This window comes from Thunnus albacares, chromosome 21 (assembly GCF_914725855.1).
Source record: "Thunnus albacares chromosome 21, fThuAlb1.1, whole genome shotgun sequence".
NCBI classification, from domain to species: Eukaryota; Metazoa; Chordata; class Actinopteri; order Scombriformes; family Scombridae; genus Thunnus; species Thunnus albacares.
The window spans coordinates 357,529-420,000 of NC_058126.1; the positions used below are offsets into that span (position 1 = coordinate 357,529).

The 62,472-nt window shown below is 39.3% G+C and overlaps 3 protein-coding genes and 1 pseudogene across 21 annotated transcripts in view; 3 read left to right on the forward strand and 1 right to left on the reverse strand.

Annotated features, from left to right (window-relative positions):
* Positions 1 to 29,185: 29,185 nt before the first annotated feature.
* LOC122972234 (NACHT, LRR and PYD domains-containing protein 12-like) lies at positions 29,186 to 44,180 on the reverse strand. Of its 2 annotated transcripts, XM_044339191.1 has the most exons (11): positions 44,100 to 44,180; positions 43,095 to 43,214; positions 41,732 to 41,851; positions 41,111 to 41,325; positions 37,938 to 39,774; positions 35,716 to 35,889; positions 33,464 to 33,637; positions 31,926 to 32,099; positions 31,674 to 31,847; positions 31,417 to 31,590; positions 29,186 to 30,373 (listed from the first exon to the last, which is right to left on the reverse strand). In XM_044339191.1, exons 2-11 carry the CDS (start codon positions 43,193 to 43,195, stop codon positions 30,364 to 30,366), a joined length of 3,153 nt encoding a protein of 1,050 aa, XP_044195126.1. In that variant the 5' UTR covers positions 43,196 to 43,214; positions 44,100 to 44,180; the 3' UTR covers positions 29,186 to 30,363. The 2 variants fall into 2 exon arrangements, with proteins under 2 accessions (XP_044195126.1, XP_044195125.1); XM_044339190.1 differs by lacking the exons at positions 29,186 to 30,373; positions 31,417 to 31,590; positions 31,674 to 31,847; positions 31,926 to 32,099 and having other exon boundaries at positions 33,588 to 35,061.
* A 575-nt stretch (positions 44,181 to 44,755) lies between these two features.
* Positions 44,756 to 49,248, forward strand: LOC122972980 (annotated as a pseudogene).
* A 4,290-nt stretch (positions 49,249 to 53,538) lies between these two features.
* LOC122972272 (leucine-rich repeat-containing protein 30-like) lies at positions 53,539 to 59,673 on the forward strand. Its single transcript, XM_044339268.1, has 7 exons — positions 53,539 to 53,704; positions 53,834 to 53,965; positions 55,802 to 55,915; positions 56,068 to 56,202; positions 56,275 to 56,408; positions 58,303 to 58,351; positions 59,162 to 59,673. The coding sequence occupies exons 1-7, from the start codon at positions 53,561 to 53,563 to the stop codon at positions 59,309 to 59,311; spliced, it is 858 nt and encodes a 285-aa protein (XP_044195203.1). The 5' UTR covers positions 53,539 to 53,560; the 3' UTR covers positions 59,312 to 59,673.
* A 2,482-nt stretch (positions 59,674 to 62,155) lies between these two features.
* The window catches only part of LOC122972227 (receptor-type tyrosine-protein phosphatase mu-like), a 158,463-nt gene continuing 158,146 nt past the window's right edge, over positions 62,156 to 62,472 (forward strand). For 17 of the 18 annotated variants that reach the window (XM_044339160.1, XM_044339162.1, XM_044339164.1 and 14 more), the window contains exon 1: positions 62,156 to 62,472. This exon is cut by the window's right edge and continues 33 nt beyond it. In XM_044339160.1, coding sequence (XP_044195095.1) covers positions 62,418 to 62,472 — 55 coding nt within the window. In that variant the 5' untranslated portion in view covers positions 62,156 to 62,417. The other variant, XM_044339176.1, reaches the window with a different exon arrangement.

A 62,472-nucleotide genomic window follows, 5' to 3' on the forward strand; every position in this document is an offset into this window, starting at 1 on the left:
TTGAGTGTCCAGGTGAGTTTCTAGCTACAGGTGAGTGTCCAGGTGAGTTTCTAGCTACAGGTGAGTGTCCAGGTGAGTTTCTAGCTACAGGTGAGTGTCCAAGTGAGTTTCTAGCTACTGTTGAGTGTCCAGGTGAGTTTTTAGCTACTGTTGAGTGTCCAGGTGAGTTTCTAGCTACAGGTGAGTGTCCAGGTGAGTTTCTAGCTCCTTTGGAGTGTCCAGGTGAGTTTTTAGCTACTGTTGAGTGTCCAGGTGAGTTTCTAGCTACTGTTGAGTGTCCAGGTGAGTTTCTAGCTACAGGTGAGTGTCCAGGTGAGTTTCTAGCTACAGGTGAGTGTCCAGGTGAGTTTCTAGCTCCTTTGGAGTGTCCAGGTGAGTTTCTAGCTACAGGTGAGTGTCCAAGTGAGTTTCTAGCTCCTTTGGAGTGTCCAGGTGAGTTTCTAGCTACAGGTGAGTGTCCAGGTGAGTTTCTAGCTACAGGTGAGTGTCCAGGTGAGTTTCTAGCTATTGTTGAGTGTCCAGGTGAGTTTTTAGCTACTGGTGAGTTTCTAGCTACAGGTGAGTATCCAGGTGAGTTTCTAGCTACAGGTGAGTATCCAGGTGAGTTTCCAGCTACAGGTGAGTATCCAGGTGAGTTTCTAGCTACAGGTGAGTATCCAGGTGAGTTTCTAGCTACAGGTGAGTGTCCAGGTGAGTTTCTAGCTACAGGTGAGTATCCAGGTGAGTTTCTAGCTACAGGTGAGTGTCCAGGTGAGTTTCTAGCTACAGGTGAGTGTCCAAGTGAGTTTCCAGCTACAGGTGAGTGGCCAGGTGAGTTTCTAGCTATTGTTGAGTGTCCAGGTGAGTTTCCAGCTACAGGTGAGTATCCAGGTGAGTTTCTAGCTACAGGTGAGTGTCCAGGTGAGTTTCTAGCTACAGGTGAGTGTGTTCTGGTATGTTTCTCCAGGTATTGTCTTGTGTTTAAATTCTCTCTTGTGATTGGCTGCTGAAGAGCATGTTTTGAGGCTGCAGCAGCTCTCAGCCTGTCAGCCAACACCTCACCTGTAAACCAGGTGAGGTGAGTGTGAGTGCGGATAATCTGTGTAATTCTATCCTTTCAGCAACAATCACCTTATCCTGCTGTCTTATCATCTCATCTCCTCCTTCTTCTTCTCTGCTGATCTCCATCGCTGCTTTTTCACACGCTAATCATTTCATCCCCTCGACCTCTTCTTCTTCTTCCTCTTCTTCCTCGTTTTCTCTCTGCTAAATAAATCATCCGTTCACTGACATGAGATACGTTTCCAAACATCCACCCTCTGCTCTGATGTGGCTCCGCACTAATGCATGTTTTCAATGTGACGCTACACGGTCCTGATTTACACCAGAGAGACAGTCAGACAGTCAGACAGACAGACAGAAAGTCTGACAGACAGTCAGACAGACAGACAGACAGTCAGACAGACAGACAGTCAGACAGACAGACGGACAGACAGTCAGACAGACAGACGGACAGACGGACAGTCAGTCAGACAGACAAACAGTCAGACAGACAGACAGACAGACAGACAGTCAGACAGACAGACAGTCAGACAGACAGACGGACAGACAGTCAGACAGACAGACGGACAGACAGACAGACAGTCAGACAGACAGACAGTCAGACAGACAGACAGACAGACAGAAAATCAGACAGACAGACGGACAGACAGACAGTCAGACAGACAGACAGTCAGATGTCTCTAACAGCTACAACAACTCCTTCTTTCCTCTGTTTTAAAGAGCAAAGTGTCATGGTGAGTCCTTCAGACAGCGGAGCAGCAGACCAACATCTCTCCTCTCAACATCCTGTTTGAACAGGAGGTCCATCACCTGAAGCTTAAAGAGGTCAAAACACATCAGTCTAACAATAAACTTATACTAAATACTACAAGTGTTGCTGGAGTTTTGACCTCTTTATTCTGAAGTTGTGCCAGAAACCTCTACTCTGCATCACATGAAGCTCCCAGGATGAGCTCTCAAAGATTCTCCAGCTGAAAACTTCTTATCAGCATTGAGTCACAAAAATATCCTGATTTTCCAGAGAGCTGCAAACATCTGCCTGCTCAGCGATGCTATCTGAGGCGATAGAGATCAGACCGGTACTGTCATGCCTCTTTAAGAAGACAGTACATTTGTATGAGTCGTCCTGCTCAGATAAGACTTCTCACGGAACGCACAACACAGTCAAATACAGTCAAATACAGACAAATACAGACAAATACACAACACAACACATTAATACTGTTTTACTGCTGAAACCTTCGGTCAGCTGCTCTGCTGCGTTTCTCTGCAGTTTGATCGTTTTATCATCTCTTTCATCTTTGTTGCCAAAGTTTTGCTCTTTTGGCTTTGAAGCTGATATGATTTCATTTCTTTCTACAGCAGATATTTGTTTATAGGGGCTCCAACATCCATCATCCATCCATCATCCAGCTCCTGTCAGCAGACTCACAGACTTCCAGCTCCTCCTGAAGGATCCTGAGCTGTTCCCAGGTCTGATGGGATGTCCTGAGTCTGAACCGCCACAGTCTGTCGCTGGTTAACGACTGAACTCCTCCACCAGGACCTCAAACCCCCCGCTTCATCTCATCAACAAACTTATTTACAACAATAACAAGACTAAAACTAAATAAAATGTCACTTTGAAAACAACAAACTGTGATGAAATGTTTGACATTTGTCATCAATGAAAAAAAATGTAATGATAAACTTAATGACGGATCAATGAATTAATGACTGTTTTAATGCTGATGGTATATTTGTACTATAGTTGTAGTACATTTGTTGTTTTCTTGCAGTATATTTGCAGTATACTTGCTGTGTTTTTGTAGTATACTCGTAGTATATATTCACTATGTTTGCTGTATTTTTTTCAGTATATTTAATGTATATTTGCAGTACAATTGTGGTGTATTTACAGTATATCCGCAGTACTTTTATGGTATTTTTCTAAATAAGTATATTTGCAGTATTTTTTGCAGTACATTTGCAGTATTTTTGCAGTATATTTGCAGTATAATTTGCAGTATATCTGCAGTATTTTTTGCAGCATATTTGCAGTATTTTTGCAGCATATTTGCAGTATTTTTGCAGTAAATTTGCAGTATTTTTTGCAGTATATTTGCAGTATATTTGCAGTATATCTGTGTCAGATTGGAGGGGAAACAGTCTTACTGAAACTGTAACATCCTGTTTGCTCTCTGCTGATGTCATGATGTCATGGGTCAAGTTGAACCAATCGTCTGTGAGGACAGTACTTCAGAACTACCTCCATCCATCCAATCAGATTTCCTCCTGAGGTGTCATCACCCTGTGCATGCTGGGAAACATTACCGTCTGTTTCTGCTGTTTATTTGGATCCAAACTAGTCGTACCTGTTGCCTTTTAATCTGTCCATCAGCCGCTCATCTCTGTGCTCGTCCTCTATCTGTCCCCTCCATCCGTCCTCAGCGTCTGTGTTCTTTATCGCTTCATCTCACTGTCAGGACTCGCAGGAACATCACGTAGGCATTAAGACCGTCATGGCCGCCCGCCAGCAGCTCAGCAACATGCTGGTAGCTTTGATGTTGCTTCAAAACAAACCGCTGCTCTGGAACAAATGGAGGAGATGTGCTGCAACGCTGCCGACGCTAACATAAACTAGACAGAGACCGGAGGGACGCAGAGGCAGTGAGAGCAAGAAAATCAACAACCAGAGCAACAAAAAACAAAAAACACAGCGACAGAAAAAAGTTGTTATTTTAAGAAAAAAATTCAGATCTGAACACACGGACATGAAACACGTTGATATCATTTATGTGACTGTAACGTCCTGCAGATGTCATTATCTCCAATAAACCTCCATAAACCCACTTTTAGAAACCAGAGAAAAGAAGCTGCAGAACATGTTGAAGTTACCTTCAGTATCACAGCGATCAGTGATAGTTGTCTGAACATCATGTTACACTGCAGACAGCTGAGTCACATGACTTTAATGGAGACTATTTGACTGAATGTGAATAAATATCAGCAACACAAACAAACAGGATAAATACAGTATATAATTGTTTTTGGCTTTTCTGAGGGTCAGAGTGCTTCTTATATCTCTGGAACACTGACTCTCATTAACACATAAACACTTCAACAGATTTCTCACAAGTTTATGTGATTATTGAGGCCAAAAATGTTTGATTTTGCAGCAGCTTTTCTCAAAAACTGTGATATAATTTGTAATGTTTTATGTCTCTTTTTGTTGTAAAATTGCAGGAATTGGGAAAAACTGCAGACAAATAATGTGCTTTTTTAAAAACTCCTACCAGTGAAGAGTCATATGTAATGACTTCCTGGATAAAAAGCACCCTGCAGATCACAGAAACATCTATATTTCAGCTCTAATGTTTAATGTATTTTCTGAACATGAGAACCATGAGGACTCAAAGTTCTATAAAACAGAAAATACTGTACTTGAGTTCCATTTATAACATTTATTAAACAAACTGTCAGCTCAATATCAGCAGCAAATAAAATCATCAATCCATCAACATAAAAATCTAGTTTGATGTTAATGTTTGAGGTAGATTATGTCTGAACAACATCAGCTTGTATTCTTCTGACTCACTGAATCAAACCTCATTTGGGAACATTTGGGAATTGTTTTGCTCGTCTATGGCATCATTTTTGTTGGCAGGTGAGATTTGTTCATCTTCCACCTGAATGACATCAGTTACCACCACACCAAACGCCACGATTGGTCCAAACCACAAGCAGCTGCTGGTTTGGACATTTCATGCAGAAAAGTTGCTGTGATTTAGCAAAATTTAAAGCTTTAAAACTTAAAGATTTCTTGAATTTACATGAATTATTGCAATCACGAAATTGCAATTTCCTGAAGTGACTGAATACACACACACACACACACACACACACACACACTGTATTCACTGTTAAAAACATGATGACACACAAACTGTACAAACATCATAATGACATGAAGTGATTCTGCTGAAAGAGACAAAACTGAACAAAGTACAACTTTCAACAGTTTGTCCTCTTAACCTCAACACTGTGTGTGTGTGTGTGTGTGTGTGTGTGTGTGTGTGTGTGTGTGTGTGTGTGTTTAGTCTGGCTTCAGGTGTTAACAGGCAGTCGGGTCGGATGAAGGACAGTGAGAGAATCTAAAAGCTGCAGTTGGTTTTAGACAATCTGAGGCACACGAGACATAACAGTTATGAAAATGAAATAAAATAAAATAGATTTAAAAACTATATCATAATAAAATATAGTAAATAAAAATTTGATTTTTTAGAAAACACAATAAAGACGAAGACAAATAAAAAAAAGCAGCAAAGATCAGGACCAAGCAGAAAATAATTGATCCTGCTCATCACTAAATGCTGAGAGGGTTAGTGTTAGTAAGGTTAGTGTTAGTGTTAATAGGGTTAGGGTTAGTAGGGTTAGTGTTAGTAGGGTTAGGGTTAGGGTTGGTAGGGTTAGGGTTAGTAGGGTTAGTGTTAGTGTTAGTAGGGTGAGTAGAGTTAGTGTTAGTAGGGTTGGTGTTAGTAGGTTTAGTGTTAGGGTTAGTAGGGTTGGTGTTAGTAGGGTTAGTGTTTGTAGGGTTAGGATTAGTAGGGTTAGGGTTAGGGTTAGGGTTAGTCGGGTTAGGGTAAGGGTAGGGTTAGGGTTAGGGTTAGTGTTAGTAGGGTTGGTGTTAGTAGGGTTAGTGTTTGTAGGGTTAGGATTAGTAGGGTTAGGGTTAGGGTTAGGGTTAGTCGGGTTAGGGTAAGGGTAGGGTTAGGGTGAGTAGGGTTAGTGTTAGTAGGGTTGGTGTTAGTAGGGTTAGTGTTAGTAGGGTTAGGATTAGTAGGGTTAGGTTTAGGGTTAGGGTTAGTCGGGTTAGGGTAAGGTTAGGGTTAGGGTTAGGGTGAGTAGGGTTAGGATTAGTAGGGTTAGGGTTAGTCGGGTTAGGGTAAGGTTAGGGTTAGGGTTAGGGTTAGGGTGAGTAGGGTTAGGGTTAGTAGGGTTAGTGTAAGGGTTAGTAGGGTTAGTGTTAGTAGGGTTAGTGTTAGGGTTAGTAGAGTTAGTGTTAGTAGGGTTAGTGTTAGGGTTAGTAGTGTTAGGGTTAGGGTTAGTAGGGTAAGTGTTAGGGTTAGGGTTAGTAGGGTTCGGGTAAGGGTAGGGTTCGGGTTAGTAGAGTTAGGATTAGGGTTAGTAGGGTTAGGGTTAAGATTAGTAGGGTTAGGGTTAGTCGGGTTAGTGTTAGGGTTAGTAGGGTTAGTAGGGTTAGGGTTCAGGTAAGGGTAGAGTTCGGGTTAGGGTGAGTAGGGTTAGGTTTAGTAGGGTTAGGGTTAGTAGGGTTAGGGTTAGGATTAGTAGGGTTAGGGTTAGGATTAGTAGGGTTAGGGTTAGGGTAAGGTTAGGGTTAGGGTTAGTAGGGTTAGTGTTAGGGTTAGTAGGGTTAGTGTTAGGGTTAGTGTTAGTAGGGTTAGTGTTAGGGTTAGTAGGGTTAGTGTTAGGGTTAGTAAGGTTAGTGTTAGTAGGATTAGTGTTAGGGTTAGTAGGGTTAGTGTTAGGGTTAGTAGGGTTAGTGTTAGTAGGGTTAGTGTTAGGGTTAGTAGGGTTAGTGTTAGTAGGGTTAGTGTTAGGGTTAGTAGAGTTAGTGTTAGTAGGGTTAGTATTAGGGTTAGTAAGGTTAGTGTTAGTAGGATTAGTGTTAGGGTTAGTAGGGTTAGTGTTAGTAGGGCTAGGGTTAGTAGGGTTCGGGCTAGTGTTAGTAGGGTTAGGGTTAGTAGGGTTAGGGTTAGGGTTAGTAGGGTTCGGGCTAGTGTTAGTAGGTTTAGGGTTAGTAGGGTTAGGGTTGGGGTGAGTAGGGTTAGTGTTAGGGTTAGTGTTAGGGTTAGTAGGGTTAGTATTGTTAGTGTCAGTAGGATTAGGGTTAGTAGGGTTTGGGCTAGTGTTAGTAGGATTAGGGTTAGTAGGGTTCGGGCTAGTGTTAGTAGGGTTAGGGTTAGTAGGGTTAGGGTTAGTAGGGTTCGGGCTAGTGTTAGTAGGTTTAGGGTTAGTAGGGTTAGGGTTGGGGTGAGTAGGGTTAGTGTTAGGGTTAGTGTTAGGGTTAGTATTGTTAGTGTCAGGGTTAGGGTTAGGGTTAGTAGGATTAGGGTTTGTGTTAGTAGGGTTAGGGTTAGGGTTAGTAGGGTTAGGGTTAGGGTTAGTAGGGTTCGGGCTAGTGTTAGTAGGTTTAGGGTTAGTAGGGTTAGGGTTGGGGTGAGTAGGGTTAGTGTTAGGGTTAGTGTTAGGGTTAGTAGGGTTAGTATTGTTAGTGTCAGTAGGGTTCGTGCTAGTGTTAGTAGGTTTAGGGTTAGTAGGGTTAGGGTTGGGGTGAGTAGGGTTAGTGTTAGGGTTAGTGTTAGGGTTAGTAGGGTTAGTATTGTTAGTGTCAGTAGGGTTCGTGCTAGTGTTAGTAGGTTTAGGGTTAGTAGGGTTAGGGTTGGGGTGAGTAGGGTTAGTGTTAGGGTTAGTAGGGTTAGTATTGTTAGTGTTAGTAGAGTTAGGGTTAGTAGGATTAGGGTTCAGGTAAGGGTAGTGTTCGGGTTAGGGTGAGTAGGGTGAGGGTTATTAGGGTTTGGGCCAGTAGGGTTAAGGTTGGTTTAAGGGTAGGGTTAGGGTTAGTGTTAGCAGGATTAGGGTTACTAGGGTTTGGGTTAGTGTTAGTAGGGTTAGGGTTAGGGTTAGTAGGGTTAGTGTTAGCAGGATTAGGGTTACTAGGGTTTGGGTTAGTGTTAGTAGGGTTAGGGTTAGGGTTAGTAGGGTTAGTGTTAGCAGGATTAGGGTTAGTAGGATTTGGTTTAGTGTTAGTGTTAGTAGGGTTAGGGTTAGGGTTAGTAGGGTTAGTGTTAGCAGGATTAGGGTTACTAGGGTTTGGGTTAGTGTTAGTAGGATTAGGGTTAGGGTTAGTAGGGTTAGTGTTAGTAGGATTAGGGTTAGTAGGGTTTGGGTTAGTGTTAGTAGGGTTAGGGTTAGTAGGATTAGGCTTAGTGTTTGTAGGGTTAGGGTGAGTAGGGTTAGTGTTTGTAGGGTTAGGGTGAGTAGGGTTAGTGTTCGTAGGGTTAGGGTTAGTAGGGTTTGGGTTAGGGGTTAGTAGGTCTATAAATCTACCCTTACAAACATTTGATTTGACCTTCAGTGAAGACATGTCATTTTGATAAAACATTGATTGACTATTAATATCTCCTGAACAACTTCAGATCAGTGAAGTCTGTCGATGATCTGACAAAGGTTCGATGCTCGACAGTTTCCCATAAGTCTGTGAAAACAGGATTTAGAGAAAATTGAGAAAAAGTCGCAAAACTTCAGATTTTTTGAACAGAAGATCGTTAGAGCAAAGTTGCAGATGAATCAAGAGACTAAAATGATGAAAGAAGTTTGAGTCTAAGCGAAGCCGTTTTCAAGATCATTTTGAAAACGTAGACTTGACGGTTACAGCATCACCTTCAGGTCGGTGGTTGGAAACTGCAACCAACCTGAATATTTTGATGACTTTTGATCTGATGGTTTTTGCTGCATAAACACTTTCAGCAAAGAAAAATAAGGAAGAAGGAAAGAATAATGAGAACAAAAACTACCTAATAGAATAAAAGAATAAGAATAAAATAAAAGAGAAAATAAAACTTTACAACATGAAAACAATAAAATGAGTGAATAAAATAAAGCATATAATGTTTTGGGAGTTTTTGTGTTTCTGATGTTATTTTACTCTACAATGTTTCCACACTTTGATCACACACAATGAAACCTTTCAAAACTGAAGACAGTATGTTTGATTTCATAAACAACTTTTAGTAAAGTCAGTTCTGCAGTTAATCATTTCATAAGATGTCACATGATCTGCTCTGTTGGTCAAACTACATTTGAATGGTTTGTTATGTATTTTATCACGTATGATAATCATCCTGATGATTCGTCATTAAGCTGCAGCAGATCCAGGATCAGTGTGAGGTCTGTGAAGGGAGCGGCAGCTGTTTCTTCTTCTGCTGTTTTGACAGAACAGGAAGTGTTTGTGGTTGAGTGAAGAAGAATGAAGTCGGTTTACATTGAAGTTTATCTTTGACTGACAGAACGAGTCTGGACCTGAGACAGAGAGCAGCAGACATGTGGAGGGTTACTGACGGGTTAAAAACATCACGTCTTCCCTTCAGACACACCTCAAATCTTCTCAGGTTTTAATCTGTTGTCATTTTATCCATTTAAGGTATTTTTACCTTTTAAAACCTCCGTACAGCTCGTAGGTTAAACACTACACATTTGATCTCATCATCCTCTCATATAAATAACTCATGTTCACATTTATCTGAGTATTTGTGTGAACATGCTGAAAGTGTCAATAAATATTAATAGATGTTTTGTCTAAATATTCAATTTCACATCGTGTTCAAGGTCAAGTTAGTACTGAGTGAAGCTGGAAGTTCAGGATGTTTTCATGTTATCATTTTAACCTCTTGAAAACCCTTAAAGATGCAGATTATTCATCAAAACTCTTTATTACAGAACAAAGCTGCTACTTTTATCACAGATGAGCAGCAGAAAACCGTTCATATCTGTTCATATATTTGTGTTGAACCTGCTGTTATTGTCAATAAATATCAATAAATATCTTGTTTAAATGTTGAATTTCATGTAAGATTCAGGTCAAAAACTTTGACTAACTTGTAGCCAAAGCACTGGAAGCTCAACATGTATAATAATAATAATAATAATAATAATAATAATAATAATAATAATAATAATAATAATAATGATAAAGCTGGAAGCAGAAAACTGCTTCACATCCAAACTGAAACAGAGTTTTTCCTGCTGTGTAAAGTTGTTTTAGCAGCTGTGAGCTGTTAGAGGAGTCACATGTTCACGTTTGATAATTAAAGACTTTGTCAAATACTTAAAATGATGTTTATTAGTTTTATCTATAAGTTCATGAAGAGATTAATTGATAAACAAATAAGATGGAAGCTGTTCTTTAGTTTTTACTTGTTTCAGTTAGAGTGAAAATTCATCATGTTTAATGCTAAATGTATTACATGTGTATGTGTGTATAAGTACATACATGTGTATGTGTGTATAAGTACATACATGTGTATGTGTGTATAAATACATACATGTGTATGTGTGTATATATACATACATGTGTATGTGTGTATATATACATACATGTGTATGTGTGTATAAATACATACATGTGTATGTGTGTATATATACATACATGTGTATGTGTGTATAAATACATACATGTCTTTTTAGACCATGTTAATAAACTCAAATCATTATCATCATCAGAAGAAGAAACAGGTTTCATTTGGTTTCAGTAACAAACAGATTAAAAGATTTAATCAGATTAAGTAAACAGAGACAGAAACATTTCAGAGATTAAGAAGACACACACACACACACACACACACACACACACACACACACACACACACACCACAGTAACACACACACACACACACACACACACACACACACACACACACACACACACCACAGTAACACACACACACACACACCACAGTAACACACACACACAGACACAAAAGATAGTTTTGGGTTTATAAATATGCGATTTTTGTTTATTTTGCTTTGAATGTTATAAATGAGATTGAAGTGAATGAATGAATGAGTGAATGAGTGAATGAATGAGTGAGTGAATGAATGAGTGAGTGAGTGAGTGAGTGAGTGAGTGAATGAGTGAGTGAGTGAGTGAGTGAGTGAGTGAATGAGTGAGTGAGTGAATGAATGAATGAGTGAGAGTGAATGAGTGAGTGAAGGTCTTCTCTGCTCTCCAGTCTGAGGCATCTGATTGGCTCATTAGTTATCAGATCGGTTCTCTCGGGTTAGTTTCCTGATTCAGAGTCTTCATCACAGAACGTCTGCAGCAGCGTTCAGACAGGGTTAACTCTTCATCAGACAGGGTTAACTCTTCATCAGACAGGGTTAACTCTTCATCAGACAGGGTTTACTCTTCATCAGACAGGGTTAACTCTTCATCAGACAGGGTTTACTCTTCATCAGACAGGGCTAACTCTTCATCAGACAGGGTTTACTCTTCATCAGACAGGGCTAACTCTTCATCAGACAGGGTTAACTCTTCATCAGACAGGGCTAACTCTTCATCAGACAGGGTTAACTCTTCATCAGACAGGGTTTACTCTTCATCAGACAGGGCTAACTCTTCATCAGACAGGGTTAACTCTTCATCAGACAGAGTTAGTTCTTCATCAGACAGGGTTAACTCTTCATCAGACAAGGTTAACTCTTCATCAGACAGGGATAACTCTTCATCAGACAGAGTTAGTTCTTCATCAGACAGGGTTTACTCTTCATCAGACAAGGTTAACTCTTCATCAGACAGGGTTAACTCTTCATCAGACAGAGTTAGTTCTTCATCAGACAGGGTTTACTCTTCATCAGACAAGGTTAACTCTTCATCAGACAGAGTTAGTTCTTCATCAGACAGGGTTAACTCTTCATCAGACAAGGTTAACTCTTCATCAGACAGAGTTAGTTCTTCATCAGACAGGGTTAACTCTTCATCAGACAAGGTTAACTCTTCATCAGACAAGGTTAACTCTTCATCAGACAGAGTTAGTTCTTCATCAGACAGGGTTTACTCTTCATCAGACAGGGTTTACTCTTCATCAGACAAGGTTAACTCTTCATCAGACAGAGTTAGTTCTTCATCAGACAAGGTTAACTCTTCATCAGACAGAGTTAGTTCTTCATCAGACAGAGTTAGTTCTTCATCAGACAGGGTTAACTCTTCATCAGACAGAGTTAGTTCTTCATCAGACAGGGTTTACTCTTCATCAGACAGGGCTAACTCTTCATCAGACAGGGTTAACTCTTCATCAGACAAGGTTAACTCTTCATCAGACAGGGCTAACTCTTCATCAGACACGGTTAACTCTTCATCAGACAGAGTTAGTTCTTCATCAGACAGGGTTTACTCTTCATCAGACAAGGTTAACTCTTCATCAGACAGAGTTAGTTCTTCATCAGACAGGGTTTACTCTTCATCAGACAGAGTTAGTTCTTCATCAGACAGGGTTTACTCTTCATCAGACAAGGTTAACTCTTCATCAGACAGAGTTAGTTCTTCATCAGACAGGGTTTACTCTTCATCAGACAGGGTTGAACCCGGCGTAATCCAGTCAAACCCACATTACATACATATTATTTATAATAATAATACTTCACCTCCACATCACTGCTGTACTTTATTACTATTAACATTATTATTATATTTTCCCCTCTTATCAATTTTGTTTGTCTGTGATATTTTTGTATTTTTAATCTATTTTATCTTTTTAATCTAGATTTGTTTCTTTCTATTATTATTATTATTATTAGTAGTAGTAGTAGTAGTAGTAGTAGTAGTATAGTGTTTTATTACATTTTAATCATTTTTATTTTTCGGTCATATTACTGGCTTGTCAGTAGTCTGTGAAGCCCTTTAAATTGCACTAACCTGTCTGTCTGCCTCTTCACCTGTCTGTCTGCCTCTTTATCTGTCTGTCTGCCTCTTCACCTGTCTGTCTGCCTCTTCACCTGTCTGCCTGCCTCTTTATCTGTCTGTCTGCCTCTTCACCTGTCTGTCTGCCTCTTCACCTGTCTGTCTGCCTCTTTACCTGTCTGTCTGGATCTTCACCTGTCTGTCTGCCTCTTCACCTGTCTGTCTGGATCTTACCTGTCTGTCTGCCTCTTCACCTGTCTGTCTGGATCTTACCTGTCTGTCTGCCTCTTCACCTGTCTGTCTGCCTCTTCACCTGTCTGTCTGGATCTTACCTGTCTGTCTGCCTCTTCACCTGTCTGTCTGCCTCTTCACCTGTCTGTCTGCCTCTTCACCTGTCTGTCTGGATCTTCACCTGTCTGTCTGGATCTTACCTGTCTGTCTGCCTCTTCACCTGTCTGTCTGCCTCTTCACCTGTCTGTCTGCCTCTTTACCTGTCTGTCTGGATCTTCACCTGCCTGTCTGCCTCTTTACCTGTCTGCCTCTTCACCTGTCTGGTTCTTCACCTGTCTGTCTGCCTCTTCACCTGTCTGTCTGGTTCTTCACCTGTCTGTCTGCCTCTTCACCTGTGTGTCTGGATCTTTACCTGTCTGTCTGCCTCTTTACCTGTCTGTCTGGATCTTTACCTGTCTGTCTGCCTGTTCACCTGTCTGTCTGGATCTTTACCTGTCTGTCTGCCTCTTTACCTGTCTGCCTCTTCACCTGTCTGGATCTTTACCTGTCTGTCTGCCTCTTTACCTGTCTGCCTCTTCACCTGTCTGGTTCTTCACCTGTCTGTCTGCCTCTTCACCTGTCTGTCTGGTTCTTCACCTGTCTGTCTGCCTCTTCACCTGTCTGTCTGCCTCTTTACCTGTCTGCCTCTTCACCTGTCTGGTTCTTCACCTGTCTGTCTGCCTCTTCACCTGTCTGTCTGGTTCTTCACCTGTCTGTCTGCCTCTTTACCTGTCTGTCTGGATCTTTACCTGTCTGTCTGCCTGTTGATTTATCCCTCTGACTTCAATCATCGTTTCTTCTGTTTCAGACAAAGTTCTTCTGTCGTCCAATTTAACGTCTTTTGTTCAAGGAAAAAAGAGTTTTGTAGAACATCATGTTTACATTTCTGTGAGGAAGGTGAAACTCAGGTATCATATCAGCGCCAGTATCAAAACATTTGTTTTTGTAACTTCTGAGGCGTTGGGCAGGTTGTCAGTTTGAACCTTTGCTATCATTAAAATATTTAAATAAACGCTGAACTACGTCTGAGCAGTTCAGGACGTTCCAGGGTCACAGCAGGTTGTTTTTAGACGTTCAGGTGTCACAACGCCGGCTGGAGCTTCATGTTTACCTCACAGACGAATCAATCTGAATTCCTTTAAGTTAAAACCGTCCAGGCTGGCGTCAAGAAGAGTTTTAGAGGTGTCAGGTGAGGAAACCGTCACATGACTCATTGTTAGAAGGAAGTGATGAAGGAGTCATATTGTTTGAATCAGTCAGTGGAAAAACTAAACTGTTCACCTCCTAATCACACCTGAGATCTCTGACTCACCTGTTTATAATGAATCAACTGATCTGACTGGAGATCACTGTCTACCTGTCTGTCTCTCTACCTGTCTCTCTACTGTCTACCTGTCTGTCTCTCTACCTGTCTCTCTACTGTCTACCTGTCTGTCTGTCTCTCCACCTGTCTCTCTACTGTCTACCTATCTTTCTCTCTACCTGTCTCTCTACTGTCTACCTGTCTGTCTGTCTCTCTACTGTCTACCTATCTGTCTCTCTACCTGTCTCTCTACTGTCTACCTGTCTGTCTCTCTACTGTCTACCTGTCTGTCTATCTCTCTACTGTCTACCTGTCTGTCTGTCTCTCTACCTGTCTCTCTACTGTCTACCTGTCTGTCCTTTTACCTGTCTCTCTACTGTCTACCTGTCTGTCTCTCTACCTGTCTCTCTACTGTCTACTTGTCTGTCTCTCTACCTGTATCTCTACAGTCTACCTATCTGTCTGTCTCTCTACCTGTCTCTCTACTGTCTACCTGTCTGTCTCTCTAAATGTATCTCTGCTGTCTACCTGTCTGTCTCTCTACCTGTCTCTCTACCGTCTACCTATTTGTCTTTGTACCTGTCTCTCTACTGTCTACCTGTCTGTCTTTTTACCTGTCTCTACTGTTTACATGTCTGTCTCTTTACCTGTTTCTCTACTGTCTACCTGTCTGTCTCTTTACCTGTCTCTCTACTGTCTACCTGTCTGTCTCTCTACTGTCTACCTGTCTGTCTTTTTCCTCTCTCTCTACAGTCTACCTGTCTGTCTCTTGACCTTTCTCTCTACTGTCTACCTGTCTGTCTCTCTACTGTCTACCTGCCTGTCTGTGAGAACTTTGTTAATGTTAAGACAATCATGGAGAATAAAGAATAGAGTTCAGTAAAAGCTCCAGGTGTATCCGAGTGTATTTCAGGTGGGCTGTGAGCAGCTTCAGTGTGTCAGCGAGGCGTTTTACCTGCAGACGGTGGAGTGTGAAGCTGTCACATGATGGATGCTGTTTCTTTGTCCTCGTCGCTGATCCGCGGCAGGAATGTCAGCTACGCTAGCTACGCTAACACCATGGCTCACACACACACATGCACGCACACACACCTCTGATCATATGACTGTGCTCGTCATTAGTTCATTATCTGTCCGAAACTCTACAGTAAGTTATCTTGTCAGGTTGAGGTGCAGTAAAATGTATTTGACTACTGATTTCTTCACATTTGTTTTGTTTGCTGTGACTCTTTCTGCATCTTGTCATTTCCCTTCCTTACTGATTGTTTTAATAACATTTGAATGAGTCTATCAAATCAAGAAAGTCTTCTGTGAGCAAAGAAAGCTGCAGTGAGTTCCAGATAGTTTCTAACTTGTGAGCTCCAAATAGTTTCTTATGAGCTCCCAATAGTTTCTTCTGAGTTCCAGATAGTTTCTTCTGAGCTCCAGATAGTTTCCTCTGAGGTCCAGATAGTTTCATATGAGGTCCAGATAGTTTCCTCTGAGGTCCAGATAGTTTCATATGAGGTCCAGATAGTTTCTTCTGAGTTCCAGATAGTTTCTTCTGAGTTCCAGATGGTTTCCTCTGAGTTCCAGATAGTTTCTTATGAGTTCAGATAGTTTCTTCTGAGTTCCAGATAGTTTCCTCTGAGGTCCAGATAGTTTCTTATGAGTTCCAGATAGTTTCCTCTGAGGTCCAGATAGTTTCCTCTGAGGTCCAGATAGTTTCATATGAGGTCCAGATAGTTTCCTCTGGGGTCCAGATAGTTTCCTCTGAGTTCCAGATAGTTTCTTATGAGTTCCAGATAGTTTCCTCTGAGGTCCAGATAGTTTCCTCTGAGGTCCAGATAGTTTCTTCTGAGTTCCAGATAGTTTCTTCTGAGTTCCAGATAGTTTCTTATGAGTTCCAGATAGTTTCTTCTGAGCTCCAGATGGTTTCCTCTGAGTTCCAGATAGTTTCTTATGAGTTCCAGATAGTTTCCTCTGAGGTCCAGATAGTTTCCTCTGAGGTCCAGATAGTTTCCTCTGAGGTCCAGATAGTTTCTTCTGAGCACCAGATAGTTTCTTATGAGCTCCAGATAGTTTCTTCTGAGTTCCAGATAGTTTCTTCTGAGTTCCAGATAGTTTCTTCTGAGTTCCAGATAGTTTCTTCTGAGCACCAGATAGTTTCTTATGAGTTCCAGATAGTTTCTTATGAGTTCCAGATAGTTTCTTCTGAGTTCCAGATAGTTTCTTCTGAGTTCCAGATAGTTTCTTCTGAGCTCCAGATAGTTTCTTCTGAGTTCCAGATAGTTTCTTCTGAGTTCCAGATAGTTTCTTCTGAGTTCCAGATAGTTTCTTCTGAGCACCAGATAGTTTCTTATGAGTTCCAGATAGTTTCTTATGAGTGCCAGATAGTTTCTTATGAGCTCCAGATAGTTTCTTATGAGTTCCAGATAGTTTCTTCTGAGCACCAGATAGTTTCTTATGAGTTCCAGATAGTTTCTTATGAGTGCCAGATAGTTTCTTATGAGTTCCAGATAGTTTCTTATGAGTTCCAGATAGTTTCTTATGAGTGCCAGATAGTTTCTTCTGAGCTTTTTCAGTTATCAACTGAAATAACCCAGTACCAAGTAGTATCGAAATTTCTCCAGTCAAATGATACCTGCATTCAGTCCTTTTTGTACCCCGATCTAGAAAAAAAAGACTATTTTCCTTGCATCCAATCACTACAAGCGTTCTTCTATTTAATATGTGATTGGCCCACTACCACAGCAGCTACAGCCCATACAGTCTGTGGTGACAATACTTCATTGTACAGTTTTGTACACTTATTTAATAAATATTTAAATAAATTGAACACTTTCAAAGTGTATTTGTGTAAAAATCATTTGGATGGGGAGGAGTGGTGGCATTTTACATAACTGAATGCTTTCCCTCACATGATGGATATTGAATGAAGTAGAAAAAAAGGTATCCAATGAAGTACTCTATTGGTATCACTTTAAGGGTACTGTTATTGGTACTGGTATCTTAATCATTTAAATGATACCCAGCCTTACTAGTGAGCGCCAGATAGTTTTTTCTTGCTGAGTTGTTCTGAAAGATGAAATGACCATGACGGCTGAGAATAAGACGTAAAAGAGATTATTGTTTAAACTAATCTGAAGCTGTTTGCTGATTCAGCGTTGTCTGAACATAATTACTTGATCATGTTATCTGGTGATGTCATCAGGTGATGCTGTGAGGACGTTTGAAGATGTCCTTTTGAAGATTCGATCTGATAATCAGCGCTTTGATCAGGTGACTGTTAGTAAACAACATGGTGGATGGATGGGGGCAAGACAGCAACATGGGGGTCAAAAAGCCTTCTAAAACCACAGAAGAAGAGATCAAACTATTTTTACAACCAGAGAAGAAGAGATGAAACACTCCTCCTGTCCTCTGACTGTCCGACCGAACGTGTCAACATGTTGACATCTTAGTGTGGGGACAGACAGACCCCGCCCCCTCGCTGTTGTGTTGTTGAGGTTAATGAGCCAATGAAAACGCACAACAAGCAGAGAGTGTTTGATCCAAACAGAGCAGGTCACACACACACACACACACACACACACACAGGTAACATGAGACCGTCACACACACCTGGACGCTCACCTGTACCGGCGCTGTTAGCTGTAAACACAGAACAGGAATTCATCACTTTCTCCACCTGGTTTCACTGCTCATCTGCTGTTTTATTCTCCATGCTGTTGCACTGAAGGCTGAATATCAAAGAGTTTAATTTATATTCAATTATTATAGTAAAATATAAAAAAGGGAAAGTTTGCTGTATGTTCAGCTATTTTTATCTGATTGACTATGTAATTCTTTGTCTTTTAGAGGGAATCATGTCACATTTTCCAGAATAATAATGTGTTTAATGACCACAAACTAACAGGCACACAGCAAAGTTTTATGTCTCTCTTTTTAATTGTATTTAAATGTCTTTTTATACTGTCTTGTGTTTCTTTTACATTTTGTCTGAATGCCTTTTTATTCTCCTTCTTGTTAAAATGTGCTGTACAGATAAGCTCTCCTTGTTTTATGAGCGATTGGCCCTGTGTGTGTTTTTATATTTTCATTATTTGAGTTTATGTTGTGCTCACATGGGGCTTATTTCTAAATAAAGCCATAAGATTTATTTAAATATATATCTACAATATAGGGTCCTCATTCTATTCTCAGTTTGAGCAGTTCATCAGTTTGTAAAGTGAGCACAAAGCAAACAGAGAAATAATTAAAATGATCTAGTTCACAGATATAAGAGCTGGACAACAGACCTGATTTTAAGAGTGAATACTTGATGAAGGATTAAGACATTTTGAAATAGAGATTTATTATTGAAACGATTTGTCAGTGGAATCTGATTAAGAATGAAGAAATGTCATGAAGTCAAACAGAAGCCTGGAAATGTCTGATGTGAGCTGCGACGTCTTTATGTTGATGAAAATGTTTGATCACAATCTGTAAGATCACAGATTTTATTTGTAAAATTATTTATTAAGTTTGACATTAATGTCATTTTACAGTCAAAGATTGTAAAAATCCAATGACTCTTTGTAAAAATACAGGTAATCTAATGTGGATATCAGGTCCAGTTTTAGTGTGATTTTACTGATTATTATTATTTCTCATTTTGCAAATTTTTTCAGTTCAAAAATATTCTTTTTTTTTTTGACAGTGGATCAGAGCGGCTTTGTGGCGGCTTTGGTTTGCAGGTTGTGTTTTGTAAAAGCTTCAATCATTTTCGAAAATCTTCAATTTGTTTTATTGTTTGTTTTTTACTGATCACTAATGTTTCTGTGATTATTTATAGTTTAAAATCAATAAATGTCAAAAAAGTGTTTGAAGTTGGTGTCAGTCGAAACCAAGAGTTTGAAAAGGATCAAAGTTATTATAATGAGAGGAACATGAACATGAACATTTCATGCCAACAGTTGTTCTTGAGTGTAGAATTATTATAAATTATATAATAATGGATCAAAGATATTCAGATTTAATATCTTTTTAATTTAAAAAGAATTCAATTTGTTTTCTAATTTTCTATTATGGTTTTTTTTTAATGAAAACTGAAACTAATGTTTGTTAATGTGATTAAATGTAATTTCTCATTTAAACGATGAAATCTTCAGATCACTTCTGAACACTTTGAATTTCCTGAAAAACCCTGAAACATCTTTTTCTGTCTGCGTGTTGTTCCGAGTGGATTCATGAGGAGCTGAGCAGCGGTGGCGGGATGAAAAGGTGGAGAGGAGGTGAGCAGGTGGTTTAACCGCTGAGACAAAACAAGAGAGCATTAGGACGGAGAGAAGAGTGCAGGACGTAAAAGGAAAGATGAAAGGAGAAAACACCAGCAGCTCAAGTACAGGAAAGACAAAGATCAGATGTCCACATATTTTTGGCCATGTAATGTACTTTATAGATACAAATATTTAATTCATTTTATCCATTTTATTGTGATCAATACACACGCCAGTTAAATCAATTAATAATTCATTTATAACCGACTGTAATGTAGTTCTAAACAGATTTAATTAATTTGCTGTTACTAAACATGAACATCTGTCACATTTAAACAAACTAAATCTACATTTGTCAGTCAGAACATTATTTATCTGATCCACTTTGTAAATAAATAAATAAATAAATAATATGTAATATACAGTAAAGTGTGAAGCTACTTTATACTTCCACTCCACTACATTTCAGAGGGAAATATTGTACTTTCTACTCCACTACATTTATTTGACAGCTTTAGTTACTTTTCAGATGAAGATTTGACACAATGGATAATATAACAAGCTTTTAAAATACAACACATTGTTAAAGATGAAACCAGTGGTTTCCAACCTTTTTGTCTTTTGACGTCTTACAAAAAGCAGTGTGTAGTCGGGGTCACATTTCACATGTCTATGAGTTGTTAACAGCTCCACCAAATAGTGATTTTTCCCTCTAAACTTTTTCTGCAATACTTTAACTACATCAAGCTCATAATACTTATGTACTTTTACTGTAGTAGGATTTTTCATGCAGGACTTGTAATGGAGTATTTTTACATTGTTGTGTTGACTCATGTGACTGATGCTGTGTTCGTCCCTGCAGGTTTACATAAAGTTGGACTGAGAGAGGACGTCATTCATCAAGCTGCTGCGTCGTCACATCATTTTTATTTGGGTCGTTTTAGTTTTTGGTCTAAAAACAGAGCAGAAGTTTTAGAGGTTCAGTATATTTGTCATCAATTTTCTGTTTTAGCTTCAACTTTATTATCCTGAAGGAAATATGTGCTGCAGGTCGGACACACTGATGTCAACCATCAATAGTCAGGATACAACAAACAGTAAAGAAATAAATAATAATAAAAACTATCATATTTAGAATAAAACAATATAAATGTACCTGTATATTAAGCTGTGTGTTTCCAATATTTTTTATGTATTTACACCTGAGGTCTGAACCAGGAAGCAGGTTTGGGGTTAGTGAGGTAACTTCAGGTGTAACTCTGGATTTTCAGTCCTATCACAGTGGTTCACTTTTAACCAGAATACATCACCATGGTAACTGATGCTGAACAGCTAACCTGCTCCAGAGCAGGTTAACCAACCACTGACCAATCAGATCACTGGAAATAAAGCGTCATCATTCCTACGGGATCCCGACATGGACAAAAGTCCTGAGTTACAATAAAGTGACAAGTAAAAAGAGATCAATATATATTTTTATAGATCAGTAGAAACATTTTATTTTCCCATGTTTCTGGTTTTAAATCAGAGCTTCTAACAAACGGAGATCGTTTACGACACTAAACACATATTTTAATAGTTGAATAGTGATTTTACTCTCTGATTCATGGCTGCAGTCAGAATAACATCAGACAACTGCAGATAAACACCAGAGATCAATAATCCTCACTGTTAATTGGCTCCATGATTATAAATCATCAGTCATTAAATACTTTTACACTCTTTGCTTCAGCAGCAGAAACAGTCTGATGTTACTTTAAGTTTGTTATGTGACATATTCAGATGGTTTCTAAACAGTGAAAATACTCCCTCTATACTTCAGTCATATAGAATAATTCCTACATGTATTTGATTTATTTATGATTTCTAGTGTTTGTTGTATGATTACAGGCTCGTTTACATTCACTTGGTTGAATCTGCAGGTTCTTGGTTTCACTGTTTCATCTCATATGAAGAACTTCATTCATGGTTCTGATGACGTCGCTCGTAATTAACGACTTGCCTCTTTCACATGAACGCGCTTGTAGCTGTTAAACCAGAGTTACTGAGCTGGTTGGTAACAGCTTCATAGTTCTGGTTCTGGACGGACAATGTGAGGCTCAGTGAAGCCAGATAACCAGAAGATCCTGGATATGTTGAACCTGCTTCTAGTTCAGACCTCAGATGTTAATGTTTGAAAAACAGGCTCTGGCACCTGCAGTAATAATATGAAGCTTTCATTCATAAATGATCGATAACACAGCAGAACAAGCTGTAATCATATTTAATGACACATGAACAAATGTATGAAAATTCACAAATAATCTATTGATTATTTATCAACTGTTGTATTAATTTTTAATATTCACAGACACCTTTAAACTTTCAGATTCAAAGTGGATTCATAATGTTTACATTGGAGCGTGTTTATTTATGCAAATACATACATATCTAATGGAGAGAGAAAATAATACTTCATTAATATCAAACAGAACATCATTGTTTTATTCTTTTATATGATGTTCATGAATTTATTTCAAATATATCAACATATTTCATATTTTATGATTACAGTTCGAGTTTTACATCAATAAACAGTTAAAATGTTGTTATATCTACTAATAAATGTTTTTTAGACCAATAGAACAAGTTTTATTATAAAAAGAGGTTATTTTGATGCAGATATATGAATAGCAGGGGTAGTGACCCCCCCTCAGGCTGCACAGATGAAAGCAGCAGAGTGATGGAGGTGAAGAGTCGACACCAGCTGCTTCCTCTGCTTTAACATCTCCACTCAGACACTAAAACCTCCATCTTCATCCTCCTCCTCCTCCTCCTCCTCTCTTCTTCCTCTGCAGACATCTTTCTAACTCATCATCATCATCATCATCATCATTACCATGTTTGATCCACAAAGTAAAAGATTCCCTCCAGACGTGTCCTGAACTGTAAGTTATGTCAGTAATAACTAAGCTGCTCCTGTAACGTGAGATACTGTTGTTCTCTTTCACATTTTACTCCAGATTTGTTTATATTTAGTCAGATTTATTCTCTTAATATTGCGACACTATTCTCCATTAACAGTCATGTGACTCAGCCGTCAGCAGCTCCTGTCCGCAGTGTAACATGATGTTCAGACAACTATCACTGATCACTGTGATACTGAAGAAAACTTAAACACGTTCTGCAGCCTCTTTTTTCTCTGGTTTCTAAAAGTGGATTTATGGAGGTTTATTGACGATGATGATCTCCTCAGGAAGTGTAAGTTACACTGAATGATGTCAACATGTGTTTCATGTCTCTGTGTTCAGATCTAACTGAGGTTTGACTCTTCTTCACCTCACACAGTATCTTTGTCTCATTTTCATGTGTGACCAAATGTTTTAGTGACTGAATTTTAAACATGTTTGTACCCAAATATTTTCAATATAGTATATAATATCTTCAATCATAACTCTGATTTTTATTACAGCAAAGACTGAAGAGTTCAGCAGAGTCACTGCTTTCCAAACTGAGTTGTCAGTGTTAGAACGTTCTCTCTGAAACCACATTAGAAAACATTAAGATCTTATTTTGACTTTGAAGCTCAATATCTCAAAACCAGTCAGCTTGCAGACAGAAAATCAAAGCCTCACTTCAATAAATGTTCAAATGATCCAATATTTAAAAGTGCAAAAACTGGAAACAGATTTGTGTATCAGAACTTTGTTTTGTTTGACCCCTAGGTTGGGAACCACTGGACTAAAACACACTTTTATTTCCAGCACAACACTGGTAATATAAAGTATTAAAAACAGCAGAATTCAAGATATTTACGGTGATAAAAATCGTTTATTATTTAGAGGTGAAGTGTTTTGTGTCCATGTCTCAGGTTTGTCTGTGATTGTTGATGCAGCAGCGCCACCTGCTGTTCAAACCAGAAACATGTCAGACCTCCATGTTCCTGCTGCAGGCTGCTGTTCCACCTAACAAGAATAATCTACAATGTAAAAAACCTGTATTTTTTCTTTTTATTCTACAGATTTTTCCTGTATTTCAAAAATACATAAATATGTCAAAACAAATATACTGTGAATTTACATGTCTGATATAAAACAACTGTGACCGTAAACCATAAACCTTAAATCATAAAATTTCTATTATTTTAAAGAAATTTTAGCTTTTTCACACACAAAAAAACCAAGTTAAAATGTGTGTGTATGTATGTATATAATTACAAAGGAAACGTGAATTATAACTGACAAAGAGTCATTTTAAGCCTTGTTGTCTTATTTGTTTCAGTGTTTTCATTTTTCTCTTTTCACGGATGTAAAGTTTTTTTCCTTTTCAACACAAACGACATGTGAAATTATTATTTCATTTCAGAATGAAAAGTCTCATTAAATCAACAGTAGATTAATGTAATTATAAACCTGATATCCTGTTTTACAACAGTATTTTTTTAAAAATGCAAATCAAATGTTTTATCTGTGGTTTATCATTTTATCACATTAAATATAGATATTATAAATATAGATATAGAAAATTATGTAATTAAACTCAATGAATACCAATACATGTCTGTAACATTAAGCCTCATTATTACTATTATAACAGTGTCAATACATTCTTATAGCAAATTTAACTATTTTTATAGGTAGAAATATCTTTATTTATCATTAAAAAATCAAAAGATTTCATGTAGAAAACTGCTGCAACTCTCAGTTCGTTTAAATCACAGCTGAAGACTTTTCTGTTTGCCGCTTTTTATTAAACTAAATTTGAGGGTTAATGTTTTACACTGCACTGTAACTTTTATTCTCCTGTTTTATCTGTCTTATTCCTTTTTACCTTATTTTTATTTCCAAATGTAACACTTTTTTAATTGTATTTCAATGTCTGTTTACTTGTGTTGCTTTTATATTCTGTCTTGATGCCTTTTATGCTCTATGTAAAGCACTTTGAATTACCTTGTTGTTGAAATGTGTTATACAAATAAACTTGCCTTGCCTAAAATTAAAGCCAACTGTATTTTAATCGCAGAACATTGCCGTATTTTATGAGATAATCATTTCCATTATTTTACAGTATTTTATTGGTGCCCTGCTGCCAGATTACAACTGTATTTTACATTTCTTTTCAGTGAAGAGCTGCTGTGTAAAATGACTGCAGTGACCCACAGCTCCGTCCTACAGCTGCTGAAATGATCTCAGCTGCAGATAAACTTCTGCTGCTGAGGAAACGTTGATTTTTACAGCATCTGTGTTCTTACATCACTGAGGTGAAGCTGTGAACTAAGAGCCGCTTCAACCAGCTGATCAGTTTGTCTCCGACGTGTCGTAGAGTCACGCACAGCAAGTCTGACTCATATATCTGAACATATTTAGAGTTTGTTGCTGAGTCAACTGAAATAAACATAAATAAACTACATGTAACAATGTCACATTTGAAACAGCTGGATCTACATATCTTGGTATCTACATTCGACCCCCTTCTCAACTTGATAACTGTAATTATGAATTGATAATTATAAACATAATTTTGGAAAGATTAAAAGGGACTTGGATACCTGGGCTTCTCTCCTGGCAGCTGTTTTTATGAATGTTATCCAATTAAAAGAAAACTCAATAAAATATTTTTCATGAAAAAAACTACATGTAACAAGTTCAATAATTTATTTTTAAACATTTTAAATACACAAATACATTATTTTTTACTTTTAAAACATTTCAGTATTACTTACCATTATCATTATCATTATTATTATTATTATTATTATTATTGTATATTTTTATTATACCTATCTTATAATAAAAGACTGAAAACCTGACTCCTCATGTTGTTCACCTCATCATAGGACACCTTTACCAAACATCAGTGATTCCAGTCCACATGCTGCTCACAGATCAATCTAAAGGAATCACAACAAAAACACAACAATGATAATAATAAAGAATCATAATAATCATCCAGCTCTTCCTGATACAAGGTTTTCTTCCTGAACTCTCCTCCTTTCACCAAATAATTTGATGATTTAAAGTCTCTTTTTCAAACATGTCAGTCGCTGAGAGTCGTTCATATCCACAAACTCTCTTGTTTCCTTTCTGTCATCAAACAAAAGTTCAAGAAATTTAAAAACAACAACAACAAATTATTTTCTGTTTCCTGGAGATCACACCAGACAAACACCAGCTCTAATCTGAGAACAAATTCTTTGATAAATTGTAATAAACGTAATGTTCTGTGGAATATTCATATTTAATGTCAATATAAGTGCACAGCTTTGGTTTACTCCGCATCTCATTGGACCGTCATGTTTAACTTTAAGAAACTTTTTTCCTCGAAGATATAAAATCTCCAGCTGACCAAACTGATCATCAAACACATATTTACAACACATCATATACGTCCCTTAATCCATGTTGTTGTTTATCCCATGTTAGTATTATTTTGGCTTTTCTGTCCTCACAGGAAGTGATGCTTCACCGACAGAAACTCAAACTCATGGATGATACAGAGAGCTGGACACAGCGTCGGAGGCGGGGCCCCGTTCATTCCCATGAAAGTTGCTCAGTGGCGCATGAAGCCAAAAAAGTTCAACTTCTTCCACATCTGTGAAGCCCATATAGCACTGGTGACTTTTGCCAGCCAGAACGGCTACTTCCAGTTTGGTCCTCCGGCTAACTTGAATGGGGATAAAACAATTTAATCATGCGGCTCTTCTAGACTTTCGAAAGTATCGGACCAAATGGATCAAATTCTGAAATTTCATTTCAAGGGAGTTTTGATGCTCAAAAAATGTATCCGCTGATTTACAGATGTCTCTTTCATTATGTAAGTCCGTAGGAAGTCTTTTTGGGCCCAACAGCATCAAATGACGTTGTAATTACACAGTTTGGCCGCTATGTCAAATTGGCTTCACAGCCTGGCGCTGTTCCTGGGGAGTTGCTCAAACTGCATTGACAGAGACTCCACAGGGATCCAGGGCAGGGAAGCAAGGCTGATGAGACAAGACGAAGGCTGGAACCAGAGCAGACAAGACTGTGAGGAAACAGACAGTGTTAATCAAGGGAAAAAACAGACAACAACAAGAAAATTGGTGACGTATGAAAACTGTCTGAAAGCATAGACTGACTGGTTCAGAGGCTATGGTGGCAGGGCTGAGTATTTGTAGAGGTCTTGATTATTGAGATGAGGTACAGCTGGTATGGCTCTGCTCTGACTCCAGCATACTTGTCTCCACTCACACAATCAGACACACATGACCTGGACTTGGATAAGCAGTGGAGGATGGATGATGGATGAAAGGATTTAGTGTCACACTGTCAAAGCTCGGTGTTTTTAACCTTCACATGACCAGCTCTGCAGTCATTCAACCATCTTTAGTTATTCAAGGAGGTGAACACTCACAAGGCGTAAACATTAAAATTGTTCCATCTATACCTTCCATCACATATGATGTGAATGCACCATCAGCCGTATGGCAACAGAATCTAAAGCTTTCTGATTGGATGTTTCTTGCAGCAGTGCTCTCAGGGACTCGTAATTCACCTCTCTCCTAAAGTTGTTCTGGACAGTCTTGGACCTCTGACATTTTTAGTCAATGAAGCAGAATATTTGTTGCTCAGTGTCTCATCGTTTGTTGATTCAACCAGGAAAACTGATTAGCAACATATAGCAAACAGAACAACTATAGAGAGAACACAACAAGGGATGGTTATCAGGCCTCTCTTCATTCCTGACAGATGAGCAGCTTCGACTCTGACAGTTTGTGTTGAACAGTGACTCACTCTGAGACAGTAGAAACCAGCTTCTCATTCAAAACACTTTCTCACATTTCAGACTGAACTGCTTTTAAATAATTCAACTGCTTTGCAATACAGTGGAAACCACTTATAGTGATCACTTCCGTCCGGGTCAAATTGATCACTATAAGTGGATGATTATTATTATAACTGAATTTTTTTTCTTTTTCTTAATTTCTTATGCAGATTCATCTTATGCTTATTCATCTAATTGACATTTGTATATTTTATTACATGAAAAGTAATGAAACCGGCAGCTTTGCTATTTACTGAATTTTATTGCCTTTCAAAATACAGAACAGAATTTGTTTTTGGCAGTTTGTCATAAGCTTCAAGGAGACATTTTTCATTGAGTGAAAATTACTTTTTCCTTTTCTTTTTCCCGTCATGATTTCAATGTGCACATGTCACCAGCCTCAGGTCATCAGCTGGCAGCATTGTGTGTTCTGCATTTAGGCTGTGGGGGTGGGGGCCGCAGCCAGAAAGCTGAACCAGAATCAATTTTTGGAGAAACGCAACCCGTAACGCTGCACAACCCTGCCATGAGGGAAGATAAAAAACATTACTAGGAGGAGGGAAGGACATTTCTTTTTGATTGATAAGGTTAAAAGTAAAGTTAGGCTTTGCTGTCTGATTTTAAAAAAGACGAGAGTAACAGAGAGAGAGAGAGGCTGAGAGTGGATGAGGAGAGCAAGCAGTGGTAGTGAGAAAGCTGGTGAATGAGAGGAAGAAAACTTTATTTTCTGATTGTTTCAAGGTGATTACAAATAAACACCCACACCCCGCACCTCTACACAACCCTGCGGAAGTGCCAAATACACATTATATGTGTACTATGGGAGTAAGGTACAAAGAAAATAGAATTACTGTAGTTTCAAATGTTTTTTTCCATATGTTTTCATGTATGAAAAGACCCAAAATGAACACTGTCAGCGGACTATTGATTACTATAAGCAAATTATTTGAACAGCATTTGTGTAGGAATGATTCTGTCCTGAGCTTTTTGATCCATATAAGCGGTTGATCACTGTAACAGTGATCACTGTAAGTGGTTTCCACTGTCATGTTTAATGACTTGTGATTGGATTAGGAGAAATGTTGAGTTTGAAAAGTTGCACAATCATCAGTATTAACAAACTGTTACTGTTGGCTGAATAAATAGTTTGACAGAATGTTTGACCATGTGTTCAAATGTTGGATCAGTTGTTTGTACAGGTGGATGTATTATGGGGGAAGGACCCGAGGATGCATTTGTACTCTGATAATTTGATTTGCTGTCATATTTAAAGTTCAGAGGATAAAAACTTCCTCCAGAACATCAACAGAGTTCTGTGATCACAACAGTCATATGAACCACTTTACAGACAAATGAACATTATCTGATCATATTGATAGTGAAACACTGGTGACACAGAGAACATGACACATCAAACCAGCATTAAAGATATTTAAGGTGGTAACAACTTTAATGTTTGATTTCTGACACAGTTGGTGGATTATAAATGACATTTATACTCACACATATGACTTTAAAAAATCATTTATGTGCAAAACTCACAAAGACAGCTCATTCATTCTCTGTGCAGCAGTGACATTACAGTGAGATCACTCATTAAATGGGTCAGCTCACTTGTTTGTAGCTGCAGGAAAGTTCACTATGTTCTGAGAAAAAAGAAGGACAATTGGTGATTGTAATTTAAGGGTCACAGTTTCCACATCTAAAGTTGTTTTTTATGTTAATTTTTAATGTTGCTGTCTCTGATTATAAGTTGTGTTGTGTCACAGGTCTGAACCCATCTTCTCTGTGTGAGTGTAGATTAGACACAAAACTGTGTGTTTCCATTCACCTGTTCATTTTCAATTTGAGCATATAAAATAAGTGGAGATGCGAGAAATTAAGAACAAAATGTAAAACTGTGTAAAAGACTAAAAGTAGCTGTGTAGATAAAAAGCAAATGTAAACAGAAGGAGTGAATAAATGATGACATGAATCATGTGACTTAAACGTCACTGGAGAGCTGAAAACATCAGAACTGTGTGGAGTGATGAGGAGACTGTAACCTTCCTCAAATAAATACATGAAACAATCAGAAATGTCACATTTCCATCATGTTTTCCATATGGTTTTCCATCATTTGAGCTTTGACCAATGTCATCTCGTTGTGTCCTCTTCTTCTGCAGTAGTTTAATGGCATCTACTGGAGAATTTGCGCCACCTGCTGTTTATCTGTTAATATTCACACAACAGTGAATTACACTTGTTGTATGTTTGATTCTCAGGTGATTGTCGATGCAGCAGCACCACCTGCTGTTCAAACCAACAAACTACCAGCTTCAGTTTGTAAATCACACATCAGACAGTCCTCAGTGTTCGTCAGTATGTGTGAGGCTTTGCTACAGTTAAAGGATGAAATATAAACATCCAACTAGGAATGCAAACAGCTGTATTTAATATTTAATTTCATGTGATTTAATCATTGATAAATTAACTGCTGAGAATTTGGGAAGATGAAACAAACTAAAACTTCACTTTTATCAGAAAGTCTTTTCTTCTTACTGTCTATGTCCTGTTTAGGTCTTTTTTTCAATGTTTCTCGTTGTTTTACTGTTTTATTCTGCATTGCACTTTTAAATTATTTTTGTAATGTAATTATTATACTGTCATTATTTACTTGAGTTGATTGGTATGACATAGTTGTTGCTAGGCAGTTGGTAGGATCAGTTGATAGGGGGTTTCAGGATGTTGTTACAGTGTTCATAATTAGTCTGTATGTCATTGCTAACGTGGTTGGTAGGATGTTATTTGGTGGCTCCTTTAGTGTCTGCAAAGATCTTCCATGATTGCCATGGCTGCACCAGGTAGCAGCTAGGTTGTTGTCAGGAGGTTGCTATTGTGACTCTGGGTAGTTTTTAGGGTGTTGTGGTGTGGTAATGGTAGACAGAATAGTGATATGTTGATAGTGATATGCAGGTGAGAATTTTGTGTTAATAATTTGAATAAAGGGTAACAGAAATGGAATGAAAGAGTAGTTTTAGTCTAAATGAAAAACTGAAAGGAAAGAAGACACGATCTTAAGAAATAAGACACAAACTAAAGGATAAGGAGGGGGAAATCGAAAGAACGAACAAAAGAAATACCAGCAAAAAAGAAAAAAAGATATGGTACAAGAAGGGAAGAAAGGACTGAAAAGAGAAAAGAAACAGTTCTGACATCTTTGATAAATATGAATTCAGATGTGAAGATGCAGCAGCTTGATGAATGACGTCCTCTCTCTCTACAGTCCAACATTATTTAAACCTGTGGGGATGAACACAATGGGTTAACTCAGTCATATGATCACAGCAAATGTCTGGATGATCTGACTGGATGACTGTTGTATTTATATCTCTCTTCCTGACCAAACGCCAGCAGTGGAAAAAGTGCTCCCACTACAGTAAAAGTACCAATACTGCAATGTAAAAATACATGTCAAACAAGTCAAAGTCCTGCATGAAAAATCCTACCACAGTAAAAGTACATAAGTATTATGAGCTTGATGTAGTTAAAGTATTGCAGTAAAAGTAGTGGTTTGGTCCCTCTGACTTATATATTAATATGTATGACATCATTAGATTAGTAATACTGAAGCATCAGTGTTAGAGCAGCATGTTACTGTTGTAGCTGCTGGAGGTGGAGCTAGTTTCAACTACTTTATATACAGTTAGCTGGTTTAGTCCAGTGGTTCCCAACTTAGGGGTCGGGCCCCTCCAAGGGGTCACCAGATAAATCTGAGGAGTTGTGAGATGATTAATGGGAGAGGACAGAAGAAAAACCAAAATTCTGATACACAAATCTGTTTTCAGTTTTTGGACTTTTTCTCTAATCTTTGATTTTTGCTGAAATATTGGATCATTTGAACATTCATTCAGAAAGCATGTGAGAAGTTTAGAGGGAAAAATTACTATTTGGTGGTGCCGTTAACAACTTAACAAATGTGACCCCGTCTACACACTGCTTTTTGCAAGACATCAAAAGACAAAAAGGTTGGAAACCACTGGTTTCATCTTTAACAATGTGTTGTATTTTAAAAGCTTGTTATATTATCCATTATGTCAAATCTTCCTCTGAAAAGTAACTAAAGCTGTCAAATAAATGTAATGAAGTAGAAAGTACAGTATTTTCCTCTGAAATGTATTGGGGTGGAAGTATAAAGTAGCATCAAATGGAAATACTCAAGTAAAGTACAAGTACCTCAAAACTGTGCTTAACTACAGTAGTTGAGCAAATGTACTTAGTTACTTTCCACCACTGCCAAAAGTCTGTATCATAAACCAGAAAATGCTGGTCCAACCTCTACTGACCTCAGAATCTCCAGTCTACAGTTTGGACTCTCCAAAAGATCAGACAGCAGCTTCACTCCTGAATCCTGCATCTTGTTAAGGCTCAGTTCCAGCTCTCTCAGATGGGAGGGATTGGACTTTAGAGCTGATGCCAGAGATGAACAGCCTTTATCTGTAATCTGACAGTCCTTCAACCTGCAGAGAGCATGATTTTATCAAACCACAGCTGGATTTTAGACTCTTTACAGAGGAAGAGATTCTGTAAAGAAATTCTGTACCTCAATGTCTCCAGTCTACAGTGTGGACTCTCCAGTCCAACAGACAACAGCTTCACTCCTGAATCAGACAGCTTGTTGACACTTAGATCCAGCTCTCTCAGATGGGAAGGGTTGGACTTCAGAGCAGAGGCCAGATGTGAGCAGCTGTCCTCTGTGATCAGACAGTCCTTCAACCTGCACAGAGGAAAATATTTTAACAAAGCACAGATTGTTGTCAGATCCCAAACAGATAAAGCAAAATATATAATCTACCTTAGAGTCTCCAGCCTGCAGTGTGGACTCTCCAGTCCAGCCGACAGCAGCTTCACTCCTGAATCCCGCAGCTCATTTCCATGCAGATCCAGCTCTCTCAGATTGGAGGGGTCAGAGCTCAGAGCTGAGGCCAGATGTGAGCAGCAGCTCTCTGGCAATGCACAGTGATTAAGTCTGTATTTTCAGGAAAAACAGTCAGGATACCTGTCACATATTTCTATTTTTGTGTCCCTGTTTCATAAGCTGATAGTCCTTATTTAGAGTATAAGTCCTAATAAATATGTGACATTTCTGTCATATCTAAGGCGAAGAGACAGCAGTGTCCCCAGTGTCAGACTGATCAATGTTGTATGTTTATTTGTTTCTGGTTTCTTTCCATTGTGATTTTATATTTTTGTTGAAACAGAGATAAATCTGCTAGGAAACTGTAGGAATACTTTTTGTGATACATGCAGAAGAGTGGTGTTGTGGTGGGAGTGGAGACTACCAGGTGCAAAATCAACAATGCGTGACTACTAATGGAGACTCAATGACCTGTGCAAAAAGACAGAACTCTTTATTTTAATTTTGCTCAAATTTATTATTTCTCTTTGTGGTTTGACTCAACTGAGCCGGATGGGATTTATTTCATTTTAGAAAGATGAAATTATTTAAGAGCTGAATTTATATATCAGAGCTGTGATGAACTGAACTTATCAGCAGCAGCAGCTGTCGAAGCTTTAGCTGTGTTAGAACAATAGTTTATTTGTATGTCAAGCTACAGTTCCTCTAATGGATAGTTGAAGCTGATTTCATTTAGTGACCATTTATACTATTATAAAGAAGACACTAAGCTTTTTGAGGAGTATATGTTGGGCTGAACTGCATAAAGGGTGACACAGACACAACTGACAGGTTTTATACAGACTATGGTTGAATTCAACTTCTGCTGAATGACTGAAATACATTCACACATATTTTTTTCTATTTCTTTCTGTTTTAATGTTTTCTGTCCGGTTTCTGTCCAGATTATTTTCATAGTCTGACATCTGAAGTAAGAGTGACGTTTTATCTTATAAACTGATAAGGATAGGAAAGGAGCCATATTACTCAAATTACTCTTATTATTAATTTAATACCTCAATTGCCAATTCACTGCAACCACTGCTCAGGGCTGCATTAAGCCACTATGGTGCACTGTGGCAAAAAATAAGCCTTGGGCCCCAATTTTACCAACCCGAGTTTGTCTACCATTGTCAGAATTAATGATATTCTGATTGATAAATTTATTTGTTCATATTATGCCACATTCACAGTTCTGCAATTACTGGTGTTCATATAAATGCATCCATTATGTAAAATTCATTTCACTCATGGACAGAGGTAAAAATACATATTTTGTAGATATTTAACATGTCCAGTTGGTCATATGATTACCAGTTACATGTTGTACTGAAAATGAATCACTTTTATTCTGCAAAATAGAACAAGTAAAGCCAACAACTAAAGACACCTGATAAAGATATCAGATCTACAAGAAAAACAGTCAGTGAGCTGACCTCAGAGTCTTCAGTCTACAGTTTGGACTCTCCAGGCCGGCAGACAGCAGCTTCACTCCTGAATCCTGCAGCTCATTCATACTCAGATCCAGCTCTCTCAGATGGGAGGAGTTGGACTTCAGAGCTGAGGCCAGAGAAGCACAGCTGATCTCTGACAAACTGCACCGACTCAATCTGAATAAAGAATTAAATATTTAGTGAAATCAAATTCATAACCGATCTGTCTAATTTAATGGCATAGCATATCATTTCTTTGTCCTTATCACTGGATGGAGCCCTTGTGAACTCTGACATATTTATTGTGATTGTGTGTTTACTGACATCATGCCACCTGTTTCCATGGTAATGAATAAAAATTACTGTAACCCTCCTCAAAGTATTTTTCTCCACAGTTTCTTTAACAGTACTGATTTGCCCCTGCACATCACCTGTCTGGCATAAATTGCCAGACAGGTGATGTGCAGGGGCCGCTTCACATAGTGGGCATAACAACAGTTTCACAAAAATACTTTTGACTGGTATGTAATTTTAGTCTTCATTTAGCTCTTTGACCAATCCAATGCAAGTTATTCTAATGGACAATCCACATAGAAAGCATTTTTAGAAGTATTTTTGACATCCATCACTCACATGTCTCATGGAACAGATATATCCATATGCAGCATGCTCTCATGCGCACTCTGAATGAGACGCACACAGACAGGGCCAGTAAAGAGACAGACAGGGCCAGTATAGAGATTTTTAGATGGCCCACCAGCACATCGATGTGGCAGCCCACTGGGATTTGTCCCAGTATTCCCAGTGGCCAGGACACCACTGCCAGGAGCTGCTGATGACAAACGGCTACCTCAGTGGACAGAGATGCTGAACAAAGGTTGGAGTCAGTGTGGATTGAATGGATAGAATGTGCTTACATGCTGCTCACTTCTCACTTTCTATGTGGATTCCTAGTAAGCCTAAAGCATTAGCCAACATACTCTGAGGGTGTTCAGCATGAACAGCATGACAACAGTCCTGCATTGAGATAGCACAGGAGGTTGTGTTGGTGGTGGCGTGTTGCTTCAGGTACAGATAAGACATGAAATATGATCCAGGGAGCTGGATGGAGTAACAGATCTTTGAATTTGAAGGTTTACCAGACACCAAAACACTTCACAGAGGTTTATGATTCTCAGACAGGACTTTACAACTATTTTGTATTTCAGCATAGCAATCTTGAGGTAAACAGTAGAAATAGGTTCATAGTGTTACATTTCAGCAAACATTTTTGGTGTTGTTACCTCCACTCTGTTGCCAGAGTGCCCCCATTCAAATGAATGAGACTGCTGCATTTTTTCATGCAGCGCTAAAGAATGGTGAAGTCCAGACATTTGGACTCAGCCTTTGTGTAAACCAGCATCATGTGCATGCAGATGGTATCTGACCTCAGAGTCTCCAATCTCCATTGTGGACTTTCCAGTCCAGCAGACAGTAGCTTCACTCCTGAATCTTGCAGGTTGTTGGAGCTCAGCTCTAGCTTTCTCAGATGGGAGGGGTTGGACTTCAAACCTGAGACCAGAGATGCACAGCTGGTCTCTGTTAGTCCACAATTAGCAAGTCTGTAATTAAATGGATAAAATCTATATCAGAAATGATATGGTAAGAAAAAAAGTGATTTAAACTGAATAGTATTCCCACCACCCTCTGCACACCACACATAAACATAAAATTTTAAACACAACACTTTTCTTTTTGTTCCCATTTTTACAAAATAACAAAAACAATCAGATAGATTAATTCTTTCAGATCTTGCACAAGAATGTGTTTACATTTCTGTCTGTGACTATTTCATCTGATGCAATGGTAACATGGCAACTGTGGCATATCAACATCTTTGCTATGATGAAGAGAATAAAAGGAATTTTTGCTTCACAGCATCAATATCCTGACAGATAATGCAATCAGTTCCCACCAATATCCAAGATGTTGAAGCAGGAAGAGGAATGAAACATGTTACAAACCACTGCCGACAAACTTATCAACCCTATACAGAGACGATGTCTCATGCTGTATGAGGCAAATGGTGGATATTCCAGAAACTGACTATTTTCTGGTGGTTTGGGGATCTGTTTGACAAGCTGAGGAACATTTGTAAACCATACTATGTGAAATGAAAATATGAATGTTTTATTGATCATTTTCAGGTTATGTATTGTGTTTAATTTTTGCTCAGTTTAAGATCTACAAGAGCAAAAGACAGTAAGTGAACTAACAAGAGAGTCTCCAGTCTACAGTGTGGACCCTCCAGTCCAGCAGACAGCAGCTTCACTCCTGAATCCTGCAACTTGCTTCCTGTCAGATCCAGCTCTCTCAGATGGGAGGGGTTGGACTTCAGAGCTGAGGCCACAACCTCATAGTGAGTCTCTGATAGCCAACATTCAGGAAGTCTGGGAGGACAGAGTGAATGTTAAGTCACAAAATGAAAAATGACAATAGTTTGGGGTACAATGGGAAAAGATTGAAAACATGTTGTCATATTGAGAACTATTACAAGTAACCAACAAGAGAACAATACATGACCTGCTTGAACATAGTTTTGTAAAAGGACAATCATAACTGACGTATGTGTTTTAGTTTACAGACCTGTTTGTACAGTTCTTGTTGACTAGTTTCCATAGCGTCTCTGTTACATGTTGATGCTAATATTTGCCTGCTCTAACCTTCCTGCCTGTTTCTAAAGCCAGCAGAGCGACGCAACTAACAACCTGTACCATACACCACAGGCTGCTGCTATCCATCTCAAAAAAATAGAGGAAATAGTTAGCAATACAACACAATTAATATGATAAATGATCACTGCACTCCATTTGGCCATGCCGTTGTGCTGCTTGTTATGTAGCGGTGCGGGCAGGGAAACTTGAAACATGAGGTGGCTGATATGATGCTGATCATCAGCTGATAAACGATGGATGATTATCTGAGAAAAGGAGTGGTAGTGGTCCTTGTTATGGACAAGATATCACAGGATGAACCAGATATTTATCTGAATAATGTCCCACTTCTATCATTTCATACTAAACACCACAAAGTTCCTGCTTTTGAGCTGCACAAACTAAAATTTTAATATATTGTCCCAAAGAGCCCAGATATTCAATATTTTATGTTATTTAATTTAATTCAGTCATAATTTTACACAATCAAGGTCAAAACATGACATCATATGTTTGGATTCAGTGTTGTCAAACTATGTAAAACATATTGGCTGTTTACAGTCTGCAGTTTCCATGCTTTACAACTCCATGTGTCATTAAAGTGTTGATTCAGGTCGATTCAGGTTGGCGCAAGCAGTACATGACATTATGTGTGCCAAATGTAAATGGAGTGGTAAAACTACGCCTGACCTGATAATCAAACTTTAAAGTGGAGACCTCTGTGGCAACATGTGTTTATCAAATGTTTATATTTAAATTCTTGTCTCGAACCCTATTGACACAGAGTAAATTCATGTTTCCTAGATGATTCCAGCTATCTGATCTAGAAAAAGCTTTGTGTAAATGCATCTGAAAAGCAATTGAGACAGACTAAAATCCGCTCAAACCACCTCTCAAATTTTCTTTTCCAATTCTGAAAACTGCTGCCAGAAACAGTGACAGTAGCTCCACAAAGTTGTATAATGATCAAGCGGGTAGCTCCCAGTCTGAAAAGTAAAGCCAATGCAGAAGTGCCTTCAACCTGCATTCTCTCTAATGGCCAGCAGGGGGCGACTCCTCTTGCTCCAAAAAGAAGTCAGATTGTATGGAAGTCTATGAGAAAATGACCCTACTTCTCACTTGATTTACTACCTCAGTAAACACTTTCCTAATGAGTTTATGGTGTCAATCGCTAGTTTCAAGTCTTCTCCAGTGCATCATGATGTTCATTTTCTATATTATGGTTCCATTTAGAGTGAAATAGATGATAAAACAGCATAAACTTTAGGGAATAGCTACGCTGTAATTGACAAGTCACTACCAGTTGATTACGTAATGTAACCATGGCGTAACCCAAGATTCACAGAGTATAGCCATAGCTGCTGTTATTTCACAGTATGTTTTCAGTTTGGTCATTTTAGTCACCTAAAAAAGTCTTGTTCAGTGTTTGGTTGTAATAAAAGACCTTCTAAGGAGTCGGATGTTCAGTTTTTCTGGTGAGTATATTTTGTTTTAATGGTTTTTGGCCTGTTTTTTGCTAGCGGAAATTAGCATTAACATTAGCATTATCACTGTTAACCATAGATTGTAAATGCACCATGCCAATGAAGCTTGCAGCTAGCGCTATGATTAGCTCCACACTCTCATTCAAATACGGTCACTTCTGGCTCCTTAAATCAAACATGGCGATGGTCAAATCCAAGATGGCAATGGTCAAATCCAAGATTGCAATGATCAAATCGCTAAACTTGAGGCTTCAAAACAGTCTATGGTGTTGTTATAATGATGTTACAATCTGGACTTACCGAGCCTTTCTGCAGTTCCTCACAGCTGGAATCAGTCTGAGTCGACCCTCCACTGATGTGTTGTACTTGTCCAGATCCAACTCATCCAGAATCTCCTCTGACATCTGCAGCATGTAGGCCAGAGCTGAGCAGTGGATCTCAGAGAGTCTCTTATCTGATCTATTCCGTGACTCCAGGAACTCTTGGATCTCCTGATGTACTGAGCGGTCGTTCATCTCCATCAGACAGTGGAAGATGTTGATGCTTCTGTCAGGAGAGATAAACTTAGCCTGCTCCTCCTTCAGGTTGTTGATGATTCTCTGGATGATTTCTGGACTGTTCTCTGTCTGACCCAGCAGGTCTCCTAAGAGACTCTGGTTGGACTCCAGAGAGAGGCCATGAAGGAAGCGAACAAACAGGTCCAGGTGGCCATTTTTACTTTTGAGAGATTTCTCCATGGCTCCCATCAGGAAGTCATCTAGGGATGGGTAAGAGTTATCGTCCATGTCATCATCATAATCATTCAATGAATCATCATCATTATCATCTTCCAGGAAGTCCTCCAATACCTCTGTCTTCCTGTTGGTGTAACAGTGGTACATGTAGACTGCAGCCAGAAACTCCTGAATGCTCAGATGAACAAAGCAGTAGACTGTTTTCTGGAAGATCACACTCTCTCTTTTGAGGATCTCTGTACAAAATCCTGATAACACCGAGGCCTCTGTGACATCAAGACCACACTGCTCCAAGTCTTTTTGGTAGAAGATGATGTTTCCTTTCTCCAGATGTTCAAATGCCAGCCTCCCCAGCTTCAGAAGGACTTCCCTGTCAGCCTCTGTCAACTCCTGTGGACTTGTCTCATGTCCCTCATCATACTTGTGCTTCTTCCTCTTTGTCTGAACCAGCAGGAAGTGTAAATACATGTCAGTCAGGGTCTTGGGCAGCTCTCCTCTCTGGTCTGTAGTCAACATCTGCTCCAGAACTGCAGCAGTGATCCAGCAGAAGACTGGGATTTGACACATGATGTGGAGGCTCCTGGATGTCTTGATGTGTGAGATGATTCTGCTGGACAGCTCTTCATCACTGAATCTCCTCCTGAAGTACTCCTCCTTCTGGGTGTCAGTGAAGCCTCGTACTTCTGTTACCCTGTCAACACATGCTCGAGGGATCTGATTGGCTGCTGCAGGTCGGGAAGTTATCCAGATGTGAGCCAAGGGAAGCAGATTCCCCTTGAAGAGGTTTGTCAACAGTACATTGACTGATGACATCTGTGTGACATCAGACACGACCTTCCTGTTGTTGAAATCCAGTGAAAGTCTGCTTTCATCCAGGCCGTCAAAGATGAACAAAACTTTACAGTCATCGAGCTTCTCTGCTGTGACCTTCTGTAATGTTGGATGGAATTCATGGATCAGCATGAGAAGACTGTACTTCTCATCTTTGATCAAGTTTAGCTCCCTGAACGAAAGCGGAATCACCAGACTGACATCTTGATTTTTAGAGCCCTCTGCCCAGTCCAGAGTGAACTTCAGCACTGAGAAGGTTTTTCCAACACCAGCGACACCATTTGTCAGAACGACTCTGATGTGTTTCTGGTGGTCAAGTAAGACTTTAAAGATGTTGTGACACTTGATTGGAGTGTCATGGAGGGTCTCCATCTTGGAAGCTGTCTCAAGCTGCCACACCTCATGTTGGGTATTAACGTCTTCACTCCGTCCCTCTGTGATGTAGAGCTCAGTGTAGATCTTGTTGAGGAGGGTTTCACTTCCTGCTTCATCAATTCCTTCAGTCACACATTCACATCTCCTCCTCAGACTGACCTTATGTTCATCTAAAACCTCCTGCAGACCACTTTCTCCTGAAAGAGAAGAAAAGTATGGATTTTTTTAACATCTATCAGTCTGTTTACATGAACTTCCATAGCCAAGTTACTCAGAAGAAACCAGGTTATGACGGTTATGGGGAACATGTTAACGTGCACAGTGATCAGATGTGTTATTTTATCTGTATTAATGATAGAAGATGGTGTGTTGGTCCTGACTTTTCCTTACAGTGAGGATGTGTCTTAATTTAACAGTCAAATGTCCAGTGGTGGAAGCCAACTTATTCAGACCTTTAGGGGATACTTTAGCCCTATTTGCATTGGACTAGTATTACCTGAGGACCTCTAGTAATTTGTAATAATTTGGGGGCGGTTGTCTGTGATCTTAAGCCTGTGCAAAACTGCCATGTATGTAATTTGTAAAGCAAAAAATTCCACCACAAATTACCTACCATATTTTGCTTAACACAGAGGTTATGTGATAATATTAGTCCTGTGCAAATCGGCATTTCATGATTTGGGGTCTTTTCTTTTTTTAGCAAGGTTTTTTGTTTTCTCTGCGTCTATTTTATGCCTCTTTCCCGGATGAGAATTATGGAGACTGTGATGGAAATTATAAAGGAAAGTTCTGACAACATTTTGGGTGCAAATTCAGGAGGCTACATAGCATGGAGACCCATTCACAGAAAGGGCAAACTCAAATCCATCAGAAGAGCGAAATCTTGAAAGATGATGAGATGGATGACATGCATGGCAGTATGCAATAAGGAACATTTTTCTATCCATCAGCAGGCTCAATACAAACACTTTTAGTGCTAAATCAATCATATACAGGGGGATAATGTCAGTAAATTTGAGTAAAATACAGATTTTGCTTATTCCGTGTGAATGCATCACACAAAACTCAGGTGCGTGGGTAATTTCTAAATCACGATGTCCCAAGGTAATACTAGTACTGCGTGACTAGTTCCAGTTTGACTTTGGATCAAATTATTTTAAACACAAGGATGCATCGTTCTGTATAATGATCTCCACATTTGTACTGCCACTCAACTTTCCCTATCTACAGTCTTTTGTTAAGCACATGTTATGCATATACATGGCAGAGAAATCTACCTGAAGAAACCAGATTTCTCTAATCCCTAACCAGATTACAGTAACAGTTACTTAAATGCATGTAAACACACTAAATGCTGTTGAATCTTACACTGGGAATCATTTACATTACTGAAAAAAAACAATGTCTGAAAGAAAAAAAACGTAAAAAGTTCTGGTGTTTTCTTTATAATAATTTAAATGTTGAAGCTTATGTATTTTACAAAAATGTCCTGTTTTTAGATATGAGGATCAGGAGACAGATCTTCAGTCTTACTTTGTACAGTGCTGGTCTGACTGTCTGTCTGCGGTCCAGGTCCTGTTCTGGATCTTTCTGCACACTGGGGACAGGAGGAGTCTCCTGATGAAGCAGACTGGTCCCAGTATGAGACGATACACAGTCTGCAGAACCAGTGTCCACAGCTGGTAGAGACCGGATCCTTCAGGACGTCCTGACACAAAGAACAGCAGGACAGCTGCTCCTCCTGAATCCTTCAAATATTATAGAGAGAGATGTGGATTTACAGTCTGGTTACCTCCGCCTCAGCTCAGATGGCTGATTATCATGATTGATAGGTAGGAAGGCAGAGCTAAGGGTGCATTCCAATCTATAGTTCTTTTATAGTTCCTGCTGAGCAGCAGGGAACCTTTCTTTGTTGCACTTAAATACCTACTTAAACCTTTCAGATTGTAACTTGTTGTAAATCTTTACTGCTACTTTGACTTCAGATGTGTAAATGTTTTTGGTGAATTCAAACATGGTTCTTTTAGTGTTTTGTAGCAGAAATACCATCATAATTTCTGAGTACAAAAACAGATTAAGATCTGTTATGGTTAATGGGTAATTACACTAAATTATCTTTGATTACATGAGTTTATGGTAGACACAGTCTCTTACTTTGTGTCTGAGGGTCCAGGTTCATTACTGAAGAATGGAGGCTCTTCTTTAGAATAGTCACTCTTCATAGAAAGACAACTGGATGCTGGAGACTCTGCTCTCTGTCTGTGGTGCTGACCTCTGGAAACAGCAAAAAGTTTTATTCACATTATATAAATACTGTAAAATGATCAAAAGGACAAAGTGTCACAGCCTGGCTCATTGGCTGCGACAAAATATGGGAGACCAGACCAGTTTTGCAACTTTGCAAGTGTTTATTTACAGAAATAACACATAAGAACGGAAAAACATGGAAGTCAGTAATCAGTAGTGTAGGCATGTGTGGATGTGTGTGTGTGCATGTTGTCAAACAAAAAAACAAAACAGCCGTGCTGTGCCGCGCTCAGAGTGGAAGAGGTGAGTTGAAGAAGGAGAGAGAAACTCTGTAGAAGGGTTATTTACAGTCGCGACCACACTGGGCCCAGGTGTGTGATTGAGTGTTGAGTGTTAGACAGCGCTCTCTATCACCATCATCAAAACACCAAATGAGGGAATATCTTTTAGAAGAATGGTGTTCCTCAGCCTTGGCATTGATTCTCAATTGGGTTGAGATCTGGTGACTGTGAAGGTCATAGCATATGATTCACATCATTTTCATACTCATCAAACCATTCAGTGACCCCTCGTGTCCTGTGAACTGGGGCATTGTCATCCTGGAAGAGACCACTCCCATCAAGATAGAAATGTTTCATCATAAGATAAAGGTGATCACTCAGAACAACTTTGTATTGATTAGCAGTGACTCTTTCCTCTAAGGGGACAAGTGGACCCAAATGATACCAGCAAAATGCCCCCCACAGCATAACAGAGCCACCAGATCTCCTCACTGTAGGGGTCCAGCACTCAGACATGGACCAGTTGTTCCTTTAATTTGCCACCTGTAGATGTAAGGTTGAAGTAGTTCAGAGCCAAATCCTATTTGCACTCTTCATCTCTCCCCTTTTGTACAATTGTCCTGTGGGAGAGATTGGTGTCATTTTTTTGGCCTATTAATTTTCATAATCCATCCTACTTACTCATAATTTATTGTGTGTATTTTTTGTTGCCAACAATGTTATAATGTCTGACTGAAGTCTATTTATCTCTGTCAGAATAAACGTAGATCAACTCCAAAAACTCCAAAGAGATCCCAGTACCATGAAATCTTCCAGCACAACATGTGCAACACGCATCTGAACATTAATTTGGCAGCACTTTATGAACTGGGTCTTAGTAAATAAAACTCTGACAGTTATTTAGTTAAATCTCTCAACAAAGTTTTAATGAGAAACAGAAACTTTATTTACAAGAATGTTTGACTTCATCACCATCAGTAGAGACTTACTTTGCGTCTGAGGGTTCATGACTGAAGAATGGAGGTGAATCTTTGGACCAGTGACTCTTCACAGACAGACGGCTGTCCTCTTCTTCAGCACAGTCACTCATCTCCTGCACTTCACTCCGTCTGAGTTTCATTATTAACACAAACACACGCTGAGAATCAGTTTTATCTCTAAAACCTTTCAAGCTGCTTCTTTATTCACTTCAATGCTGACAGGTTTGAAGGAGTGGCTGAGACCAATCAAATATCAGATCAGAGAGGAAACATGAACAGGAAATATGTTTCCATCAACTCATAACTGGAAAAACCAGTCGGTATAATATGCAAAAAATCCCCTATTTGAAACATTACAAAATATTATTTGATCATTTCAAACAAGAAAATCTGCCAATGGGGTCAAAAAAACCAACTTAATAAGTTTTCTTGAAACCAGCATAAAAATCCATCCACTATCAAACACGATCTAACCTTAAAACTTGTTTTAGAGTACAGCCTGTTTGGCTGAAGAAGCTTGAACCTTGATTATTTGTCTCTAAAGTTGCCTCGGTTTATGAGCTGTGGAGTTTTAACCAGCAGCTTTCAGACTGAGCTTTAACTTGGCTCAGTGTAGGAATTCATATCTTCAAACTCTTTAGCTGTGGTCTGATTTTTGAAATAAGCAAAGCGTCTTATTTTCTCATAATAGAGATAAATCCACTTTTCAGACTTGTTACCTGTCAGCTTGAGCAGAAAAATGACTGAATATGTCAGTTACCTTAAAACAAGTCTATGGGTCTCTGTCTTTGATCAGAAAATATAAGGTTTAATCATCCTAAAATAAGATATTATAACTTTCTTGAATCTCGTGTTTTGCATTGTAGGAGACATGATGCAACACAGTGATGGCGTCACAATGATAAAACATCGAATATTAACAGTGACTCTGGTGGGTTTTCTCTCAGATTGTTCATTTTAAAGTGAAACAAATAAAATGAAATGAGATAAAACTACAGCGGAATGAAGACTGACCTGCCTCCCGCTCTCTGTTTACTGGAAATTACATCTTCTTCTGTGTGTTTCCGCTGTTTCTGTGGAGTCAGAGCTGTTTGAGGGCAGGCTGGGAGGAGTTTGTGGTTTCAGGAACAACATTTGAAAGGGAAGAGTAACAGAAGAAAGGGGAGAGACCAGAATCCAGCAGGGGCGGAGCTACAATGCTGAAGCAATGCTGAGGAGAGAAGGGAGGGGGAGAGGACATCACATACGTCATGAAACGCGTTCACAATGTTCTGTTTTATTCAGTTTCAACAGGACTCAGAAGTCTGAAACAACAGGCTTGCATATTTGATCATTTCTTGATTTAAGCAGCTAAACTCCTTCTTCTCCTCAGAGTATCTCAACAAAGATCTATGACCTCATTAAAACTACCATCAACTTCTCTAAAAGGATGATCCTATAGTGTCTATCTAATATATATAATATATATATGCACACACATATAGCACATATTTTGGGTTGTTTTGGCTCGACAGTGTGAATTTCATACATTTAATAATGACCTAAGCTGATATGGGATGCATTACTCGGCAGCAACAATCAGTTCTGCCGTATAATGCTTCACTACTGAACACTCAGTAACGACACTTTAAATCAAAGTTTGATAGGAATCAAATGGTTTTATCAGCACATACTTTATCTGATCGACTTTGACAGAGTGAGTTTGACACCCTTCATTAATTTCTCCACATTTAAAAACTTAATTTTAGTGTAACTATCTGAAATCCTCTGCTTGAAAACACATTGACATTGAAGAGTTTACTCTGAGAAATATTGAGAGATTAATAAAGGAAACCATGTAAATTTCAGACCAGTCATATCAAGGAAATGCTCCTTGACTAAACATTCAAAAACTATAGACTTCAGATCATTTATCATCATTGATGAACCTGACAAAAAAACATTATATCGTTTTTAAACAGTACTTTGCCTCAAAAATCATCACAATGTCTGCTAGTTTTCCCTTCAGTTGTGCTGCTCCTGTGAGATGTGGGCAGGTAGAAGTTGGTATAACACCTGTTGCCAGAGCTGTTTCCTCTGTTGATTCTTGTTTGAGGACAGGATGTGGTTTCAGTTTTTGGAAACAGAGCATATTAGTGAACCGACTGATGCTGCCACAGACTGAAATGTTACGTTCTGATTGAAGGATGAAAACTTTCATCTTCTGACTTTCTGGATGGTAGTTATGTTAGTATACTAGTATCACCTGTGTCTGATGAGCAACATGAATTTTCTAGGTTAAACTCTTCCTTCAGTGAAGATCATATTTATATGAGTCTTCAGATTGTTATTAAGGGTTAAACTCTCAGTGTCAGACTGAAGCTGCTCCTCTTCCTGGAATGACGGTAAACCTGATAACTCCTCCCTCTGCTGCCTGCTCTTAAACACACGTCACCGAGCTCATCTCTGTCCTCATGTTTCCTGCTTCTCAATGAAATATGAATCATTTATGTAGTTTAGACTAAGCAGCAGTGAAATAAGAGGTTGTCAGACTCAGCGTCATCTGGAACAGCAACAACATTAAAATACAGTGTGTAAGCAGACATTTACACATCACTCATCCAACACTCTGAAAGGGGCCATTCAGCACTATTTATCTTGACTTCATTCAGAGTTTGAATTCAGGATTGTACATGTGTTTTTACACTGTGTTCTTGTTTTCGGCTGAAGTAAAGGATTACGTTTTTTCCATCGTTGCTTGTTCTTATCTGACTGGAGTCATTCACTGTGACCTTTGTCCTTTAATGATACTGAACAAAGGTTGAAGCTCAAATGATGCCATTAAACATTGTTACAGCCCAACTGTAATATGTTAAAGAACTTCTGTTGAAATCCTCTTTCTTATTATGTCAGAAAGTCTTCTTAATCATTGAAGTTGCAAAGAGGGTTTTATCAGCTAAACACTGTTTTCAAATTTCAAAAACTGCTCTCTACTAACTTTGCCACACGACTGAGTCTCTTTACTAACAAAGTCAGTAAAAACTTAACATTTACTGCCCCTGTTCCTAAAACCAATAAAGTCTGATAACTCCTCCCTCTGCTTTCTGTGCTCTTTCACATATCTTCCAGCTGACGGCTGTGAACAGCAGCAGCTGACCAGCGTCCTTCACTACAGATCAGCAGGTGAACCTGAACACAAGAATCAGAGTTTAGTTTTGGATCACAGCTCAGCTTTTATCTTTTGTGAGGAGGTGAAACTCTCAGACGTTCAGTGTCCCTGAGAAGTGAAAATGGCTCAGCAAGGAGTTCAGCTGGATGGAAGGAAGTTCTGCTGTTCGATCTGTCTGGATCTACTGAAGGATCCAGTGACTACTTCCTGTGGCCACAGCTACTGCATGACCTGTATTCAGACACACTGGGATAGAGAGGATCAGAGGAAGATCTACAGCTGTCCTCAGTGCAGACACAGCTTCATACCAAGGTCTGTCCTGCTGAAAAACACTATGTTAGCAGATTTAGTGGAGGAGCTGAAGAAGACTAGACGACAGACTACTCTAGTTGATCACTGCTATGCTGGACCTGGAGATGTGGCCTGTGATGTCTGCACTGGGAGGAAGCTGAAAGCCACCAAGTCCTGTCTGCAGTGTCTGGCCTCTTACTGTGAGCTCCACCTCCTGCTTCACTATGGAACCTTCCTAACACGCCAGCTGGTGGAAGCTGCAGCAGAAAGGACTGAGAGGCAGAGAGAGTTCGAGGTGAGTCAACAACAAATCCAGCAGAGAATCCAGGACAGAGAGAAAGATGTGAAGCTGCTTCAGCAGGAGGTGAAGGCCGTCAGTCGCTCTGCTGATAAAGCAGTGGAGGACAGTGAGAAGATCTTCACTGAGCTGATCCATCTCATCCAGAAAAGAAGCTCTGATGTGAAGCAGCAGATCAGATCCCAGCAGGAAACTGAAGTGAGTCGAGTCAAAGAGCTTCAGGAGAAGCTGGAACGGGAGATCACTGAGCTGAAGCAGTTCTCACACACAGAGGATCACAACCAGTTTCTACTCAACTACCCCTCACTGTCACAACTCAGTGCATCTACAGACTCATCCAGCATCAATATCCGTCCTCTGAGATACTTTGAGGATGTGACAGCAGCTGTGTCAAAGCTCAGAGATCAACTACAGGACATCCTGAGGGAGGAATGGATCGACATCTCACGTGCAGAGACTGAAATGGACATTTTACTGCCACAACCAGAACCCAAGACCAGAGCTGAGTTCTTACAATATTCATGTCAAATCACACTGGATCCAAACACAGCACACAGAGAGCTGGTGTTATACCAGGAAAACAAGAAAGTGAGATCTGTGAGAAACGAACAGTCATATCCTGATCATCCAGACAGGTTCACTGACCATCTTCAAGTCCTGAGTAGAGAGAGTCTGACTGGACGTTGTTACTAGGAGGTGGAGTGGACCAAGACAGGAGTTTCAATAGCAGTCACAGACAAGAATATCAGCAGAGAAGGATTTGAAAGTGACTTTACAGAATATGACAAGTCTTGGGCATTAGAATGTGAAAGCTATGGGTATGAATTCAAACATAACGGTATGAGCACTGACCTCACAGGTCCTGTTTCCTCCAGAGTAGGAGTGTACCTGGATCACACAGCAGGTATTCTGTCCTTCTACAGTGTCTCTGAAACCATGACTCTCCTCCACAGAGTCCAGACCACATTCACTCAGCCTCTCCATGCTGGAATATGTATGTCTTCTTACAATGATATATCCACAGCTAGGTTTTGTTAGTAGACTGGAGCAGTTAAATCACTAGATTGTGGTATAAAGTGTGGAGAAACAACGTTAAGTAAAATGTTTGTTGTTGATGACGTGGTCGATGTGGTATATATGTGCTTGTATATATGAATGGTTTGACAAATGAAGTTTGTTTATACAGGAAGGAAAATTGTACATTGTAGAAGCCTTTATTTTCATTCTGGGTATCAAATTTAAAGTTAAGAAAGGGATATAAATATTTGGGCTTTTATGTTGATGATCATATAGATTTTATCAAGGCAGATCAGCTGTCTCTGTCTGCAGGCAGGCCACCAGCGGGAGTTATTGGTAAAGTTAAATCAATCAGAGACATTGGTTTCCTTAGTCAAACAGTTTCAGGCGTGTGTTTATTTTTTGAGGGGGCATGGGTTCATCACATGGGTTAAGTGACGTGTATGACGTGTTGTAAATATGTGTTTGATGATCAGTTCTGTCAGCTGGAGATTTTGTATCTTTGAGGAAAAAAGTTTCTTAAAGTTAAACATGACGGTCAAATGAGATGTGGAGGAAACCAAAGCTGTGCACTTATATTGAATATTTCACAGAACATTACGTTTATTACAATTTATTAAAGAATTTGTTCTCAGATTAGAGCTGGTGTTTGTCTGGTGTGATCTCCAGGAAACAGAAAATAATTTGTTGTTGTTTTTAAGTTTCTTGAATTTTTGTTTGATGACAGAAAGGAAACAAGAGAGTTTGTGGATACGAACGACTCTCAGTGACTGACATGTTTGAAAAAGAGACTTTAAATCGTCACGATTTGGTGAAAGGAGGAGAGTTCAGGAAGAAAACCTTGTATCAGGAAGAGCTGGATGATTATTATGATTCTTTATGATTATATTGTTGTTATGTTCTTGTTGTTGTTGTGTTATTGTTGTTTGGTTGCTGCACAGCTGGAGGCTGTTGGACTGGAATCTCCTATGATCCCATGAAGGCAGGACACTCAGATAAATACATTCAGTCATTCATAGAGAGAAAGACGTCTGAACAGCAGATTTGTAGGAAGCTCAGAGAAGTTGTTGTTTTAAGATGAAGAGATATCACCGTGATTTATTGTTGTTTTTATATCACTGCATTTTGACTTTTAGTTAAACTGTTTCTGTCGAAGCTGTTTGCTTTTACATTCATTCAATAAAGTTTATAACCTGCAGTTAAAGTAAAAGCCTTTTAGTCATTTTTATATCAAAGTCCATCAGATCTCCTGCAACATTTTCATATTTGTCTCCTCCTACTGTATGCATGTGTCTGCTGTTTCAGGACGAATGTTGTAACGTAACGTGTAACGTGTTCTGTTTTTATTCCGTTTCATCAGGACTCATCTCCAGGATCAGAAGTCTGAAACAACAGGCTTGTATGTTTGATTGTTTCTTTGATTTAAGCAGCTAAAACATTGAGGCATCATCTTAGTTTTGGCTCTTTCTTCTTCTCCTCAGTGTCTCAGAGTGAAGATCAACACTGAGGAAAAAGAAAGAGTCATAGTTTAGAGTAAAAGTCAAAGGAAGCAGCAGTTTGACTGGTAGGCCGATCCTGTTGTTAACTCAACTCCTTCAGTGTGTAAATTCGCTGAGCTGGTAGTTTGTTGGTTTGGACAGCGGGTGGTGCTGCTGCATCAACAATGAGTTCAGACTCCACACTCTCATCACAGTGGGCTGCTGTTATAACTAAACTGTATTTTATTCAAGTTCTAGTTCTTGTTTAGACAAAATGAAACATCTCACAACTTTGTTCTTTTGTTGACTGAAAAAAGGAGTTTATGGTTTTTCAAAGTAAGTCATTCAGAGGAAGTATTGTTCTTATATATCAGTGTCTTAAGTCAAGTATTGTCTCAGCTCTAGTATCAAAACACTTCAAGTGACTGTAGAACAGAAACTGAAATGAAATGAAATCGGACATCAGCTCTGCTGCTACAAACAGATGAATGAAGGCTGATAATTAACTGCTCCAGTTTCACACTGATGGGAGATATTATTAGACTGAAATTAGAAGGTGTTACATTCACCTCTACAGGACATATAATACCTCACACCTGTTTGTCCAGCTGTGAGAACCAACACCTGTTAGTGCTGGAAGAAGAACTCAGATCCTTTAGTGAAATAAAATGATTTGAACATTTATTGAAAAATAACCATTTGGTGGAGCTGTTAACAACTCATAGACATCTGAAATGTGACCCCGACTACACTGTGGGTCGATGCAGTGAATATGTTTCACTACATGTTTTTACTGCTTCTGCTCACAGGTCAGTTCTCATCTGAAACTGTAATCTAAAAAGATTATATTTATTTATGATAAATATATGATGGAACTCAGGTGTAATGAACATTTTTCACTCATTCCAGTTCACAGTTGAATTATTAAAATCCACCTGCTTGTCCATTTTTCATCCATCAGTTAAGTGTTCTGGTGTGTAATGGATATTACAGCCTCAGGGGGGCGCTGGCAATGCTGCAGACTTGCATCTCGTCTCTAATATAGATTTCTGCTGGTTGGTGTTTTGTTTTTCTGTACAAATAAACAGTAAAACAAACGACCTGATTGGTCAGTCTGGTGACAGGAGGTCCTCCTCAGAGTTCACAGTGTGAGAGAATCTGCTGCTGACGGCAACACAACCAACCAGCTGACTGACTGACAGCAGCAACTGTGTGTGTGTGTGTGTGTGTGTGTGTGTGTGTGTGTGTGTGTGTGTGTGTTGGGGGCTGGTCAAAGGTGAGGTCTAGTTGTCTGTCAGTGCTCGGCCTCAAATAGAGTTTCCTCTCTCTCTTTTTCTGAACACAATCTTAACTTCATCGTGTTCACTTTACAGTCAGTCAGTCAGTCAGTGGATTCATCAATAAACTGATCAGTCAGTTAACAGAATACACCGAACAACCATCAACCAACATACAAACTCCAGGACTCTTTGATGAATCAAACCTCTGGATGGAGACTGAAGTTTCAACTGATAACATGTAAGAAACGATTTGTGTCTCCTGTTTTTCTACAACTGTGCTGCATTAATGATGAACTCCGTGTTCAGTAAACAGTTGTTGTTGTCAGCAGAGCTGGAAAGTAACTAAGTACAATACGAGAGTATTTCCATGTGATGCTATTTTATACTTCCACTCCACTACATTTATTTGACAGCTTTAGTTACTTTTCTTTGCATGTGTCACGTTTTAAATAATATCTGAAAATATACTGATATATTTACTAACATTAATATTCTCTTTTTATTGTTGCTCTGCATGCTTTTAATATATAAATGATCTCAATAACATTTTAAATCTTATATTATTTCACTTCTTTTAAATCTTATATTCTTTTTTAGAGTTTAACATCTGATGAAAAAAAGCACATTTGCAACAACAATAACAACAATAGTGATAATACCTTTATTCATATAGTACTTACAAAACAAGTAATAGTAAGTGTTTTACATAAGATTTAAAAGGACAATAAAAAGCTACTGTAACAATGAATAAAACATTATAATAAAATGATAAAATACAACAAAGAATAATAAAACCAATAGTAAAATCAATAAAAAGCAAGTCTAACATTGTGACCTAAAAGAAGACACTGTGTTAGCTTCTCTGATCAAGGAACAAGGTTTAAAACTGTCCCAGTTACATAAATGAATAACTCAATCACCCAGCATGCATTGCACAAAGGAAATACAGGACTCACCTCAGAAATCATAACAAACCTTTAAATTTGTTTAGTTTAATTAGCAAAAACATTCTGAAGCCACAGTTTCATTGTGATGCATATTCGTCATTTTTAGTATGAAATAGTAAAGTATGTTCCTTTCTTGTAAACTAATAGTATCTAGTGCATCCTGTGTGCAGTTATGTGTTTTGTAGAGCATGTTGTATGGACACAGTCATTGTTTAGTTGAAGGAATATGCAGGTGAGAGATGTTTGATCATTTACATCTCGTCGCTTTTATCTAAAGCGACTTACAATCAAGGCAAAACAGTCAAACATCAGTGACTCAAAAGAGCTGTGATATAGATTCAGGTGACACTTTATTTTACATCTTCTTTAATTTTACACTGATTTCCTGGAAATTTTCGGTACAAATTATTAGAAACAACTTCAAAAAAGTGTTAATTTGGTTTAGTTGGTCACTTTTTCTTTAACTGACATAAAAATACTACTTTAAAATCTCTATAACAACCACATTTACTGTTATACCAAATTACACAAACCTTTCAAAAAATGTCCTCAGGATTAACAGTTACACAGCAGCTACTTTTAGGAAATTATTAACAAAAATTTGGGAAAAAAAATGTTAATGTATAATTTGACACACAAACCTACACACTAAAACTAAATGTTTTATGTCAGTTAAAGAAATGTCAAAAGTCTACTTTACTAAGAAATTTTGAAAAAGAACAGCTACGTATGAACCCAAATAGCCTATTATGTCCTCACTGACTGAACCAACTTAACACTTTTCTGTTTTTTCTTGTAATTTGTACCAAACGTCCTAAAATTAGTCATTAAATATCTGCAAATTATTTATAAAAAATTACAGGAACTTAGTATAAAATTAGGGGACCTGTAAAATAAAGTGTTACCCAAATTCTCAAGTAGCTAACAAGGTTCAGGTGCAATAAGAAAGAGCTAGACAGAAGGTTTTCTTTTGGCAGGAGGAAGGGTTGAGATTAAATTGTAGTTTTCATTTCTGAGCCTACAGGAGAGACAACAGAGTCCTTCCTGCGAAGAGTCACGCCTGAAGACGAGGTCCTCATTTCAGAGCAGAGACACAACAGCTGTGTGTACGGTACAATAACATTAGACAGTAGACTAACATCTGTACAGTACAGTAAAATTAGACAGTAGACTAACATCTGTACAGTACAGTAACATCAGACAGTAGACTAACATCTGTACAGTACAGTAACATTAGACAGTAGACTAACATCTGTACAGCACAGTAACATCAGACAGTAGACTAACATCTGAACAGCACAGTAACATCAGACAGTAGACTAACATCTGTACAGTACAGTAACATCAGACAGTAGACTAACATCTGTACAGTACAGTAACATTAGACAGTAGAGTAACATCTGTACAGTACAGTAACATTAGACAGTAGAGTAACATCTGTACAGTATTACAGTATTACAGTAACATCGGACAGTAGAGTAACATCTGTACAACAGACTAACATCTGTACAGTACTATAACAGACAGTAGAGTAACATCTGTACAGTATTACAGTATTACAGTAACATCGGACAGTAGAGTAACATCTGTACAACAGACTAACATCTGTACAGTACTATAACAGACAGTAGAGTAACATCTGTACAGTATTATAACATCAGACAGTAGAGTAACATCTGGGCATCTGGACAGTGAAATAACATCCCAACATTAGATGGTAGAATAAATGTGGACGGTAGAATCCACCTGGATGGTCAAGTTGAATTCACTGTAAACACATGAATTTCCTCTAGATAGTAGAATCTTATCTGGACGGGTGGATTCGACATGGACAGTAGAATCCAGTAGAGTCTGGGCAGGAAAGTTCTGGTCATTCAAGATCTCAGTTTGGACTTCAGACGGAGTGATCCAATACAGAGAAGAGGAGCTGAAGGAGACACGAGAGGAAGAAGAGGACGAGAAGAGGCCACAGGAGGAGAGGAAGCAGGAGGCAGTGGGGGGAGGAGGGAGGGAAGGATGGGGGGAACAGTGTGTAAGGAGGAGGTGAAGGAGGAGAAGAGGAGGAGCGAGGACAGTCTGACGTCAGCGGACAGAATCCGACGGTACACCATCAAACAGTTCGGATACAACGTCCTGAGTCTGGCTCGCCGAGGACTGAAGGTACAGCAGCTCGTCCAGCAGGAGTACAACTAGAAGTAGTACTAGAAGTAGCAGCGGTACTAACAGAAGTAGGAATCACTGTAGCAGCAGGTCTAACCTTGGTCTCATCTTCTTCTTCTTGTCGTGCAGGAGGTCCCAGCTGAACTGTGGGAGCTGTTGGAATTAGAGAAGCTGAATTTGTCTCTCAACAATCTGAAGGTTCTTCCTCCTCAGCTGGCTCAGCTCACCAACCTGGTGGTCCTCAACCTATGGGGCAACCAGGTGAACCTCCCGCCTCCTGGGTTTCTTCTTGTTTCCTGCTTTGCTGCCTGCTGTTGCCTGTTTTTCACTTCTCCTCCAGTGTCAATCTATAAAACACAGTCGGCATAACAATATGAATGTATGAATAAAATGTCCAAATCTTTTTTGAGAAAGCAAAGGCATTAAAATAGATAAATAAGAAAACTGAAGAACCCCATCAAAATGAATAAATACAAGTCCTGCTCTCTTTATTTTAAGTGTTCATTTTTTCATCAAGAGGGAGCTTAATAGTCCATCTGACTCGACTCTCCAGAACACACAGAGATGGAAACAACAAAAATGTACAATTTTTCTTTCCTCATTACTGGAGATACTGGTAACACCTTATTTTACAGGTCACTCAATATTCTACTAATTTCCTGGAAAGTGTCAGAGTGGGAGCAGGTACTTAACTCTTAATTATGAGGACATTATCCAGAAAGAGTGGTGCCACTTGGTACAAATTAAAAAATGGGAAAAAGGTTACTTTGGTTGAGTTCTAGTTTCATATGTAGTTTTTACAACATTTTTTAGTTTTAGTTAAGTAGTTTCTGTGTAACTGTTCATTCTCACATAATTTGGTAGTACGTGAGAAATGCTCATTTACAAGAGAATATAATAATATTCCAATACTAATACAAACTAAGTATTTTCAGTCATTTATTAAGAATTTTTGCAAATTAACACCTAGAAACACAAATTATGATAAGATTGTACATATCAACTGAACCAACTCAACACTTTTTCCGTTTTTTCCTATAATTTACAATCACAAATTTCCAGGAATTTATCATAAAATTAAAGAAGCTGCAAAATAAAGCATTACCAAGATACTTTACAGAAGGATGAGCTTAACCAACAAAATGTGAAACTGAAATTTCCACTTTCTTACCAATTTTTTTTTTAACAAAACCACCTTCCCATCACAGTATATACTGATATAGCGCCCCTATGTCCTCATTACATTGAATACATTGATCCAAAATATTTGGTTCAAAGTTGTGTAATTTACATACAGTAATATTTTTTTTTCATTTATCACCTTTAATATAAAAAATAAATCTAGTGTTAATAGTTAGAACTTGTAAATGCAAATAATTATTTATTATCTGTGTGGTAAAGGAATGTCCTGCTACAGTTTCCTGTTTGTTATCTCAAATTAGTTTTTATAAATACTTGTTTTTTATGTAAATGCTGTTTTTTGTTAGCTTAAGTTGCATTAAAAATAATAAAAAATGCAAATGTTGTTACAGTTTTTCAGAAGAGTACTGGTACAGTGATTTAGTGCTGCCCTTCCATTAAGTATTCTTGGATCCTGCATTTCCCATAATGCAACTAAATAGTGTCTTTCATTAGAAACCCGAGCCTCGTAAACAGCCATGTTTTTAAAACTCCACAATTCCAGATAGTAACGCAGACTTTCTACACAAGGTGAGCTAAACTTGATGACATCACTATATCATTAGGGTTAATTTGTCAGAGTGTCACAATTGTGAAATAACCCTTTAAATCTCTCTTTAATGTCATGAGACTGAGGCAGCAGCAGAGTGTTTCCAGGCTGAGGTAAATGTCTGTCAGAGTGCCTGTGAGCAAGGCAGTGACGCCCCCAGCAGCTGCTCTGTCCTCTGGATAAATAAAGGTTATAATCTCCTCTCTAATCCACCAGGATCCAGTTTCTGTCCTTACTTCACCTTCCTCCTCCCTCCTTCAACCTTCAGTCTGAGAAACAACACCAGCAGGGTAAAATGCTGCTGGTGCCCCCTACAGGCCTCAGTGTTCATTACAGCCATTGTTTGTTTGTTTGTTTGTTGTGTGCAGCTGAGCAGCCTGCCGGCAGAGATCGGACAGCTGAGGAGACTCCGAGTTTTATTTGCTTACAGAAACAGACTGACTGAAGTTCCTGAAGAGTTGGGAGCCTGTACACAGCTGGAGGTACCGTTGGAAATACTTTTAATGCTATGAATACTTCTGCTGCTACTCACCGGTTCTGATTACATTATTTTCAGACTTTCAAAGTCAGACTTAAAGACTTCAGCGCAGTTTGTTCCTTTCCTCATATGTCTGACAGTATGTGTGTCTCTCAGGTGTTGAGTTTAGCCAACAACCAGCTGTCCTCGCTGCCTGCTTCTCTCTCCAACCTGACCAGACTGAGGAAACTCAACCTCAGTCACAACCTCATTGCTCACATCCCGGGCTGCGTCTACAACATGAAGGCTCTGGTACGTCAGGTTTCCACGCAGTGAGCGACTGGTTTGTGTGTCCACTCTCACCTCACTGATCTGTCCCTACAGGTGTTCCTACACCTGGCCTGTAACCGCCTGGAGAACCTGGCAGAGAACATCCAGGCTCTGGTGGAGCTCAAGATCCTCATTGTGGAGGGAAATAGCCTCCACTCTCTACCCAAGGCCATCTGCCACCTGACCAGGTAACATCACCTCACCAGGTAACACCACCTCATTAGGTAACTAACCCTACCTCACCAGATAACTCCACCTCACTAGGTAACACCATCTCACCAAGTAACCCCATCTCACCAGGTAACCCCATCTCACCAAGTAACCCCATCTCACCAAGTAACCCCATCTCACCAGCTAACACCACCTCACAAGGTAACACCATCTCACCAGCTAACACCACCTCACAAGGTAACACCACCTCACCAAGTAACTCCATCTCACCAGGTAACCCCATCTCACCAGCTAACACCACCTCAAAAGGTAACACCATCTCACCAGGTAACCCCATCCCATCAGGTAACACCATCTCACCAGCTAACACCACCTCACAAGGTAACACCACCTCACCAGCTAACACCATCTCACCAAGTAACTCCATCTCACCAGGTAACACCATCTCACCAAGTAACTCCATCTCACCAGGTAACCCCATCTCACCAGCTAACACCACCTCACAAGGTAACACTATCTCACCAGGTAACACCATCTCACAAGGTAACACCATCTCACCAGGTAACACCATCTCACCAAGTAACTCCATCTCACCAGGTAACACCATCTCACCAAGTAACTCCATCTCACCAGGTAACACCATCTCACCAGGTAACCCCATCCCATCAGGTAACACCATCTCACCAGGTAACACCATCTCACAAGGTAACACCATCTCACCAGGTAACCCCATCCCATCAGGTAACACCATCTCACCAGGTAACCCCATCTCACAAGGTAACACCATCTCACCAGGTAACCCCACCTCACCAGGTAACACCATCTCACAAGGTAACACCATCTCACCAGGTAACCCCATCCCATCAGGTAACACCATCTCACCAGGTAACCCCATCTCACAAGGTAACACCATCTCACCAGGTAACCCCACCTCACCAGGTAACACCATCTCACAAGGTAACACCATCTCACCAGGTAACACCATCTCACCAGGTAACACCATCTCACCAGGTAACCTCATCTCACTAGGTAACCCCACCTTACCAGGTAACACCATCTCACAAGGTAACACCACCTCACAAGGTAACCCCATCCCATCAGGTAACACCATCTCACCAGGTAACCCCATCTCACAAGGTAACACCATCTCACCAGGTAACCCCACCTCACCAGGTAACACCATCTCACAAGGTAACACCATCTCACCAGGTAACACCATCTCACCAGGTAACCCCACCTTACCAGGTAACACCATCTCACAAGGTAACACCACCTCACAAGGTAACACCATCTCACCAGGTAACCCCATCTCACCAGGTAACTCCATCTCACCAGGTAACCCCACCTTACCAGGTAACCCAATCTCACCAGGTAACCCCACCTTACCAGGTAACACCATCTCACAAGGTAACACCATCTCACCAGGTAACCCCATCTCACCAGGTAACACCATCTCACCAGGTAACCTCATCTCACCAGGTAACTCCATCTCACCAGGTAACCCCACCTTACCAGGTAACACCATCTCACAAGGTAACACCACCTCACAAGGTAACACCATCTCACAAGGTAACACCATCTCACCAGGTAACCCCATCTCACCAGGTAACACCATCTCACCAGGTAACCCCATCTCACCAGGTAACACCATCTCACCAGGTAACACCATCTCACCAGGTAACCTCATCTCACCAGGTAACCCCACCTTACCAGGTAACCTCATCTCACCAGGTAACCCCACCTTACCAGGTAACCCAATCTCACCAGGTAACCCCAACAGATACACATGCCCTGAGGTAATCTACTTTTTTCAACATTTTGAACATGTGTTATTACCTGTAATTAATTCATTCAATATGATCACTGCATCACATCTTGATTTGATTGATGTGATTGATTGATCTCTTTCAGGTTGGAGCTGCTGAATCTGGACTTTAATGATATTAAGGATGTTCCACAGGTAAAGATTTACAGACCAGCTGCAGTGACACTTTTCAAACATTAATAAATCTGTTAACTGTTGAAGTCAGATTAGTGATTTATGAACAGCTGAACAGGTGATGAACAGGTGATAAACAGGTGATGAACAGGTGATAAACAGGTGATGAACAGGTGATGAACAGGTGATGAACAGGTGATGAGCAGGTGATGAACAGGTGATGAACAGGTGATGAGCAGGTGATGAACAGGTAATGAGCAGGTGATGAGCAGGTGATAAACAGGTGATAAACAGGTGATAAACAGGTGATGAACAGGTGATAAACAGGAGTGGAACAGGTGATAAACAGGTGATGAGCAGGTGATAAACAGGTAATAAACAGGTGTGGAACAGGTGATGAGCAGGTGATGAGCAGGTGATAAACAGGTGATAAACAGGTGATGAACAGGTGATAAACAGGTAATAAACAGGTGTGGAACAGGTGATGAGCAGGTGATGAGCAAGTGATGAACAGGTGTGGAACAGGTGTGGAACAGGTGATGAACAGGTGATAAACAGGTGTGGAACAGGTGTGGAACAGGTGATGAACAGGTGTGGAACAGGTGTGGAACAGGTGATGAACAGGTGTGGAACAGGTGTGGAACAGGTGATGAACAGGTGATAAACAGGTGTGGAACAGGTGTGGAACAGGTGTGGAACAGGTGATGAACAGGTGATAAACAGGTGATGAACAGGTGATAAACAGATGTGGAACAGGTGATAAACAGGTGATGAACAGGTGATAAACAGGTGATGAACAGGTGATGCTGATAACAGTGATGATGTGTTCAGGAGATGCACCAGTTGTCCCGGCTGGAGAAGCTGGCCTGCCATCCTCTGGATAAAGGACTCCACATTGTCCACAACCCGCTGCTGAAGCCTGTGAAGGAGGTGCTGGAGGGGGGGCTGAGCGCCCTCTTCAACTACCTGAGAGCTGTGTAGAGGCAGGGGCGGTGCTTTCCAACTACCTTTGAGCTCCTTAGAGGTGGGGGCGGTGCTTTCCAACTACCTTTGAGCTGCTTAGAGGTGGGGGCGGGGCTTTGAACTACCTTTGAGCTTGCTAGAGGTGGGGGCGGGGCTTTTAAACAGCTGAGAGCCCTTGAGAGGTGGTGGCGGGGCCTTTTAACTACCTGAAAGCTCATTGGAGGTGGGGGGCAGGCTTTTGAACTACCTGAGAGCGTGTTAGAGGTAGACCAGACTTTTTAACTACCTGAGTACTCATTAGAGGTGGGGCTGTGCTTTTTGACCACCTAGGAGCTGGTTAGAGATGTGGTCTGGGCTTTTTAATTCCTGGGGGGCTGAAACTACCTCAAAAAGATAGAATAGATAGATATTAGAGAAATATTTATGTAATGATGATGAAGACGATGCAGAATTCTGTATTTTTTTTAATTCTAATCTTGTGTTTGTGTGAATGAGACAGATTTGGTTTATATAATAAACAGTGACATCATCATACATGTTTCTGTTATGATTTATTTAATACAAACACAAAGCAGATGAACCATCAGTGTGCTTTCATAGCTCCTGCAGGTCTGAAAACCTTTAGAAATACACTAAATGTGTGTGGACACCTGAACATTACCTCCACATGTGATTGTGACTCATTCTCACAATTTCAGACTGTCCTCCACATGTTGCAACGTAGCTGCCAGGATTTGTCCCAGTAGTAAGATGTTGGACGTGGCTGAGGTCAAGTTCTTACACCCACACTGGGAGAACTATTTCTTCATGGAGTTGGCTTTGTGTCATGTTGAAACAGGAAGGATAAACACAAACTGTAACCCAGAACAACCAGGACACACAGATCCAGAACAAAAGGACACAAACGTATGTAAAGTATATACAGGTTTGTCCAGTGGTGGAAAACTAACTACATTTACTCAAGTACTGTAGTACAGTTAGAGGTACTTGTACTTTACTTGAGTATTTCCATGTGATGCTACTTTCTACATTTCAGAGGGAAATATTGTACTTTCTACTCCACTACATTTATTTGACAGCTTTAGTTACTTTTCAGATGAAGATTTGACACAATGGATAATATAACAAGCTTTTAAAATACAACACATTGTTAAAGATGAAACCAGTGGTTTCCAACCTTTTTGTCTTTTGACGTCTTACAAAAAGCAGTGTGTAGTCGGGGTCACATTTCACATGTCTATGAGTTGTTAACAGCTCCACCAAATAGTGATTTTTCCCTCTAAACTTCTCACATGCTTTCATTTCAATAAATGTTCAAATGATCCAATATTTCAGCAAAAATCAAAGATTAGAGAAAAAGTCCAAAAACTGAAAACAGATTTGTGTATCAGAACTTTGTTTTTTCTTCTTTCCTCTCCCATTAATCATCTCACCACCCCTCAGATTTATCTGCTGACCCTTTGGAGGGGCCCGACCCCTAGGTTGGGAACCACTGGACTAAACTAGCTAACTGTATATAAAGTAGTGTAAACTAGCTCCACCTCCAGCAGCTACAACAGTAACATGCTGCTCTAACACTGATGCTTCACTATTAATAATCTAATGATGTCATATATAATAATATATCAGTCAGAGGGACCAAACCACTACTTTTACTGCAATACTTTAACTACATCAAGCTCATAATAAATGCAGGACTTGTAATGGAGTATTTTTATGTTGCTGTATTGGTAGTTTTACTGCAGTAATCTAGTTTACATTTCAAACCTGTAATCTGAAAACAAACATCTGATAAAATCTGTCATGAGAACGTAACACTGATTTTTTTTAACCCTCATTCCATTGTGTTCTATTAAAAAGCCTTTTTTTCTTTATATTTTACTGAAACTTTATGGTTGTTTTCTATTAATTCTGTTTTTTTTATACTGAACGTGTTGTTGCTTCTAGCAGTGTTGCATCAGTAGAGGTTGTTCCTCAGGCGGTCCTGTAGAGGGCAGCAGAGAGCAACAAATCAACTGTGAATGGAGAACTGTGTTCCAGCTGCAGCCACATCACTGAAACACACACAGAGCTGCATTTATTTACTGAGCGTTCATTTGTCACGTGATGCCATTTAAAGGTTCAGTCAGACACATTCTTCTACAGCAGCTCAGCGACGACGTTAAATATCTGCAGGAAGTGTTGCACACACACAAAATATAGTATATTTAAATGTATATTAGATGAAACACTACATTCTACCACATATTTCTCCCAGTAGTAGAAGATGTTTATGCCCTCCATCCATCCATCCATCCATCCATCCATCCATTCATCCTGTCATTCGTTCATTCCTCCTTTATTTACACTCTGAGAGGTTTTGTTTCATCCATTTAGAAAAACTAGACAAAGAAATTCATCCTCTCAGTCTGACGTGTTGCTGCTCACAGTCTGTGTATATCAGCTAACAGTTAAAACATCAAAATACAATATAAATATAATATTACTATAATAATATAATATAATATAAAAAGTATTTTAAGAGATAATTGAAGTAAAGTGAAAATATAGATTATAATACAAGAATAAAAGTAACAAAAATCAAAGAATAAAAATCAAATATACAAAACATTTAATGAATAAATGATGTTAAATAAAATACTGAGATCATTTATACATGAAAACTAGAATCAGTTGAAAGTCAACAAAAATATAAGAAAATGTGTTTAAAAATAGTAACTGATGTAAAATAAATAAAATAAAACTATATAATATATAATATTTAATAATACTTTTATAAAACTGTGTAAAGTTGCCCCCCCCCCCCCCCCTCCTTAATAACGCTCGCCCCCCTGTGACGTCAGCGGCAGGCTCTCTCTCCGCTCTGAAGACAAACGGAGGAAAAAGAAACGGGAGAGAAACCGGAGCGCAAAGACTGAACCCGCAGACCGGTCTGTGTGTCTACCTGTCTGTCTACCTGTCTGTCTGTCAGAGCGGCAGACAGAACACGAAGAAGAAGGAGGAGGAAGAGGAGGAGAAGCAGAAGAAGAAGAAGAAGAAAAAAAAGAAGGAAAAAGAAGAAGTGGAAGTCGGAGTTAATCAGTAGTTTTCCCTCCTCTCCTCTCCGGAGGGTCTCGGTGTGAACATGGAGCGGGCTGGAACTTTACTGGTCTCCGCTTCTTTTTTACTGGTTTCACTGG

What these genes read in the sequence shown, in the direction of transcription:
- LOC122972272 (XM_044339268.1), top strand. Translation starts at nt 53,561, where the DNA reads ATGGGGGGAACAGTGTGTAAGGAGGAGGTGAAGGAGGAGAAGAGGAGG. An exon ending in TCTACAACATGAAGGCTCTG is followed by an intron (nt 56,203 to 56,274) that starts GTACGTCAGGTT and finishes CTGTCCCTACAG; the next exon opens with GTGTTCCTACACCTGGCCTG. An exon ending in ATATTAAGGATGTTCCACAG is followed by an intron (nt 58,352 to 59,161) that starts GTAAAGATTTAC and finishes TGATGTGTTCAG; the next exon opens with GAGATGCACCAGTTGTCCCG.
- LOC122972234 (XM_044339191.1), bottom strand. Translation starts at nt 43,195, where the DNA reads ATGAGTGACTGTGCTGAAGAAGAGGACAGCCGTCTGTCTGTGAAGAGT. An exon ending in TGCAGGCTGGAGACTCTAAG is followed by an intron (nt 31,848 to 31,925) that starts GTAGATTATATA and finishes TCCTCTGTGCAG; the next exon opens with GTTGAAGGACTGTCTGATCA. An exon ending in TGTAGACTGGAGACATTGAG is followed by an intron (nt 31,591 to 31,673) that starts GTACAGAATTTC and finishes TGCTCTCTGCAG; the next exon opens with GTTGAAGGACTGTCAGATTA.